This window comes from Castanea sativa, chromosome 9 (genome assembly GCF_040712315.1).
Source record: "Castanea sativa cultivar Marrone di Chiusa Pesio chromosome 9, ASM4071231v1".
Classification (NCBI taxonomy): domain Eukaryota; kingdom Viridiplantae; phylum Streptophyta; class Magnoliopsida; order Fagales; family Fagaceae; genus Castanea; species Castanea sativa.
The window spans coordinates 25,272,885-25,344,973 of record NC_134021.1 but is presented as its reverse complement, the minus strand read 5'-3'; the positions used below and the strand labels follow the sequence as shown (position 1 = coordinate 25,344,973).

Here is a 72,089-nt window from a genome sequence, read left to right as displayed (position 1 = left end):
TGTAAATCAAAGCTAAAACTCTTACCCACTTACAAACTCTCTTCCTCCTCCCCCACATATAGATGATATTTCTAGAAAATCTCATTATCATGAATTCATGTCTTCATTTTCCCCAATTTTAATTCAATACGCTTTTGTTTATTAATAATGTTCTATGCACGTAGACAAATTCTCTTTGTAATCAACCAGTGCAACATTTTAAAAATATATATAAATCTTGAGATCTCTGAGGTTGCTGAAATAATTGACAATTGCATATTTCTAAAATTTATAATAACAAAAAAGTCTAATAAATAGCATATACTATCTCACAAAATGCCATTTACTTAATATTTTATTTAAAAAAAAAAAATTCAAAGATAGGAATGATAAAAAACATGATCCTATACAAGACAAAAAATACATGCAAAACAGTTTTCATAGGAGGATTTATCTTTAAAAAATATGAATACAATAGTAAAGATAAAATGCATTAAATGAGATCTTACGAAACAGGTTTGTTAATCATTTCAAATTATACTTATCATGTACATTAAAATAATAATAATATTTCATATTATTTACATTAAAAAAAATAATACATATTAATTTCAAAGTTCATTGCAAGATGCGAACTGCTAGGGTATTGCAACAATAAGTTAGGGTATTGCAACAATAAGTAACATTGATACAACAATGGGTTGGTAATACATTTTGTGCGTGCTTTGTGAAAGGAATGTCAAACCACAATTGCAAACTACTTTAGATACATTATTCAAATTAAAGTTTTTGATGCAACTGACAAAACTACTTTTGTGATATTTGATCGAGATGCCAAGAAAATCCTAAATAAATCTACAAAAGTTCTTGCTAAAAAACAAGTTAAGGTACAACTTATTTAAATTAGTGTAAAAACTATTGATATTAGGGAAGGAATCCCACACAGATCTTCTTACTTCATGTGAATGAATTCAATCTAAAGGATGATTTTGAAAATTACATAGTTGCTAAGATTTTTTATGTACCTGCAAATGACAAAAATGTATGGAAGAAAAAAAAATACACAATCCAATATGTTATATTAATTCTTTTTGTTGCACTATTCCAAAATTTAATATATATATATATATATATAAACATTTGCAAAAAACTGTCACATCATTGAAATTTAATATAAATGCAAATACTTATGAAAATTTTTAGCACCAAAGTTTAAACTTTGTAAGATCCAATCAAGCGTCTTCCTGTGCCAATTTATTAGTAATTAACACAAATTATGCAACAAAAGGAAAAAGTGATAAAAACTCAAAAATTGAACAAAAATGGACGGACTAAACTTCAAACGTTGAAGATGAAGAAACAAATGATTACAACATACCCCTCAACAAGCTTTACAAGCGTCACCATACTGCAATAACAAAGTATTGAAGAAACCAAAAAAAAAAAAAAGATTTCATAATGAAGCTCTTTATTACATCACATAATAAAAATCAATAATATAAAATGAATTAATATGTTTTTATTTACTTTTATTATACAATATTACTCCAAAGTTGTTTTAATTATTGCTTATTACTTGAACAAAATAATTATAATAGATGTGTGTGCAATTTATAATTGTTACTTTTTATAATGAATTTTATAATGAACTCATTACTAACAAAATTTAATAATAAATATGTTATAATATATGTATAACATTTATAAAAAATTACATAAAATATTACAGTATTATTTGTGCATCACACGAACAACTTACTATTTGTATTAATTGTCCCATTCATTGTCCAGACGAGCCCACCAAGTGTCATCGTTCATCCTTTCCCAGCATGGACGATAGTAGAAGTGCTATAAAGAGGAGCATTCAATACTTCGGACGATTACCAATCGGCCCAGAAGACCATTGGAGGCCTATCAAAGCTTACATTGAATGAGCCCAGAGGCGTTATAAAAAAAGCAATTATACCACCATGAATGAGGTACAACGACTAGAAAGAAAGATGATGGATATAAGGCACATTTCAGAACTAGACAAGGTACATACAGACACACTCGCTGAAACACATTATTCACTCTAATTCTTATAAGCCCTCTTTGCCATTTCTGGTCGCTAACTTTACCATCGGAGACTCCGTAGCTAGCATCACACTGGTGAACACTCAGAGAGGATTCCATTCTTACTCTGGCAGGTATAGAGGCGAAGTCCGTGCTGACCTATCTGGACAAATCTATTTGACTGATGATCCCAACATCATCATTAATCATTTTAGAAAGTTCCTTTTTCTTCTTGTTTTTGCTGAATGTATTAATGTTGGACTTACGACATGGCCATTTATGTTTCAATAAGGTAAACTTAAGGTTAGTTCATGACCTCGAGCAGTTGGGCTCAACTAAGCCCACATAAATATTTCTCCTTAAGGTCGTTTGCGTTATATTAACCGAGTCTCAATTTTTAACACTAGTTCAATTGTGTACGCTAATTATTATCACTAGCTTACGCATCCCCAACGCTAGGTTCAAGCTGTTCAACGGATATCTGCACCATCTTTTTCTTGCTTTGACCTTAATTTTATCTGCAATCTGATGCTTACATAGCATTAGCAAGAACTTCAAAATAATATTTGTTGGTGCTTGACACATGAATATCACTCATGGATTACTTCTCAATTAAAATGTCAAAATTAAAGTTAATGTAGATTGTAGAGAAAAAACACTAAAAAAGAGAAGAACAAAGAATTTGTGTTGTTGGCCTGCCAGCTTACATCCACACAAAAAAAAAAAAAAAAAAAAAAAAAGAAGTTTTTGTTCATATCTTATTATGCTACACTTTGTATTAATCATGATACTAAGCAGGGTATGTATATATAGGAACTAACTCTATGCTAACCTTTAAACTCACCCTAAGGATAGTACGTTAATTTGTCTGTTGTACGAGTACACACTCCATATAATAGACTTGACTCTCTTGGACCACAACATTTGTAACACACACACACTACAATATTTTTAACGTAAAACATCTGGTTAAATGCATTTTGATCATAGTTCAAGTGATAAAATAGAGGTAATTACATTATTTGTGGGGCCCATGTTTGCAATTCCAACCCACTTCCTCATCTCCCACTATCTACCTATCTGAAAAGGTAAAATTGATTATGGCATTGCCTTGACAAATGTTGCCCTAAGTGATCGAAGTATTATTCTTCAAAATGCTTAGAATTAGTAGAACCGTCATTCATGTAAGAGGAAGGAGTACGCATTTATGGTACTCCGGAAGTACACAATAATCTTTCATTCCCAATGCCATGTTGCAATTAATGTGACAATTATGAGAATGAATCAACATGAAATTACCATAATACCTATGGTACTTAACATTTTGAAGCCCATCCAAGTTTGATGGATGAATGGCTTCAAGATGGAGATTACTAATGGATCTGGTTTGTCAGTCATCACTCATCCACAACGACCTCTTTTAAAACTACAGGATATATATGGACATGGATATGAAGGACGAATCTCCTTAAGATAGAAAGGCACAATCCTTAGGACATGAGTGTGACACCCATGGCGTATAAATCCCACATACCTTGAATATGGGCACAAATTCCAAAACTTATGCCAATGACTATATTCACGACGCCTTCTACTCCCCAACTAAAGAGAATAACCAGAATCATGGAATATTGGTCAATAGAAGCTCTACATAGGCTCAAGGCTTCCATACCAAGGTATAAGAGAAATTCTTCGTCATCTCAATACTTGAAATTCCCAATTTATGAGTGCTAACTTAAGCATAGAAAGAATTTCAACCAAAAGCACATTGATGCCTTTTCGGGCTAGTGTATTCATTTTTAGCAAGTCTTACAGTGCTCGTTTAGACGAGTGACCTATTTATAAATTTTTTGCATCGTCGTTGATTTTTCTAATTATTAATGGTTTGTGGTCTAATATTGATTTTTCTTTGTACGGTTTGGAAGGATTTTTAACGCTCGATCCATTTTATATATATATATATATATATATATATATATATATATATGCACAATATAATATTAAAATTTGAAGATAAAAACAGTAAAGTAAAAGCAATTTTATCAAAACATAGCTTCAATAAAAGATTAAAACACTTACTGGATAATAGTGGTTACAAGGTTTGGAGATGGAAAAGGAAAGGTTACAGGCTTAGATAGCAATCTGAAAACTAAAGGAGATTAAAAACTAGGAAAATTTTGTGATGCCCGTTCTGAAAGGGACATCCCCCATTTTATAGGCAAAATAAAATATTATTTAAACAGTGAACAGTAAAATTGATTTTTTTTACTATTCATTGGAAGTCAGCAAAATTGTCACTATGTGTTGTTTGGAGGGAAATATTCCCCGTAGGGAACAGCCAGAGGAGGAACCATACCCTTATTAGGAAATCAAAATAACTTCAGTAACTTTAGCAAAGAATCTGAAGCTTTAGTGCAGACTTAGTAGGAGTATTATTCTAGTAGTTTTGGCTACTTGTGCCAACAGTGTTAACTCTCCCCTAAATCTAGTGTGGAGGCTTCATTATGGCCAAATAATTCTTGATTGTAGGGGTAATAAGGATTAGTATTAGCAACAGAGGCTTCTGAGGATGCCCCAGAGTCTTGGCCTTCTTCTTTTTCTTCTGAGTTAGCATTTGCAGTAGCTTCTTCTTCATCCTTCCACTGCTGTTTTAACAGGGAAATTAGGGCAGATTTGCTGAGACCATCAAGAGCAGAATTCTTTTTGGTCTTAGCAGGTTTAGCAGTGGATGTAGTAGCAAGTGTATTTGCCGTGGGTTGAGGCATAGTTGTTTGCACAAGGGGGTAAGTTGGAGCTTTATCATGAGTAATGGTGTTAACAGCAAGGAATTTCCAGGTTACATTATCAATAACATCTTGGGTGTGGGAAAACTTATCCCACCATTTAACAAACCCTTGCTGAGTAAGAACATACCCTTCCTTTACATACATCCATTTCAGGATCCAAGGGACCTTGTATAATTTAACAAAGTGAAGTGCTGCAGGGAACTTAGCACCATGTGAATCTGTTTTGTAAACACTTGTAAAATACTTGAAGGAGCCAGTCAAAGGCCTTGGAAATATATCAGTAATAGGGCCTGTGAGGGTCCTTTTTTGGACAGTACCCAGGGCCCAAGTTGAAACAAGGATCCTGGGCCCTTTACTTGTTGTTTGGTGGGCTGGGCTTGGTTCACCGCAGCTAAATGGGGGCTGATTACGAACCAAGTTGTGTGCAAGTCACATAAATCTCCTCAAGGCAAAAATATGATACCTCCTAAGCAATAAAATACCATTATAAGTGTTTTAGTGCCATAAAATGACCATTTACTCTTACAAAATAGGTAAAATAAGTATTCATAACATTCACAATGAAAAGGAGATTGAAATAGAGTATTTGAGGCTTATCTTTTACAGTGTGAACATTTAAAAGAATTCTCTCATTTGGTACCCCGGGCGTACTGTCATGGTACCCAAGGGCGTGAAGTCATGGTTCCCGGGGTACTGGGCTTGTAAAATCCCAAAATACTGATTCTCTGAGCTATACGATATTTCTCCATTCTTATTATGTAATAAAGTTTTGTCATCTCCCTTTACCTCTATAAATCCTGCATAAGAACAACCTATACAATACACATAACTTCAAGTAATTGTTAGTTTCTTAGATTAGGACGTACATTTTAATACATAAATGATGTGCATTAATAATAGCTTAATTTTGCATATTTATATCATTGTTAGAAAGCATTATCATATTTATTTTGAGGTAATTCATGCATTTTATATTTGGTTTTGGAATAATGGTGAATATTCAATTTTGTGCTTAATTAAATCTTATTGCGTGAATTTATCTTTTGTAGGAGAATGGAATTAAATAAGTGGATTTGTGCAAAGAAGAAAGCTAATGGACTTTACTTTTGCAAGGTCCATGATTAAGTTAAAGAAGGCCAACTCAATTAAATTTAAATCCAATTGGAGCAGGGAATCAAAGGAAATTTGCATCAAATCCAAGTTCAATTCGGATTAGGATTCTAGCCTGCACATCAGTTAGTATTTTTGGTATAACTTTCAGTTCAGATGTCCAATCGAGATGATTCAAGTTGCGCTGGAAAGTTAACTTAAAGGGCTACAACTTTGTAGTTTACCAAAAGTTCGAATTCTGACGTTAAATGGGCAAAAATTGTCGGTTAAGTGAAGCCTAAAAATCTGGAATTTTCCCCAAACGGGAATTCAACTTGTAATAGGATTCCTTGACCTATTTAAAGGCTCTTTAGGGCAAAATTCAATAGAGGCCAGTGCGGAGGCCAGTGCTAGGGTTGGGGGCTGAACATAGAGAGTGCGGCTACTTCTTTGGTTTTCTTCCATGACAGTTAGTTTTATTTTATTTGTCTAGTTTAATGTTTAGTATTTTATTCTTGTGTTTTATTTTAATTACTATGAGTAGCTAAATTTATAATTAGGGTTGAGGATGAAACCTTGTTAAGGATTATTAGTAATATTTATGTGATTTGATTTCTCCCACAATAGTTGTTCTTTAACGATTTAAATTGTTCTTGCTTCATATCAATTGACTAAGATGAGATTCTAGATATGAGTTCAATCATGTTTTTCTCATGATTTAGGATTTGTCTTAATTAATTGAATGCTTGGTTTATTAATTCTTGATTATAAAATTAGATATAGCTTGTGATTTATCTGTCAATGGATACAATTTATGATTTGATTTTTAGAATTGGATATATCTTGTGATTTGTTTGGCTATAGATACAATTGATGATTTGATTTTATACTTAAGAAGCGAAGAAGAACATGCTTTTGAATTTTTAAAATAAGGATTTTAATGAGAATATTTTCCATGATAGCAAGATTGATTTCTAGTTTATCATGTAGTAGTTGGGAAAAATTAATGATCATAAATATATGCTGATATGACTTACAAGACGGATTCCAAAACCATAATTCCTTTTCCTTGATTGTTTACATCTTTTTATTGTTTTATATCTTTTGCTTAGTTTAACTATTTGCTTAGTTTATTTAATTTCAAAACAACCAATTTTTATTAAACTAGATTAGGATTAATTTGGTTAAGATTTGATTAATTTTCCTACGTTCATTCAAGTCCCTGTGGGTTCGACCTCGTTCTTGTCAAACTATACTTCGGTACGGTTCGTACACTTGCGAGTATTTTAAAATTTCACAACAATAAACATATATACATAAATGAATTTCATGAGAATGATTCAGCCACGAGGATCCCAGCCCCAATTCTCACAGACTTAGTGCTTTTGCACAAGACTTGTGGGATTTGGAACTCAAGTCCAAGTGGCTTTGCTTGGGCATTGCCTTCCAAGATAGTTAGGTGAGGAGGATTTTTGTGGGAGAGAGTGATATCTGATGTATGCATGTTTTTGGCTTATGTTTCTTCGGAGGCTAAGTGATATTTCGAATAATCTCAAGGATATGGGACAAATTCCTACTCCTTGGCTCTCTCTTTTGTTTTATTTCTTTCTCTTCCTTGCTGGGCTTTTAAAGCTCTAAGAATATGTGTTTTGAACCTCTGAACTTTTCCCCTGAGTACCCATTTTTCTCCCCATCCGAATCCCCCTTTTTTGCTATGCCTTGTGTTCTTTTTATAGCAGACCTGGTCTGGGACCTCGGGGGAGGACGTGCCAAGTTTGCTGGGTAAAACTACGTCCTGTGACCTGAAAAGGTGCATTAGGTAGAAGTTTAACTTATTTAGGCAATTATAACTCAAAATGGGCATTTGGCTTTAGCTATAAATGAAAGATTCCTTCTTGGAAAGTTAAATGGTATGGGTGGGCTTCTCGGTATACTGTGACAGCTTTGTTGAAAATGACAATTAAGAGGAAATTGTGGGGAGATGTCATGCAGATGGGGGAACTGAGTTTTTCCATTGGTTTATGCATTCCAAGCAAATATATGATCCAAGGGAAAGCTTCAGGATCCTCCTTTCACCAGAAATCACTCCCCTACCGACCAAACCATTCCTCCCTTACTATTCACTCGGGATCCCACGGGCTTGGACCATGGGTTATGAAGATAATACCTGGTTTTTTGCTGGATTTTTAATGGCTTGTTCTTTGCTAGAAATCTAAACATACATAGGGCCTTGATGTTGATTTTTCTTGCTGCATATCCTCTGGCCTGACCGAGATCCTTGCTGCAAGTCCTCTAGCCAAGATCCTTGTTCGAGATCCTCTTCTTTTTTTCTTTTATTATTATTATTATTATTATTATTATTATTATTATTATTATTATTATTATTATTATTTCTTTCTTTTTTCTTCTTTTTGGGATTTTGGGCCTTCATGGTCCTTCTTAGCTTCATGAATTGGGCCTTCTTTTGTTAAGGCCCATGGTCTTTCCTTACTTTTCATGGAATGGACTTTCTTGTGAAATTTTGGTTCTCAACAGGGCCAAATTGTGTCCACCAATGGGTGAACCAAAAAGGTAGGTAGGAACTGAAGTTTTTATCAAAATTAACAAACTAGGAATGAATCATATTTTCATCTTGGTGTAGCATGAACTTGAACCAGGCATGGATGTAGTCATGGTAAGAATAAGGAGTGGTCCAGCCAGGTAAAGGCTTTGTAGAAGCAGGATTGAGTCCTCATTTTTCTTCAGTGACAATATCGAGTAAGATAACACTATGGTAAAAAAAATTTGGAGGTATCAACTTTATCAGATATAGGTTTGATGAATATTGAATTCTCATGGAACAAGATAGCAGAATAATATCTTAAATCTTTACCAATGTGTTCAGTCTAGTGGAAGTTCCGAGGAAAATAACTTGTAGCAAGTTTAAGGGGATCTTTGATCATAACTCTATTGGGCTCAATAGAGAACAGGTTCTGGCAATATTGTTTTGAAACATATTGAAAAGCATTGGAGTTTCTGGAGAAGGTGGTTTTAACAGGTTGGTTAACAAGGACTATAGCATATGGGTCATAAGGGGATGCTAACACAGTAGAGTAGTTTTGTTTGGGGATAGTACCTAAGGTAGTAAAACGGTTAGCAATGTCAATAGGGGAAGCAAGTTCTTGTTTAACAAGTTGTTTAGGAGTATCTGTAGCAGGGTGTTTGTCTTTCGACCTTCTACTTGCCATTGTGGCATTGCAGAAATTCACAAGTAAGGAAATCAGGGATAGTATTTTGAGAGCCTTTAACATATTCAATATCAAAATAAAAAACACTTAAAATAGCTTGCCATCGGGCAAAAATATGTTTTAAAGCAATATTTTCAACATCTTTTTCTATAACATATTTAGCAATTTTGCAATCAATTCATAATAAAAACTTTTGATTTAGCAAATCACTTTGAAATTTGGAAATACATAATACAACATATAAGATTTCTTTTTTAATAGTAATATAATTTATTTGTGCATTATTCCAGATTCCTGAATGGAAACGAACAATTTGTTCAGATGAGTCTGGTGAAACACGTTTCAGAATACCTCCATAACCAATGTCAGAGGCAACAGTTTCAACAATTTTAAAAGCATTAATAGTAGGGATACCAAGACAAGGTAGGGTTTTAACATGGGACTTGATTTTTTTTAACAAGAGAAGTATGAATATCAGTCCAAGGCGAAGGATTATTTTGTAATCGATCAAATATAGGCTTAAATTGCTTCCTCAAGTCCTTATAGAAGTCAGCAATGTAGTTTAGAGACCCAAGGAATCTTTATACGTGCTTTATCAATAATGACATTGGGAAACTTATCAGCAAACTGAATGGCTTTGTCGATGGGACGAATCTGTCGTTCAGAAATGTCATAGCCAAGGAAACGAACTTTTGTTTGGAATAGCTTGATTTTCTTATCAGAGATAATAAGACCATTGTGTTTGATGGTATCAAGGAACGAATACAAATGTTTCCAATTTTCATCAATGGATTTGGAATAGACAAGAACATCATCAATGTAAATAATGGTGAAATGATTAAAAGAATTTAAGATATCATTCATAATCTTTTGGAATTCACTAGGGGCATTCTTAAGGCCAAAAGGCATAACATACCACTCATAATGTCCAAAAGGGGTGGTGAAAGCAGTCTTGTACTTATCAGCTTCACTGATTTGGACTTGCCAAAACCCAGATTTCATATCAAATTTAGAAAATACGACAGCATCACTCAGTCTCTATACTAGGTCATTCTTATTAGGGATAGAATACCTAATCCATTTTGATACCTTATTCAGAGGCTTGTAATTAATAACTAAGTGAGGAGTTCCTCTCTTAATTTCAGCATTTTTTAAACATAGAAAGTAGCACAAGACCAGGAGGACTTACTATTCCTAATCAGCTTTTTCACAAGCAAATCATGAATTTCCTTTTTGCAAGTTTCAACATTCATTTGAATAGGACGAGCCTTAGTAAGAATGTCTTTTTCATTAAAATCTTTAACATAGGGTAAACTAACAATATGCCTTTTCCTATGCCAAAAAGCATTAGGGATATCAGAACAAACATCATTGACTAATATTTTATGAAAGTTATCAATTTTGGACTGTAATAATTTATTGGAAAGTTGTTTATAAATCTTCTTATATCTAACCTCTTCCTTAAGAAAATTTAGATGTTTGGTTTTAGCATGAATCAAGTTTAAAGAAGCATCAGTATCAATTTCAAATTTTGAAGCAAATTTAAATTTGACTTTTGGCCCTAAAGGGTCAGTAGTAATACCATCATGTTGAGTAAGAAAAGGATATAAAGAAAGAGGAGGGATCAATCTGTTAATAAGGCTGAGTTTATTATCAATAGGAGCAGTATTAGAAAGAGGAGCTTCTTGGCTGCGGTCGTCTTCTTCATCTTTTTGCTCATCAGGCTTGCTATCAAATTGTTCATTATCAAGTTGTTTATCAATTTTTAAAAGTAACATTTCTTGTTTTAGGTCAAAGTTATCATTTTTAACATTTTTTAAATCATTTTTTAGCTTAATGATTTCTTTCTTAATAACAGTAATTTCATGTTGTAAATCATTAATAGTTATCTCCTTGGATTTCTTTCTATTAAATCTTTCCAAAGTTTCATCAAGAATTATTTTTGCTTTCATTTTCTTATCATTTTCATCTTTAACCTGGGTTTTCTTGAGCTTTTTAAAATATTCTTCTTTTAGCTCATGATGATCAATTTGGCTTATTAAATTTATTAGCAGATTTTCTTGTTCTTCTCCTTTGGTTAGAACATTAACTGTGCACCCTTTGGAGAGAACATTAATAGTGTTGCAATAAGAGTCTCTACAACCAATTTTAATATTAGGGGAATAAGAGGTTTCACTGTTAGAGTGATAGGCAGAATCAGTTAAGGAGAGAAAATCATCTTCTAATGAATTAGATGAAGCAAAAGATCTTGATTCAAGGATCCAAAACAGATATTCTTTATCATTGTCATTGATATTTAACATATTGAGCTTATTCTTTAATTTTCCAAGTTTTTGTTTGCAGTCTTTACTAAAGAAAGTGTCCAAATTTCCCATAATTGAAACAGTTTCCTTTACCAGATTTCTGCTTATCATGTTTCTTATAGACATTTTTATTTTTGTCATAAAATTTATTAGGTTTAGTAAAACATCTTTTATATCTTTTATATTTGTAATCTTTGTGGACCTTATCATGTTTCTTATTTTGCCTGGAAGGGGCAATAGAGGGTAGACCATATTGTTCACAAAAATTATTAATTTCATATTTAACCTTTTTACTATTTTTTAACTGTTGTTTTAACATTTTTTGGTCATTACACATGTTAATACCAATTTTTTTTAATAGTGCTAAAAATATCCAAATATGTTAAATCATCATAATTAATAGTACCATTTTTATCAATCAATGCTTCTTTTACCTTATGAGCAAAGAGAAGAGGCAGACTAGCAATAAATTTCTCTTTCCAATAGGGTTTCAAACAATCTTTCTGAAGCATTACTCTAGAGATAAAAATATCTTGGTACTATCTGTAATTAGACATGGTAGGACAACATAAATTGTTTAGATAGTCACTGATACGAGAAGAAATATTAGAAGGAGTTCCAACAAAATGTTTAATAATGGTATAAATTAAAGTGTTGACTCCATCAGGGATACCTTGGCCAATCCTTTCATAAAAAATGGGTAGACCATCATCGTCTTTTTTTATGGCCTTTTTGATGGATTCTTCGGTAAGATATTTTTTCTACCAACCACGAAGGGTTCCAAAAAAACCGATAGTAAGAAGATCAATAATTTCAGCATGGTCAAGATTATGGTTGGTAATATAAGCATTAGCAACCATAGACAGGTAAACCATCAATGTTCTATTCATAAAGCTTGTCACCAGAAATAGAAAACTGGGGTTGGAAAAATTTTCCTTCGAACTGCATATCAAGATGAGTAGGTTTTGAATACCAATTCTTTGTAAGATTCATGGGATTGGGTTTTTCAACAAATATTTTAATTTTAGGTAATTCAAAAAAAAATTTATTAGAAGCAGAGGATGAGGAGTTAGAGTTTGAATCTTCAGAAAACTTAGTCTCTTCCTTTTTTTCTTGAAATAGCACGGGCAGTACCAGTAGAAGTGTTCTGCTCGGTTTTTATTTTTTGTAAATCAAAAAGCATTTGTTCAACTTTATCAATAGTTTTTTTTTTCCCTGGGTGGTCTTAAGGCTCACATTTTTGCCTTTGGCTAGGTAAATCAATCAAAGGTTTTTCAGTTTTTGAAGAAGTAGGTTTTTCAATTTTTCCTTCAATACGATCGAGTTGTTGGCCAATAATATGTAAGGAATTATTAACAAAATTGTTTTGTTCAATAATCTTTTTTGTTTCAATAGAAATAGGGGTGTTAACATCAATTATTTCAGCAATTTTGAAAGGGGAGGCCTTTATCTCAGTCCCTTTACAGTTGATAATAAACATGTCAAGGGGCGGATGACTAGACTGAACAATAGTTTTATCTTCTTTAACAAAATTTGATTTTTTTACTGTAGGGGCATTGGGCCCAGTAATTTACCAAGGATGGCCCAACGAAGTCTTTTGGGCTAGAAACCCAAATCCGAAGACGTCAAAATGATCTTGGAGTATCTGAATGTATCTCATAAAGAAATGCCAAGTAAAGATATGATAAACGAATGACCAAGTTAGGTCCGAGGAGAAGATGTGTCCTCGGATTGTTAAGCCGAGGACATAGGAAGAGAGGTTTAGTGTCCCCGGGCTATGTTATAAAGAATCCTACGACTATGGGAATACACAGTACACGTGGAGGACAATAGAAGGAGCGGTGGAAATATCTAAGGTAAAGCTGCTACCACCGCCCATACATTAAAAGCTCTGTAATTGATACGTTGACTGCATAGATGGAAGGATGGGACCCCAGCATGGAGTTTGGAACTTGGTCCCTAACCTCAGCGGGCTTTAGGGAAGAATTGATGGGACAAGTATCCAAAATCAGCATTGTAACCATGAGGTGGAAGATGATGAAGAGAGGAAGAAGAAGTATAAATAAAGGGGAAGACATACGAAGAATGGGGAGGCTTTTTCAGGAAGAAAAATGACCAATAGTATATGATTGTATCCAAACTTTAGGAAGTACTATTATAAATTATCCTCGGATTGTGTCCGAAGAGGAACTTTCAGTCTTACTCTTGTAAACAACTCTTTATTTTGTGCCATTGGGCCCAAAGCCCGTTCTTTTCCTTGTCATCTAAACCATCCTTGAAATCTAGATTACAAACCCATCCTCTACAAATTTTATTGTAAAAAAAGGCCCTTTCAAGCCCATTTCCTTCCAGTCATAGTTTGAGAATTTGAATTGTGTCCTTACATTTACCATATTCAAATTGTTTTTTGAAATATTTTTTGGAACATAGTAGTTTTCAATGAAATCATAAAACAAAACATGTTTTTGCAATTGGAGCATCTTTTCTTTCCATTTCCTTTTAACACAATTTTTTTCTTTCTGTTCAAAAGTAGCATGATAAGTTTTTCTTTTTTTCTTTGTTTTTTACAGATTTAAACTCATTAAACAAAGCTACCATGTCAATAACAAAATCTTTGTTAAAACTCTTAATTGGCTATGAATAATAAGGGTTTGAAAATCGGGGGAAGTAGGAGCTTAAAAATCAAAAGCAATTGGAGACCCAGATTCGGTTTCTTCTTCTTCTTCAATGACATGTTTGCCATGTTTGGAAGGAGGCCTTGTTTTTGTGGAATAATAAGCAGTGCTTACTTGGGAATTGCCACTTGCAACTCCTAACAGCTTTAAATCAGGTTTTTCAAAAATATTTTGTAAAAATTCATTGAGATCTTGATCTCTTTTTGAAATGTCTTTAGAAACAGCAGATCCAGCAAAAGAATGTCTTCCATCTTTGATCATAAGAGGCCTATTATCATCAAAACTTATTTTAATAGTTCCATCAAGATATTGTTGGATGTGATCAAGATTTAATTCATTAGAAACAAGCTTAGCAGGCTAACCTTCTCATTCCAACAACCATTCTTTGGGGAGATTAATATCTTTCCATTGAATCATTTTTGGAACTTGAACCTTAGCATCAGGAGTGGAACATTGGATTAACAAAGTTTTATCACCAGGATCTCTTAGCCTAGCACGAGGATTAAGTTAAGAACCTAACAATCTATAATAAATGCGATATATGATAGCAAGGGGCTCAATGCCTTCTTCCATATCATAACCAGATGTTAAAATATTTAAAGTTAAAGCTTAAACAATATTAGGATCATCCAAAGCAAGAGTAATATTAGGATAGCAGTTAAAATAAACAAGACCATCAAACAGAGATGAGGTGATTATGCCAAGAATACTAGTACGAAAATCTTTAAATCTAGCATCTCTTAAGCACATAAAAATAGAAGCATTAATACCTTTTCGAGTAAGGGGTTTAACAGCAACTTGAACTAATCCAATATGCAAATAACTTAATTTTTTAGCAAGGGATTCATTAATACTTCTTCTATTAAACAAACAACATTTTTCATGGGTTCTTGAAATAGAATATATTTGCTCAACAATTTTGACTCTGAACTGAGAATTGAAGGTAGACTGGACCCAACTAGTCCTATAGATGGATTTAGTATCAACTTTAGGGATACTCCATTTTTGAAAATCAGTGAAATTAGTTTCTTCAACAGCGTAATCTTCTTCATTCATAATATCAGGAGGGGCACTAGATCTGGAGCTAACAGAGGAATTGGATCTAAATAATTTATCCATTCTATCTTAGGTTTATTCTTACAACCATTGCATTTTGTAACACATACCCTAATCAACCCTCTACATCTCATGCCCTAACGCTTTTCAAGCTAAGCAGGCCTTACTGTTTGGTGTGGGGAGTTCACTTTCCGATAAGGGTGGCGCCAATGGAGACAAGAAGAAAGACACGACAAAGGAAGTATCTCAGATTTGGGTAGGAACGAACAGAGTACAAAGAATGCAATACCACTATTACCAGCCATAAAAGAATGGCTCTGATACCATAAGGGAGGAGGTGCACAATATAATATTAAAATTTGAAGATAAAAATAGTAAAGCAAAAGCAGTTTTATCAAAATGTAGCTTCAATAAAAGATTAAAACACTTATAGGATAATAGTGGTTACAAGGTTTGGAGCTGGAAAGGGAAAGATTACAGGCTTAGATAGCAATCTAAAAACTAAAGGAGATTTAAAACTAGGAAAATTTTGTGATGCCCCTTCTGAAAGGGATATCCCTCTTTTATAGGCAAAATAAAACATTGTTTAAACATTGAATAAAGAATAGTAAACAGTAAAATTGACTTTTTTACTATTCATCGGAGGTTAGCAAGATTGTCACTATGTGCTGTCCGGAGGGAAATATTCCCCGTGGGGAACAGCTAGAGGAGGAACCATACCCTTATTAGGGAATTGAAACAGCTTTAGTAACTTTAGCAAGGAATCTAAAGCTTTAGTGCAGACTTAGCAGGAGCGGTAACTTTAGTAGGGAATCTATCTATTTATATATATATATATATATATATATATATATATAGAGAGAGAGAGAGAGAGAGAGAGAGAGAGAGAGAGAGAGAGAGGTGAAGGAATTATTATGAATTTTTTATGAATTTTAAATAATGAATTAGTGGAGTTATTTAAATTTAAATCATCTAGTGAAGTTTTTTTTTTAATGGAAAAAATGGAGGTTAGCTAAGCTACGCCAGCCCTCGGGTAGGTCGCTTAGGTTAAAACCCACTGGCCAACCCTTATGGATGCCCACCAACGAAGGACTGTTGGCAGTGGGACTCGAACCTAGGTGCGTTAGACGAAGTGCCAGAGCCTTACCAACTAAACCATCTTAGTTCAAATTTGAACCTACTACTAAAATTACTTTTTTACCCTAATAACAACTTGACACTTCTGATTTGTTATGAAAATACTGTAAACATAACATTTCTCTTTAAGTTATCAACAAAAAGAAATAAAATTTTTAATTTGATGACTTTATTGAATTAAAACCAATAAAATTTACACGCATCCAATGGTCACGTGTTTGCATCATGTTTCGTCTAGTGCACTAAAGCACTGAACAGAAGTTATCTTGCCCTAATTTGATGCACCGAATCAAGTTGTTAAGGGCTCATTTGGATTGATCATCACTCAATTTTCAAAACTCAATACTCAATACTCAAAACCCATAACTCATAACTCAAACCCCACTATCACTCAAAAACTTTTGTTTGGTTACAAAACTCAATCATATAACTCAGCTTTGAACTCCACTTTTTGCCAAAATGATGGAGCCCACAAAACTGATTGTACACAGAAGATTTTTGGTAATTCTCGCGTCCTTTTTCTTTTTTTCTCTTTCTCCTCTTTCATATTTCCCCATCAATAAACCCAGAAAATGCTTCGTTTCCTATAAAGCCAAAAGCAAAGTCACCTCCCACAATACACATTTAACACCTTCTTCTTCTTCTTCTTCTTTTTAATTTCTTTCATTTTTTATATCATTTTCCCTTCCACAATACCCATTTAACGCCTGTCCATTTCACCATATGCTTATGTCTACTGTTTGGGATATATTAATTCGGATGGGTATGTATGGTGTTTGTTGTAAATTGTATACAAAGTTGTAAAAAATGTGCACATATGCTCTGTACTACACACAAACTTTGTCATTTACAAGCATCTCCATCAGTCATTAGCCCTTAAAAGTAGTAAGGTAGGTGGTAGAGAAGAGTTAAGGCCTTCTAGAAAGACGAAGTTAGGGACAACATCAGTGAAGATGCTCTGAAAATCCTCTATCAGTGGTGGGCAATCACGGATTGTAATGCAGAGAAGAAATGGATATGCTGAAGTCGAAATGGAGAAGACGTAGTGCAGAAGATGAAATGTGATGAGATGATTTTGGGGAAGAGATGAAGAGGGAAAGAGGGAAGTGGGAGGGAGGGAAACTTTGCTTGCAAAAATATTTGGGGAAAAGTTGAAGTGAAAATATGGAGAACGAGCAACGATAATATCAACTTTTCTTCAAATTGATGCAACAATACACTGTCAATGGGTCCCACAAAGTCACTCTATTTACCATCATGCCATTGAAAACTGGATTTGAACTTTTGAAAAATACTTATTTCTGTTTTCAGTTTCTATCCCCCAAACTCAAAATTTTGAGTTTTGAGTGATGGAAACATCACTCAAAAAACAAGCCAAACAATTTGTTTTATGTGAGACCCACAGGTTTTGGACTATGAGTTATGGAAACTAAATAATATCCCTCAGTTTGTGCCAATCGAAACAGCCTCTAAGTGACTTTATACAAGATTGAATCATTTGCATCTGCGGTTGGGTCTTGTTGAGAATCATATAGTGAAGTTCAGTTATTATATTCTAGTTCAAAATGGGATAGAACTTCTTGTGTCTTATGTAGAGTCCGTATAATATGGATTCATCTACAGGATGGCAGAAGTATGAAAAGAAATACTAGTAAATAAATAAAAAATAATAATAATAATAAAAACTTTATTCTTATAGTACCAAGAGAAGAGGAGTCAACGTGGGTCACCACAGACACAGAGATTTGTCTTAACTAAGAGATTGGCAAAGAAAGAAAATCAACAAGTGGGAGATTTTTTGTTTGATTGGTTTGTTTGTTTACATTTTAGAAGAAGTGATAGTCAATTAGCAAAACCCAGCAGGATACAGCTAATGCAATGGTGCGTGCGTGAAGGCAAAAGAGAGAGGCCCACTTTGGGGCGGGGAAGTTGGAACCACGTCAACGAGTTGGTTCTGGTTGGCTGGCTGCCTCGTTCGCTTCTTCGTTTAGGTTGCAGCTGTGTATGTATGTATCTTATCATATGTGACAGATTGTGTGTGTTGTGTTGTGTTGTGTTCCCACACTACTACACGCACGAACGCACGTCGCCACGTGGCCGTTAGGATTCTCGTACGTACAAATTTCTACTTTTTTTTTTCTTTTGATGTGGGCCGTCCTGGCCTGGCCTGGGCCCGGCCCAGCCGGCACCACCCTCGTGTGCCCTCTTTTTTTTTTCAGTTCGATGACGCTTTTACATCTCAATAATTTTCTCTGTGCGTCAGATTTCAATTTCATGGGGTCTCTCACTTCACGTGCGGATCGATCTCTCACGGTTAACATACGTTTCACCCACGGATGATATGATTTCTACGTATCTCCCTAGTCAAGTATAGTTAGTACTCATGCGACATTGTTGTAACTTGTAACTTAGTAAGAAGTAAAGTGACCAAAAAAAAAAAAAATTATGATAGGTGAACTTCTATCACCATATAATTGAATATTTGGGTTGCTCCTTTTATAATTAGTGACAAATGAATTTATAAACTTAATACTATAAAACTGTGTAACATTTGAATAGTAGAGTTGTTTGTTTGTTTTTGTTTTTAAGAAAACCGTATAGTAATAAATAAAGTTTTTAACGTTTAGAGTTTTAATTGAATTTTTTTTTAAGTGTGTTTGTGTAGTATAACTTGTTACATCTTCCTCTAAATATTATCATGACGTTTGAGTGAAATTTGTGATGTACTTTTGTGTTAGAACTTTATTCATTCTTTCTTGTGTGTGCAAGCGTTTGTTTTTCAAAAATTTGAAAAATCCTTTAAGGTTTAGAGTTCTTGACAAATTATAGTAAATATCTTAAAATCATGAATTTATCAAATATCAATTGTGGCTTTGTGAATTGTAGAGTTTTATTTGTTTTTTTAAGCTACAAATTTCAACTTTAATTACGGAAATTTTTTTTTAGTTTTAAGGACCCATAAAGTTCTTCAAATTTTTTTTCAAAATAGTTGGCAATTTATGCTAATAGAGCTTTAAGACTCTTAAAGAACTACACACCCTCAATATTCCTATGAAGCAATGATATAATATCATGCTTTACACTCCACCCTATTTAGTTACACTTTGTTTCCCATTCTATGTATGTTGGTTTTTTTTATTGTTCATTTATTTTGTTTATCTTATTTGTTGTGTTAAAGTATAATTGTACCTTAAAATTGTGAACTTTAAAAAATTATACATTCCATTTTAAGATGAAAACAAATATGTGAACTTTAAAAAACTGTACATTCCAGTTTAAGATGAAAACAAGTTGAATCAAACAAGAGGTTATCACAATTAGAATTCACATCATATGGACTTTTATTTATTTTTATATAATTCTTTATTTTAGATATGATGAGATTTGAATCTATGGTGCCCATTTCATAATAATTGTTCCTTATCATATAGATTTTATGGAAGAAATTTTTTTATTTAATTTGTGTTACCAACTTATTAACTAAAGGAAATTAAAGAAAGCATAAAAGAATCCGTGTTGGCACCTAACCGACAATAAGAACTGGAAAAAACAATTATGGTGTGGCATCAAAACAATTATGGTGTGGCATCAAAGTTCAAAGAATTAATTCTACTTTGTAGACACAACTTTTTCTACAATTTATGTTGTGATTAATATGCAAAAAAAGTGGTAATAGTAGTGACCCATAGAAAAATGATGTTAAACTTATTATCCACCAATCATACATGCACAACTTGCTACCTAAACAAGTTGTGCAAAAAATGGTCCCTCAGCGAAAGAGTTTGAGTACACAACCTCAATTCCTCTCAAATAATCCTCCTTTAATTAGTTATTCCAGCTTACAATTTTATATATATATATATATATATATATATATATATATATATATATATATATATATATATATTTCAAATCATTGATATAATAAGAAGATTTTTCTTACCTAAATGGTTTCGATCAAATATATATACCTGGCAAGTGGCTATGCAGTTGCAGGTCTATTTACATAGATAAATATAATATACTAAAACCCAATTGCATCTGTTCATTTTGTATTGTCGTCAATATATATATATATATATATATATATATGTGTGTGTGTGTGTGTGTGTGTGTGTGTGTGTGTAAGTTAAAATTGATTGTGAAAACAATGGAATGGAATGCTTTGGGGTTTGTTACTTTCAAAGTACTGGACCAACTTCTCTATATTCTTACTTGTTCTGGGAAAAAAATAAAGGAAAGAGAAGAGAAAATCAACTAAACCATTTTTAGCTGGCCAGCTAGGTAGGGCTCTCTCACTGATGTGAAGCTCATGCTATATATGATGAATGACAATGTAAAAGTCAAAAAGTATAACTGAAATTCATGGAAATTGGTTGTGCCATGTGAACTACTGCGTACACTCACTCGATCTGCTTCATTGAATAGGTAAATTCTCTCACTCTCACCTAAACAATTCCTTCTCTATTATAGTTATAATAATTATAATTAACTTCTTTTATTAAAGGGTTAAGTAATATCCTTTTTTGTGTCCAAAATCCAAATGGAACCAAGAGAGCCACACCAATTGCTAAAAACCGGTGAAAGGATATAATATTAATTATCTTATCATTATGAATTAATTAATTATATATAATGCAACACACAAAAATCCATTGAGAAATTAACATAACCGGCAATGACTCACTATTGGGGGTGAGTGTTTGACAGCGCATATTACCGGCTAGCTAGTTAACTAGGGTACTATCAATATTACATTTGATCATAATTTATATGAAATTAAGCATGGAGAGACAAATGAAAGTATTCAAGGAATGTGTGATACTTTGGAACCCTTACTACCTATTATCTTAAACTTTTAGAGGCAGAGAGAGAAAGAGAGTTTTTTTAATACAAAAAGTAAGGGAATGAGAATTGGACAGCATCAATGAATCAATCACAAGGTTTTTGGTTTTGATTTTTTTTTTTTGATAGGTCATAAAAATAGGGAGGAGGATGTGAGGTTAAACCTAGCTACAAATATAGGACATCACAAAAAAAATACTGATGATGCAAAGAAGATCAGTAGGCTGGATGCTTCGGACTTGAAATGACCACTTGCTCTCTCTGCGGCCTGAAGAAAAAAGAAAAGCGAATAAAGGTGACCGGAGCTGCCGGCCAAAAACCCTCCGATGGCAAAGTCAGTTTTTCTCTCTATATTTTTGGAGTTCCAACTTTTTTGGAGTAAAATCCACATACCTTTGCCTTGTCTGAATCAGTCTTTATATAGTGCCTTCATAGACGGTTATCGAAATTGGAACCTCCCCTGGATTCAAGGAGGCGCAAGGGTCAAATGTAACTCCTATAACCGTTTAGGAGTTATTGCTTCTATTTCACAACGGATACCTGACAGTTATGCGTGGGATAAAGAATTATCATATTATATTCGGAGATTTTCCTAAGTATGATACTCTCGTCCTGGAATTCCTTAGTTGAGTATACTTTGGCACTTGCGTAGGGGCTGTCTCATCTGACAGACAAACTCCTTCAAGATGAGGTTGTCTGCGCTCTGGACGAGCGCCTATTCTCTGGTGGTGCTTATCTCGTCCAAAGCTCTTCTTGGTTGGACGAGGTAGTTGCAGGTAGGTTCTAGAGGGTGTTTACAATTCCAGCCGGGTGACGGACGACTTTTATGGACGACTTGGAGATAGGCAAAATCAGTACCCTATCAGTTGCCCCCTGTTTAAGGGTCGTCCAAAGCTCTTTGGTTTTTGGACACGCTTCAACATATCATCCCATGTGTCTCAAGGTAGAGGGTGGGGCTCCAACGGCCCCCAAATTGTGCCACGTGTCATCACTTATTTGGTTAACCGTTATGTCGATTTGAGTTTTTGAGGAAGTTGCCACGTGGTTCTCCCTGATTGAATATTTCGTTTCGGGTTTCACTTTTCAACGCCTATAAATAGTGGATTTCCTCCCATACCCTCTCCATTTTTCAAATTTCCTCGTTTGACATCTCTCGTCCATCGCCTCGTCTAGGATTATTCCAGCGTCCCTAGTTTCCTTCGTCTAGAGCCAGGTATTTTCTCTACGCTCGTCTTTAGGCTTCCCTTACATTTCCACAATGTCCGAGGTTTTTTCTTCGTCTAGCAATAGTGTTGATAGGGAGATAGACGAATATCGCAACACAACTAGCTATAGTGGTTCTAGTAGCGATAGCAGTAGTAACGGTGGTAATACCACAGACGAGTATGTTTCTGGGGTTCTTGGGGTTCCCTTAGAAGTTTTCCAGGAGGAATTTAGGACGAGAGTGACATCTGGGTCTAGGGCTGGTCCCTCTAGTGCGCCCTCGTCCACTCAGAAGGACGAGGTTGAGACTGTTTACAGCTGTGCTGTAGGGGTTCCGGCCAAGATAGACGAGAGAAAATTAGTGTCCCTTAGAAGCTGGTACCAAATTCCAGACGAGCTAAATCCTAGATTGGCCGTCCGTGATGAGTGGTGTTGCCAACCTCACTTTGGCATTGGGGTTTATGAAGCCTATCTTCTAGGGGGTCTTAGGCTGCCTCTCAACGCTTTTGCTAGGGAGTTGCTTACTAGGTTAGGTTTAGGCTTGTGTCAGCTAAATCCTAATGCATGGAGACTAGTCGTTTCTATGCAAATTTTGTGGAGAGAGGTTTTTGAAGGGGATTGTCCTCTTACCGTGGATGAATTCCTTTTTTGCTATAAACCCTCTGAAATTAGTCAATCTCGTGGCTTCTATCAGTTTACGGCCAGGAGAAAAGATTGTAGAATTATAAAATCTTTGGTTACTTCAGATAGGAGTTGGAAGACGGAGTTCTTCTTCGTCTCCGGTTTTTGGGCAGGACGCCCTATTGAGTTGAGCAGGGATTCGTTTCCTCCTATACAGGAGACATAGAGAACCTTCGTCTTGAAGGTATGCTTACCACTACCGTAACATTACCTTTATTACATATCTTTCTATTTTAAACTCCTCTTTATTGCAGGTGTTAGAAGGCCATCATTGAACAAGTTCTATCTAGGACGCGTTCAGAAGGCTCGTCTTCACCCAGAGAGGGACTTCCATTCTTTGGTCACCCTCCAGCGTCTTGCGACTTGGGGACTTGGCCTAGAGCCCTCTCCAGAAGCCTTAGCCCACGAGATTACAATTCGTCGACGTGAGTTCTCGTCTTGCATTTCCCTTTTTTTTTTTTTTTACGTCGTCTTAGACACATTTGTTGACTTATTCACCTATATTGATTATTATTATTGTTTATTTTAGGGATGGCTACCATGAAGGAAAACAAAGGCAAGGGAGTCGCGGACGAGCGTGGTAAGCAAGACACAGAGACTAGGGCTCGTCCTGCTGTTGGCGACAAGAGAAGCCTGTCAAAGGCCATCAATCTTGAAAACCTCCCCAGCCGGAGAGTTAAGCACAGGAAGTCGTCCAAGCCTGGGGTCGTCTCTCTCGCTGTCCCTGTTCCTCCTCCTCAGTTGCCGTCCGTCCAGATCCTCGACGTGGAGTCGTCTGAGCCTATTCACCCTCCTCCGTCCAAAACCAGTGTTCCTACCTCGTCCTAGCCTCCCGTTGACGTTGTGCCTAACCTTCTTGAGAGTGAGGGCTTGGCCTAGGAGAGGTTTTAACAAGCAGTGTCTGACGAGGACGTGGCTGCATGCTATAACATGTCCCTGAAAGATTTTGAACACTCAGGTGTCCACGATCTTTTCAAGGTAATTAATATGAATTTGTTCTCGTCACTAGTTTTTTTTTATTTTTTTTATTTTTTTATTTTTTATGCTTGTTTACTTTGCTTAATACGAAAATTCTTATTTGCTTGTGCAGGCCATGTCCAAGTTTATAGCTACGTCCAGGCAGGCTATTGAGCTGGACAGGACGAGGCTGCTATTGGAGAGAAGGATCCAGGAGGTCAAAGACGATTGCAAGGGCTGGGCTGAGACGGCTGCTGAGGCTAAGGACAAAGCCAAGGGTTTGCTGAACCTCGTCGAGGAGCTAAAGGCTGACATAGTGGAAAAAGACTCTCGTCTTGACCACTTGCAAAAGAAGATCGACGAGCTAAGCAACTCCCTTATGAGAGCTAAGGACGAAGCTGTGGAGGAATTCAAGGCTTCGAAGCAATTAATTAACCTTCTGGACGCCAACTATGCGGCTGGATTTGAAGACTTTCGCATGGAGGCGAAAGAAAAGTTTTCAGAAGTTGATTTCAACCCTATCGTCCTTCAACTAGGAGGTGCTACTAGTTCTTTTCTTCAAACCAGCTCTGAAGATGTCAATGTTGAAGACGATGCCTCGACCAAGCCTGCTCAAGACGACCCTGATGCCAGATGCCTTTGTTATTTAAAGATTTTATCACTCTTTGTTCAAGTGTTTTCTTCTCTTCTTTTTTTATTTTATTTTTATTTTTAAATGTATAAGAGTACACTTATCTCGTCTGGAGTACTTTTGACGAGTTTATAAACAATTGCCTTTCAAGGCTTATTTCTTAAGGGTTTTTGGACGGTGGTCGTCCACCCTTTAATGTCTAATGAATGTTTATTTTCGATTATCATTATTGTTGTTCCATGGACGAGTTTACGCATTTTTATTTTTTATTCAATTGCCTTTTAAGCAATGTTCCCAAGTGTTGGGTGATCGTTTACACGATTCCCTTATGGACGACTCGCTTAGGACGATGATGATCATTTTGCCTGCCCTTTAGGCGATTATTACCCGTATTTTCGCGAGTTCACAACGTCTTGACCATATGCTCGTCATTGGGATACCATGCGTTAATGCCTACTTTCTTTCTTAGACAAGTGGGCCCTGGCTTTTTTTTTTTATTCATTTAAAGGAAATCTTGGACGAGCATGCCTTAGCATTTTTCTCTTTGCCTTATCCTTTTTTTTTTTTAAAGGAAAGCTTGGACGAGCATGCCTTAGCATTTTTCTCTTTGCTTTATCCTCATTTAAAGGAAATCTTGGACGAGTTTGCCTTCGTCTGAAGATTTTACTTGTCTTAGGCTTTTACCTCGTCCGTGGGTATTATTATGGAAACTGGAATTCAAATACATAAGAAATTCAAACCATATTATTACATGAACATTGTTCACAAACGCGGCACATGCTTATAAGCTAGTGCCTTATTAAGATAAGTACATAGCCTCGTCTTTCATAAGTTGGTCTGTAAGTAGTGCAAAAGTTTAAGAACCAGTGCACTTTTATTCATAACACACCATAATAGTAGTAAAAGCAAAAGTAAATATAAGCAAACACGCAAATCATAGCTGTAATTTTGCCACTGACTTCCTTCGTCCCTGCTCATCACTGATAGTACCTTCTCAGATGTTCCACGTTCCAGGGATGCTCTAACTTCCGCCCGTCCAGGGCTTCCAGGTAGTAGGACCCCTGCCTCTTGCAGTTGATTACCCTGTAGGGTCCTTCCCAATTGGGTCCCAGTTTTCCATGAGCTGGGTTCCTGGTCGCCAAGGAGACCCTTTTGAGGACAAGGTCCCTCACACCGAACCGTCTGGGTTTTACCATGGCATCATGCTGTCTGGCCATGAGATTTTTGTACCTTGCCGTCCTTTGCTCTGCATCCATTCTTACCTCGTCAATAAGATCGAGGTCAAGGCGAAGTTGTTCCCCGTTGTCTTTCTCCTGGTACTCCCTCACTCGGTGACTTGCCATATGGACCTCCGCTGGTATGACAGCTTCACTCCCATAGGCTAGTTTAAAAGGGGTCTCTCCTATCGGAGTTCGCGTAGTCGTCCTATAGGCCCAAAGAACACTGGTAGCTCGTCTGGCCATATTCCTTTTGCCCCCTCGAGCCGAGTCTTGATGATTTTCAGCAGGGATCAGTTTGCTACTTCTGCTTGTCCATTTGCTTGTGGATAGGAGGGTGAAGAATAATGATTCTTGATCCCAAAATGATTGCAAAAGTCCCTGAAGGGTGCGTTGTCAAATTGACGTCCGTTGTCAGATACTAATACCCTGGGTACTCCGAACCTACATAGGATATTCTTCCATACAAAATTTTTCACATTCTGCTGAGTGATTGCTGTAAGAGGCTCGGCTTCTACCCACTTGGTAAAGTAATCTATTCCTACCACCAAAAACATCATCTGTCGGATTCCCATGGGGAAAGGGCCTAAGATATCCAGTCCCCACTGTGCGAAGGGCCATGGGGCCATCATTGGGGTCTGGTACTCTGACGGCTGTCTAGGCACATTGCTATAGCGCTGGCATTGGTCGCATACCTTGACATAAGCTTTAGCATATGCCTGCATTGTAGGCCAATAGTAGCCGGCACGGACGATTTTATGGACTAGTGACTTTGCTCCTGAATGATTTCCACACGATCCTTCGTGAACTTCCCTTAGAACATAGTTTGACTCGTCAGAAGCCAAGCATCTTAAGTAAGGTTGGGAAAAACCTTGCTTGTACAACACTTCATTTATGAGGACATACTTGGCCGACCTGACCCTTAACTTTCTCGCTTCATCCTTGTCTTCTGGAAGCCTTCCATCTTTGAGGTAAATCATTATCGGACTCATCCAATTCTCTCCTCCTCCTATCTGCTGTATGTCAGGGATGTCTATGCTCGGCATATATTGGATGTTGTCGAACTCGTCTATGACCCCTGCCGAAGCGGCTTTCACCAAGGCGTCTGCTTCCGCATTCTCCTCCCTAGGAAGTTGAATAAAACTTATGGCTGAAAATTTTCGTGCAAGGCGTTTCACTTTGTTGAGGTATTTCTTCATTTGATCTTCCTTAACATCACACATCACATTCACTTGGTTAATGACCAGTTGAGAGTCTCCTCTGATTGTTAACGACTCTACCCCTAAGGACTTGGCTAATTCCAATCCCTTGAGTAGAGCCTCGTACTCAGCCTCGTTGTTGGTAGTTTGATACTGCAGTCGGGCTGCATACTCCAGCCTGTCACCCTCAGGGGACTTCAGTAAAATTCCAATCCCTCCTGCATACAGTGTGGACGATCCGTCTACATTAACCACCCACATTTCATTTCCTTCGTCCTTGTTCAGGTCGTCCTGGCTGGGGGTGAATTCTGCGATGAAATCTACCAACGCCTGCGCCTTTATCGTACTCCTTGGGAGGTATCTGACATCAAATTCGCTGAGCTCAACAGCCCACTGTACTAGCCGTCCAGCAGCTTCCAACTTGCTCATCGCCTTTTTTATGGGATGGTCTGTTAGGACGTTGATGACGTGTGCCTGAAAATAATGTCTCAGCTTCCTGGAAGCCGTGATTAATGCGAAGGCTAGTTTCTCCATCATCGGGTATCATCCTTCTGCCCCTCTCATCGCGTGGCTTGTGTAATAGACCGGTTTCTGAATTCTCCCCTCTTCTCTAACTAACGCTGAGCTTACTGCGTGTGGGGACACTGCCAAGTACAAGTATAACTCTTCCCCAGGTACAGACGGACTCAACAGTGGTGCCGTCATGAGATACGTCTTCAAGTCTTGGAAGGCCTATTGGCACTTGTCCGTCCATTCAAAAGCCTTCCTAAGGACTTTAAAGAATGGTAAACATTTGTCAGTAGCTTTCGATACAAACCTGTTGAGGGGGGCGACTCGTCTAGTAAGAGACTAGACTTCCTTGATATTTTTCGGTGGCTCCATGTTCAGTATTGCTTGGATTTTCTCCAGATTCACCTCAATTCCCCTGTGTGACACCATAAACCCCAAGAATTTCCCCGATGAAACCCCGAAAGCACACTTGCTCGGATTTAATTTCATGTTATACCGTCGCAACGTATCAAAAGTCTCTTGAAGGTCGTCCAGATGTTTATCCTCATCCTGGCTCTTCACCAGCATGTCGTCCACATAAACCTCCACATTTCGCCCGATTTGAGGACGGAACATATGGTTAACCAGCCTTTGGTAGGTCGCCCCCGCGTTCTTCAAACCGAAGGGCATTACCTTGTAGCAATACAACCCTTCGCTCGTGATGAATGAGGTCTTCTCCTGATCCGCTTCATCCATCTGTATCTGGTTATAACCCGAGAAAGCATCCATGAAGCTAAGTATCCTGTGACCTGCCGTTGAGTCCACTAACTGGTCAATGCGTGGCAATGGGTAGCTATCCTTGGGGCAAGCTTTGTTTAGATCAGTGAAGTCCACGCACATTCGCCACTTGCCATTAGCTTTCTTGACCATGACCACGTTCGCCAACCAATCTGGGTAATGAACTTCTCGGATGAACTTCACGGCGACCAACTTCTGCACCTCTTCCTTAATGGCATTGTCTCACTCGGGAGCGAAAACTCTTCTCTTCTGACGCACTGGTTTCGAATAGGGACATATGTTCAGGCTATGGGTAATGACGCTCGGATCAATGCCAGGCATGTCCTCATGACTCTATGCAAAGACATCGAGGCTTTTCTTCAGAAACTGAATCAAAGCGTGCTTTGCCCCCTCTTCCATGCTCGCCCCAATTCTAGTAGACTTCTCAGGCTGGTTATCGTCCAAAGGGACGTCTTCTAATGCTTCAGTGGGCTCCGCCACGATCCTTCTCCCGTCTATACTCATTGCCTGCATGTGCTCGTCCATGGCCAGCATAGCTAAGTAGCATTCTCTGGCGGCCAACTGATCTCCTTGTACTTGGCCTACTCCGTGCTCAGTTGAAAATTTGATGGACAGGTGGTAGGTAGAGGTTACCGCTTTCCAGCAATTCAAAGTTGGCCTTCCAATAATTGCATTATATGACGATGCACAATTAACAACGAGGAAACTTACCTCCTTAGTTATCTGCTGCGGATACATTCCAACAACCACTGGTAACGTGATGGTGCCCACAGGTTGCACCTTCATTCCTCCAAATCCTACCAACAGCGAGTTCACTGGTCGAAGCTAATCTCGTCCTAGCCTCATTTATTGGAATGCGGGGTAGTAGAGAATGTCTGCAGAGCTGCCATTGTCTATCAATACCCTTCTAGTCATGTAGTCAGAGATGAGTAGGGTGATGACTATCGCGTCATCGTGTGGGTGGTGAAGTTGTCCTGCCTCCTCGTCCGTGAACGTAACAGCCTATTGGTCTACTTCCCTCGTCCTAGGAGGTCGTCCAGACAGTTGGATGTTCTGCACCACCTTCAGGTATGTCTTCCTTGACTTGGACGACTGCGTCGTCGAGTTTCCTCCTATAATTACCCTTATCTCTCCTAGTGGGGGGCGTGATGATTCTTCCACCTTGGCCTTCATTTTCTCATCTCTCTGGTCTCGTCCAAGGAAGTTCCTCAATTTTCCTTGTCTAATGAGATTTTCTATCTGCTGCTTCAAGTCAAAGCACTCGTCCGTATCATGCCCATGGTCCCTGTGAAAGCGACAGTACTTGCTCCTATTACGCTTGTTGGGGTCTCCCTTCATTTTGTCCGGCCACTTCAAGGACGGATCATCCTTGATCTGCATAAGAACTTGCTCTAGTGGCATAGTCAGGGGCGTGTATTGCTGATTCCTCGCGGAGGAACTGGCCTTCTTACCATCCTTATCTTTCCTCTCATCTACCCGAGCTTTCTTTGGACAAGGTCCTTGATCCGAATAACGATGGTGACCCGCTTCCGAACGTTCTGCCCTTTTTCTTTTCTTGGCTATGATAGCGTCCTTAGCGTTCATAAAATTCTGGGCCGAATAGACGAGATCGGCCATGGTCTGTGGTTCCTGCTCGTAGAGCTTATGAATGAACAAGTCGGAATTGACCCCATTGTGGAAAGCGGCCAGTAATAACTTGTCATTCATCTCGTCCACCGTCAAGGCCTCCCTATTAAACCGGGTGATAAAGGATCGCAAACTCTCATTTTCCCCTTGCTCTATGGTCAGTAGGCTGGAGGAGGAACGCTTGTGACGCTGTCCTCCAATGAAATTGTTGACAAACAACTTACTCAACTCTTCAAAGGATCCCACCGAGTTTGGGGGTATCTTATCGAACCACACTCGCGCCGGTCCCTTAAGTGTGGTGGGAAAAGCTCTGCACATAATCTCGTCCAGGACTCCTTGTAGGTGCATGGTCGTCTTGAAAGTTGCAATATGATCGCAAGGGTCGCGATTTCCATCATACGAGTCCAGAGAAGGCATTTTGAATTTTGGAGGTAGGGGGTGACTGCTGATGGAAGCCGTGAAGGGGGAGTCCGTTCGGTGAACCATATCATCCACTGGGTTCGCTCGCCTCATGTTTTCCCTCATTTCATCCATGGCTTTTCTCATCTGGTCCATCTCTTTTTCCAAGTGTGGCACCCTTCTTGAAGCGGTACCCCTTGTTTGATCTTCGGACTCGACGTTTTCTCCTCCACCTTCCTGACTCGGTGCCCGTCTATCCGCGTGCCTATCTTGGCGCTGCCTCCTGAGGTTGATCTCCCTATTCAACTCCTGGTTTTGACGTGTCAATTCCGCCATAGCGGCGGCCATGGATTATATATGTTGAATGGAGGGTGGTTGCACGACAGGCGCTGACCTACGATCGCGAAAGGGGTTGCTAGAAGCATCCCTACTCTCCTGGTGGCCTGGGCTTGTAGCCCTTGATCTTGTTCGAACCATTCAGCCTTTTGTCTAGGAAAGACTAATCGTTGAAAACAGAACAAATAACCGAATGAAAAGAACACTGTTCTTTCCCACAGACGACGCCAACTGATGATGCAAAGAAGATCAGTAGGCTGGATGCTTCGGACTTGAAAGGACCACTTGCTCTCTCTGCGGCCTGAAGAAAAAAGAAAAGCGAATCAAAGGTGATCGGGGCTGCCGGCCAAAAACCCTCCGATGGCAAAGTCAGTTTTTCTCTCTATATTTTTGGAGTTCCAACGTTTTTGGAGTAAAATCCACATACCTTTGCCTTGTCTGAATCAGTCTTTATATAGTGCCTTCATAGACGGTTATCGAAATTGGAACCTCCCCTGGATTCAAGGAGGCGCAAGGGTCAAATGTAACTCCCATAACCATTTAGGAGTTATTGCTTCTATTTCACAACGGATACCTGACAGTTATGCGTGGGATAAGGAATTATCATATTATATTCGGAGATTTTCCTAAGTATGATACTCTCGTCCTGGAATTCCTTAGTTGAGTATACTTTGGCACTTGCGCAGGGGCTATCTCGTCTGACAGACAAACTCCTTCAAGACAAGGTTGTCCGCGCTCTGGACGAGCGCCTATTCTCTGGTGGTGCTTATCTCGTCCAGAGCTCTTCTTGCTTGGACGAGGTAGTTGCAGGTAGGTTCCGGAGGGTGTTTACAATTCCAGCCGGGTTACGGACGACCTTTATGGACGACTTGGAGATAGGCAAAATCAGTACCCTATGAAATACCATTATTATTAGATAGTTTAAATTATCCCCTAAACCCTTAGTCACAAGGTTGTTGACAAGAGAAATAGAGAATTTGTTAAGTTGTTTTTTATTAGTGTGAATTGAAAAGATAATCAAGACCGACAATTTAACAAATTAATTAAGTTGATATTGAGACGTTAAGTTGTCTATTTATAGTTGCGTAGGTAGTTGATATTTAGAGATGTGTGACTTTATAATTTTGATGTCATCATTCATGAACTTATGTATTTGTTTAACTTTGGTTACTCACATATTTTACAGTTCTGGCAAGATTGTTTGTAATATTAGAAGTATTGTTGATTAAAAGTTCTTAGTTTCTTGATATTTTTCAATTCTTCCATTAAAAAGAATTTGAATTTAAATTCTCACTTTTCTTTTTTACTTGTTGTAAATCTTTCCAAAATAAAAAATTCTTGGATTAGTCGTTGCAATTGCAGCTTCTTCTTAACCTAAACATGGTAAATTAAAATAGCCTATGTATTAATCTAATGCTAGCTAATTATAATGCCTATGAACATCTAAATTTTTTTTTAAAAAAAATTTAGAAACAAACACACACATACCAAAAAAAAAAAAAGAATGAATGAAGTTCCAACACAAAAGTATACCAAAAACTCCACTCATGAAGTGATAAATCTAAGGGTCAAAAGATAGACAAAAAAAAAAAACCTTACTATGGTTATTCTCAAATAAGGTTGTCCAAATAGTTTCTTTAAAAAAAATCTAAATAAATCCCTGTGTTGGGTAACCCATAGTAAGTAAAAGAAAAAAGGATAATAATAAATAAAAAGCCTAAATAGACTCATATATATAATAGGAGATTTATAAGAGTAGTTTCGATCTTTCCAACATAGTCAAATCCCAAATCCTCTCCCAACAACCAAACTATAAGAAAATAAATAGATCGCCATTTTATTCAGAAAAAAAAAAAAAAAAAAAAAAAAGTCGCCTGTTAAAATCCCATCACTCCACATCAGCCAGCCTTAACCAAATCACATAATAATAATAATCTTAAAAGAAATTTTGCAATAAGATTGAGATTGATCGATATCCCTCTTGATATTTTATGATCCATAGCCCAACAATCAATTTCCATTTGTCTTCACCCATTTGTCCTTATTCCCAAAAGTCCTTGTCTTGTAGCCATAATAACCCATGATCTCTGCAACTAAAATAAGAATATTTTATCCTACAACAACACGTACTAACACAAATCTTCCTCCAACTCTGTACAAAGGGCAATCTCATCTCTCTTTCTTTTCTCTTTCTTTGGCTAAATATTGCAATCTGGATCTATTTTAGTGGTTCATACTTCATATGGTAACATCTTTTCCATTCCCCCTTTTTTTCCTATTTATCTTATTGGAGTCAAAATCAAGAATGTGTTTGGATTAAAGATTCATTAGACTGATAAGAGTTTTAAACCATCAATCTTATATCCATTATGGATTTGTACGTGTCGACCAATTTGAAAAATTAAAATATATTCATTTGAATACTAAGGATACGTTTGATAGACTGTAATAAACATTGTAATGCATTAGATATTCTTATAGTATAATTTTTTTTTTATACAATATAGAATTTCTACTCTAACCTAATTTAAGTGTATATGTGTATGAAACTCTCTCTTAGAGACTTGAACCCCGGCTCTTACTTCTTACACCCCCACAAGCATTTATACTTGTGGAGTGACTATCGTACCAAGGATGCACAGTGATATTCTTATGGCATAATTATTTGATTGTTTGGTTATGTTTTTATTACGATGAATAATTATTCCTTATGAATAGTTATTCTTTAAAATGAAGAATAACTATTCCTTATCAAAAGTACTAAGGCTCCGTTTGGGGGTTCATAAGAGAATAGAATGGAATAATCATAAGGGGATGGAAATGAAATGGAATGTATTTAAGTAAGGGAAAGGAATGGAAAAGAATGGAATGGAATGAAATTAAATAACCTTGATTGAATGTTTTAAAATAAAGTAATGGAAATGAATGGAATGTAAGTAATCTTGTTTGGGAGCAACATGGAGGGAATGGAATGGAATGGAATCATTTTATAACAATATTACTATTAGACCTTTATTTTAAAATAAAGGGTTGAATATATAGGGGTGTTTTGGGAGTTTCAGTAAAAAAATCATTAAATCTAATTTCATTCCCTCTCATTCCTCCCAATTTCGAGGAGAATGAAAATTTGAGGTTTTAAGGGAATAGAAATGAACGAGTGTTCCCTCCTACCCATTCCATTCCCTCCCACTTAAACTCCCAAACAAGGGAATGAGTTTTCCATTTCCTCCATTAAAACTCTCAAACAAGGGAAGGGAAGAATATTCTAAAATTATTCTTTTCATTCATTTCCATTCCATTCCATTCCATTCTTTCCTCCCAAACGAAGCCTAAATGTCTATTTCTTAACTTATGTAATAACTTTTTAAAATTTTTTTCCTAAAAAGCCATTAATTGCCACATCTTCAAAAGGAAAGAAAATAAGCTAGATCCTTATATAACTTTTATTTTCTCTTGTATAACTTTTATGCAGTTATTAATTTTTAAACAAAACATATTTTTGTTCTCTTGGATTAAAACTCTCTTGCATTTTTTCCATCTAAAAATAGTTTTTTCTTTCAAAGGTTTTGGGTCGTGATATTATAAACCATAAGAGATTGACATTATGAACCACCATCTCCTACTCCTAATAGCAACATTACTATCACCACCACCTCTTGCACACCCTTTGTAACAATTAGTACACATGTCAAGTAGTGATTAGATTAATTTCCACAAGTACTAGCAGTGGTCTCCATGTATAAATGATGTAATTCAATCACACATTGATAAATATACAAGTTGTGTCAAAGTATCTGCGAAAGTGTATATCCATTTGTTCATAAAAAAAAATGTATATCCATATAGTGCAAGATAAAGTCTATGTTATGTGCCTTGAGAGTCAAGGCTGTAAAGAGAAGGGTATCAGAGGTCAGGTTTGAATCTGATTGAGCAACTATATAAATACACACTGGGAATTATTGTTCCTACATTTTGGGATTGTATAATTAAGCCAAACGCCCAAAACAACCAACAACATTTTTCTTAAGCTGAAGTGGAAACAAAGAACAATTTTGTGGAGAAACAGAGAATCTTAGGTATATAGTAGAGGGAGAATATTTGAGTTAATTACTAAATACATATGAAACACAAAACAGTTGAAGGGAGCATTGAATATACACAGTCTCCCTTTGTCTTTGTGTTTGTGCAAGGCATGACAATATGACATTGGGGGTTTTTTTTTTTTAACAACTACGCAGATTCGTAACAGTTGGCTATTCATAATTACATATATTTAAACATGACTTCCAGTGACCAAGATACCCCCTTCAATTTTCAACAAACCCCGGCCCCAAACTGAAACTGCTTAGTAATTGCACAAAGTTATAGTGAAAAACTTATGATAAAAATCTTTTTGTTAAGATTTTTTTTAAAGATATGTTAGAATTTTAATGCGTATGTTTGATGACGATTGCTCTTTGATTCTTTATCATCGAGTTAAGACACCAATCAAGTTTTTATGTAATCCGGATTCAAACCGCAAATCTCTTATTCGATTATAAAAAACTTTGCCCATTAAATTAACTGAAACTGACTTTTTCTACGAGTTTTGTAACGTAACTTTCACCTCTTATTGTTTAGAGCAACATCTAGCATATTTCTTATTGTTTTATTAATAAGTTACACGTGCATTTAATAAGTATTAAACTCATTATCTCACTCTCCATCTAATAATTACAAATAAATCCTCATAAAATTAGGTTTTTGGTTTTCCCGTGTTTGTGGTAATTTATCGTGCTTCAGTCAAAATAAGAATAATAATTAGTGGTGCCTTTCTTTTGTTTTGTAGAAACTACACATTTTGAATGGGTGGAATTAATACTTTGTCAGTTGTTGTGGTAATAAATTATCATAGTTACTTCAAATCCAAGGATGTTTAAATTTCTCCTCCTTAGCCATCAGGATTTGATAGCTCAAAAATACGTCATTGTTTGAGATAATGGTAAGACAGGTGTTATTGAATGACTTTCAAAAATAATAATAAATAAACGTGTTATTGAATGAAATTTCTGGTAAAATTAATCTTCCATATTTTATTCATATTTGGTATAAATGAAATGAATCCTTGGACCACATAGCAGCTCGTGGTCTCGTACACAACGGAATCTTCCATCTTCCATTCATATCACTTTTAGAAAATATGTGCTTGTATGGTCAGCGTCTGAAGGATTTTTTTTTTTTTTCCACAATGGAAATACTATGTCAATACTAATTTTACAATAGATCTTAGACAGAGACGTAATTATTCATGGACTTGAGTGGCAATGGCCTCCTCAATTATTATTTTTAATACTAATATATTTAGGTACTAATTTTAGCAATTTGGTTCAATAAAATTAAATTGTCTTAGTGATTTGAATCTCAAATATATATATATATATATATATATATATATATATATATATATATATATATATTATTGATCAATTCAAAAGCCATAAAAAAAATCCAAAGATTTAAAGTTTAAAATAAAATTACAAGTCCAAAAAAAGTAGGCCGATAGCAAAAATTACCAATAACAAAACTATATAAAAAAAAAAGTCCAATTAATCAATTTTACTTAAAACAGACAACTTGGCACTTTAAAATTTTTTAAACACAATCATTTTTCCTTTACCCAACAATAGATGCATGCATCTAAGATGAACACCGAGTTCCATTTTCATAAATAATTGCACTGTAATATATTAAAAAAAATAATGATTTTGTATCTTTGTCTTTGTTGATGGTTTGTTAATATTAAATGAATGCTTATTTGAAATTTCATAATAATTTTTTTTCTTTGTTTATATTTCCGCCCTTTCTAACTCTAAGTCCTGACTTTGTTCCTAACTTAAGTGGTAGACTGTTATCAATGAATAAAAAGTAATATTACTGATGAGTCCATATTAAAACCAGTAATAGATTGCTAGGATAGTAGAATTTTTTATCAAATTATTGTGAATATATTGTAGACATAGCATTACTGATCTTTCCATGATATTCACTTACAGTACAAAGCACATCATAGTAGCTTATGACATTTAATTCGGGATTAGTGGCAAATTATGTAAAGCAGAATCATCATGGAAGCATATCCCGATAATTTATTTTCCATTCTTGTTAAGCAGCTAAGAAGATTTTATTGTATACTATATAGTAAGTGTGGGGGGTAAAAGTGTTTGAATAAACGTTTGGGTTTTGGGCCTGATTAGTTGGTACAAGTCTGTTCAATCAGGATCTCTAGGCTTACAGGTCAGTTCACACTATAGTGGTCCGAGAAGTTGTCCGAGGAGGAGTATCTCCTCGGACAGGCCCAGCAAAGGCCCTGGGACTTGCTAAACGGTTTAGAGGCTGAATTCTGGAAGATCTGTTGGGTAAATGTGTGATCCAAGCACCCTTTAGAAGTAGGAACGTGTGAGAAATATCTGAGGAAAAAGCTGCTATCACCGCATTAAAGGCCCCGCATCTACCTCCCTGGCCGCATTAATAGAGAAATGACATCTGAACAGTAGAATTCAGCCTTCCAACTATTATTTGAAGACTTTAAGAAGGTGGTAGATGTGACAAGTATCTGGGAGGAAAATTTGTGTTACACGTGGATGAAACAGGGAAGAAGAAGAAGGATATAAGAAGACAAGAGAGGAAAGAAGAAGGGGATCTTCTTTTTGAAAACTAAAAATTGTAATCTTTTGCTTAGAGAAAGAAATGTTATACAAATTGTCCTCGGCTTACGTCCGATGAGGGTTTTCCTGTCATATTCATCTATCACTTGCATAGATTGCGGCATTCTAGCCTGTTGATCAACTTCCAACATCCAAAACCTAGGTTTCAAACCCATACTCTACAAATTTCATTGTATAAGGCTCTTTGGGCCTGAGTCCATCACTTGTTTTTGGGTCCGGGTACAAATTGTGCACTTACAGTAAGCATTTAAGCATCATTTAATTCTATAAATAATTTAAAAAAAAAATAAGTATATCAATTTTATCTGGATACACATTCTCAAAAAAAAATTTATCTGGATACAAAGAATACATTGACATATAATGCCTAATCTTTTGAACCAGGGTTTCTGAGAAGCCTAGCAAAAATAAATAATTCATTAAAAAGACAAGCCATCGCACTTTGCACTTGCAGTAAGCCTAACTTAAGGAAGCAAGAGGTTTATTCATTATTGTGTGTTTGGATGGAGGGGGGGAATATAGAGAATATGAATGTGTATGGAGAAATGATCTAAACTGAATTATATTATATGCAAAATTTAAATTTCCAACTTTAGGAAGAAATTTCAACAAAAAAAAGTGCATATATAATATGAAGGGTAGATCGAGGATGATATCCTTAAACGAATTTTTTCGTTCAAATTTTGATTTCTAAAAGCTGGACCAGTTTGTGGTGCAAGTCCAGTGAACATGCTTTTCTCCTAATCATCTTCAAAAGAAATATAAATCTAGTTTCCATATAAATCTAGTTTCCAGTTGTTTACACTGGTTAAGAAAGATGATAGCCCCGTTAACTATATAATATTAGTGAAACATGATATATATTGGGGATGGAAAGTATTTAATTAACCTTGTCTAGATGCTTTTAAAATGGTTGGGGAGAGGGTTTGAGGGATAAGATAGTCTCTTTATAATTTCACCCAAATTTGAAGGGGAAAAGAACTCTTTTTTCCTCTTTTCCGATCCCAAACACACCTGCAACAAGCACTCGCTGAATGGAGTAAGAGTAGCAAATCTCCTGATGTAGCAAAGCTCATGCATTCTTGTCCCCTCCACCGCCATGTTTTTTTTTGTGCTTCCATTGTTACGCTCATCATCAAGGCCCTCAAGTCCACAAACATAGATTATTTTTCATTTGTTTTATTGAATTTTTTGTGACTATTTGTTGTTATTGGGACTTAGGTTGAAACATTCTAACATTTTATTACAAATCACACAAGGAAATCAGATGCCAAGGGTATATGGATTTTCACTTAACCCCCTTCTTTTAGGAATGTAGATTCTCTTTAAAACAGATGAGTATCCAGATTCCCAAACTTAAAAAAATTACATTTTTTATAAATTGAAAATTTTACCATTTTTCATATACCATTTAATCAATGGAGATAAAACATAAAAAAAGTCATTAATATCTATTCATTTATTTTTATCTCTTCCCACCACAACAAAATAAATGCTAAAATAAAATAAAATAAAATATTTATATCTCGTATTTGGGATTGGTTATTTGCTAAAATTAAAAAAAAAATTATTATTTTTATTAACAAAACATGATGTTGTGATTTTCATAAAGAACAAGAATTTAAATAGTTATTTTTCGTAATATACATGTCATTTTGAAATGTTAGACTACAGTTTTAATGAATTTGTCTTAATTTATAGTTTATATTCATTTAGAGGAAGATTATAAATAATTGATATTGGGTTTATAAATCTAAGAATAATATCTGAAAAATAAATAATTCCTTTAAGATTCTTATGAATAAACTAAATATAAGAATAGTTACATTTCAAGGCGTCCAGATTGCAGGACATCACATTCCAAAGAATCTAAGTGCCGGGATTCCTTTGTACCAAACGCCATATATATGTAATTCTCGCAAGTTGAGGGAATTTGTAGGGTAAGGGATCCATTTATATTAAAATTGTTTAAATGGTCTGTTTATTCATATTCATATCTATTTATTTAAATTGAACAAAAAATACATATAATTTTCAACTTATATGATAACTTATCATTTTCTCTTCTTCTAATTTAATTTTAAAACATTTAAATAGGGGAAATGGTACTATTTAATTATTAAAACATTTAAATCAGGGAAGGGATAATTATTCCTCTCCTTTTCTTCCCCATTGTAACCTTTACTTTGCTCTTCCTCCAAACTTTAGAACACATTGCTAGAGTTGGAAAATATGAGCAGAGTAGAACAATAAGAGGGAAAAAAAATTAATTTTATTTATTTATTATTATTTTTATCTTGTCCATTTGGTAAAGAAAATAGAAAAGTGAAATGATCATAGAAAATAAATATAATGTGAATTACTTAAAATCACACCTTATGGACACTAAGGGTAGCGAGTCAGGTTCGTGTCATGTCAAGTTATGAGTATTCGGTTATATAGGTTGACCCGCACTTGACCTGTTTAGTAAACGTGTCAAGAATCCTCAACCCCAACCCGACCTGCTTATTAAACAGGTCGATCCGACCCGACACGTTTAACTCGTTTAATTAACAAGTCATGTAAAGGTCAATACAAATGAGCCATTTAATAATCTATTTGATTAATAAGTAATACCAAACCTATATAATTTTTATCAATTCTCATATATCTAAAATTAAAATACAAATACAACTATAAATATAAATATAAATATAGTAATAAACATATAAAAACAACCATTAATTAAGTAATAATATCAAAATAACTAATAAGTTTATAAACTAAATAGGTCAAACGGGTTCACATGTTGAACACGAACACGGCTCGTTTATTAAACGGGTTAGCCGTGTCAACCTAAATAGGACCCGAACCCGTTTAGCTTCAACCCGTAACCAATTTATAAACAAGCTAGTTGTGTCGAGTTCGCGGATCGTGTCAGATTTTGCCACCTCTAATGAACACATTAGAGAGATATAAGACAAAATTGTAAATTTGCCTTCTTTACTCAAGAAAGGAAGTATTCCTTTTTATTTTGTTTTCATTTTAGAGAGAGAATTTTTTTTTGGATTTTGGGAGAAGGGAAAGACATGTTACACTTACACACGTGTGGGATCCACAATTATGTAATAAACACTGCCAGAGAGAGAAATTGAAAATATCCCCATGCCCATTTATTTTATTGAGATTTAATTTTTTTAATCAAAAAAGTAAAGATGATAATCATATCATTATGGTTTCTTCTCAATTTTTCATCTTCTCAACCAAACAAACTTGGTTCTTTTAGTCATTTGAGGGGACGAGACACATTATATAATTATCTCATGGAAATTTGAAATTAACATTAATACACACATCTATTATTATCTCATGGAAATTTGGAAATTAGGGGATGATTGAGTTATGTATACTTTATTGAGTCACTTCACTTGCAATCTGTCAGACAAGATTCATCTAATACTTGCTCCCAACAGACAGCTTATATTTTCCTTTTAAAATTTTCTATGTTGTCCTCCCAACCAAACAATCTCAAATTAACATTACTTTCCCACCTATATAAGCATGAAGCATCCCATCCTTTCTTCTAAACAAATACACCAACTTCTCCACCACACCTCTCTCTCTCTCTGCATTTCCATGGATGACATGACAAACAAACAAACCTGTAAACCCTGTTCAACTTTAGCCCCTCTAGGCATGCACCGAGATTCAAAAACAATATCCAAAACCAAGCCCAAGATACGCATAATTCACATATTTGCACCCGAGATCATCAAAACCGACGTAGCCAACTTCCGTGAGTTAGTGCAACGACTCACAGGGAAACCCATGGAAAAGGGTTGCAACAAGAAACCAAGCAGAATTCCCAGAAGAGAAGAGCCAAGAAGTGCTTCATCAGACAAGCCAACAGCACTGACAAAGAAAATGGAGCTCCCATCTGGGTTTCGAAGTAATTTGGAGTCAAGGGAGAGAATTAAGGACGAGGAAGAAGGGATATTGTGGAATGCTGAGAAATCAGGTGGGTTCTTGGGAAGCCTTTCAGAACTAGAGGATTTTATTCAAGACCTTGGTGATGAATTCCCATTTCTTCCTTTGGATGCTTCTCGCTTGCATAGCATTGAAGAAGCTCAACTTACCTAGCTAGCTAGTCAAACAAATCAAATGACTCTTCTTATATATCTTCTTTTCTTTTCTTTTTTTTTCTTTTTTATCGATCAATGTTTGATCTCTAAGAAATTTGTTTTGATGGTGTTTAGCTAGCTAGATGGTTTCTCTAAATTAATATATTCTCTCTCTCTCTCTCTCTTTGATTTTCTGAGATTTTTCTAAGTATCTGTGCTGTAAATAGAAGGGCTATGCTTCAAGGATTCTCCTCTTGCAGTCGATTCCATATTTCCATATGATGATGACATTTAGATGTAATCGAAGCAACTGAAAATAGTTTCTTGACTTTCGTTTTTTCTTTTCTTAGGAAAAATGGAAAATGCATTTAAATGTATTAGGGTTTTGTCTCTTTCATTTCATGTGGGGACTGGCTCTTTTCTTCTACTTGTGGGCCTCCTTTGAGAATTTTTCTTGGTGAATGAAGCAATAGCGCGCATAAAAAAAAAAAATATATATATATATATATATATATATATATATATATATTTATATATATGTACTATATATATAAATGTATTACTTTTCTTGCAAGACTTAGATATATCTTTCATTTATATGAATTTTTTACTAAAAGTCGTCTCCCACTAACATCTATTTGCAATAACATATTATCTCAGGCACATCTTCTTCTAAGTTTGGCAAACCCTATTGAGGATAAATGCTAGCTGCAGAGTTGGCATAAGTAACACTAATCAAAATCCCATGTAATGTAATATATATTTTTTAGTGGTGGGCATTAATTAATAACTCATTTTTTGAGTTCACACTATACCCAATACCCACAGTAAAATGTAGTAACCATATATAGCTACAATATTAGAGTTTTTAGGAATGAATTATGCTAAATTACATGATTTCTATGCATGCGATTTTTTTATATTAATCTTTTTCAATATGTTCTGTGAATGTAAAGGAATGGCAGTTTCAAAGAATGTTGGAAAACATACACACTTTTTGTCATGAAATTATGAAAACTGCACTACCGAAACCTTATTAGTAAGTCTTGACATATCAACTATATATTTATGGAGGGTTTTCATTAGAATATATATTTAAAGTAAAGCTTGCGCCTCTTGATTAACCGGTAACAGTAGCCATTTTGTTACATTTTATCATTTGTAAAACTAATTTATTTATAGATGAGAAAAGTTAACGGATATCCTAAAATGTGGTTTAGGAAATATTTTTGAAAACTTAATTTTTATGAAAAATAAAAAGTAATTGACTTTTTTTTACAATTTTTTATTTTTATTTTTATAAAAGTAGTATTAAATTTTTTTTAATATTGTCCATTAACAAAATGACACTTCATGAATTTAAAACTAAATTTTTTTTTTTTTGGTTGAGAATTAACTAGAGAATTTTTTTTTTTTAAATTTTAATTATTTTTTGAGAAGCATAGAGGATGAATTTAATTATACAATCTTCTCTGCTTTTTCCGTTTCTTTTGTGGGTGAGATAAAATCATGTGCTCACGCATTAGATTTGTTAGAAAGACAGGTTTGATAGTGACAGATAACTTAAACAATCAACCATGACCCACACATTCATACACTATATATATAATGAGCAAATGATAATTTATCTACTTTTAAAAGTGAAATGTGTGTTTCAAGCTGCTATTGATGATGTTTTTCTGAGATTATAAACTTATTTAGGTAAAAAAAAAAAGTCTTAAACTTTTCTTCTTCATTTTTTTCCCCAAAAGCAAAGTTTTCAGCCAAGTTTTAACGTTTAACACTTGACTTGGAAACAGCGGCATGAAGTCAACATTTTTGGTAAACTTTATTCGCAAATTGCAATTTGATTCCTTGGGCGGCGCTTAAATTGGATTAAGTTGGCCATTACAAAATTGAAAAAAATTAGATAAGGATGACATACAGATACTAATACTATATACTATTTTGTAACTACGATGGCGTATTGTGTTCATTTCTTTTTTCTTTCTTTTTTAATGACTGAAAAGCGATAGAATGTGTTCATTTATCAAAGCACATTACTTAGGTTTCACATGGAAGCAAGAAATAATACAATAACTTTGACTTACATTACATAGATACATTGTTACTCAGTATCTTGCCCAAAAGAAAAAACAAAAACGACATAGTTTGTCTTTTTATGGACATGTTTGTATACACAAATATTGAATTGGTTTCAATCAAACTAATATATATATATATATATATATATATATATATATATAGGTAAATTTTAAAGAAAATTTTATTAGAATTTAATATTAGAATCTAATTTTTCACCATATGTTTAAATTTATGTGGGGACCACACTGTAATTATCCACTTAAATTTTTTAACATTTTTGCCAAGTGAGTTAATGAGTGCAAAATATTAAGAATATAATTTCATGAACTATAAAATAAAATAAAATAAACCAATCACATATATTCAATAAAAATTACTACACAACAAAGATCACCACACATTTTATCTTATTAAAAATTAGAAAATAAATTATTATGAGTAGTATTAAATTTAAGTAAGAATTTGAATATGTGACTAATTACGTTTACTTTTTTTAAAAAATAATTTGACTAATTATTTATATTTTTATGATAAAATTGTGTTTAATTGTATATATATATATATATACACACACACACAGCATGTGTTAGATGTTATTTTTTAAAAAAAATTGTCTAATTATTTATATTTTTATAATAAAAACTATGTTTAATTTTAAATATATCCATGCATTTGCATGGGTTACATGCTAGTATATATAAAAGATGCCTATGTTTTACAATTTTTTTAACTTTAGTCTATCAAAATAAAAATAAAAATTCATTTACCGAAATATTTTTTATAAAAAAATTCCACACATTGGGATTGTTACAGTAATTAAATGTTAGGATGTCTATGCATGCCCACAGTACTGGATCAAATTCATGAATTGTGTGTGGCATATTGGCATTGCAAATTCTTAGGTGTTAGAATTTTTATTTTTATTTTTATTTTTAATACAGGATAAAAATTATACTCTAAATTTTTCTTTTTAGAGACTTGAACCTCGTACTTTGCCCTTCACACCCCATAAACACTTATAGAATTACTAAGAAGTCTCAAAAAATTAAATAGAGAAAGATGTGTAAATGTTGGGATATATATGCCCACACTACTAGATAAAATGTGTAATGCATTTTATATTATTATTATTATTTTAAATTTCTGGTAAGGTGTTAAGCAGATTTAAACTTGAAGCCAATCCATTATTAATTGAAATTTTTTAATCCCATGGGTCAACCCTAAATTCTCAGCACTCAACAGAACCTAGTGAAGGTGTTGTATTAGGAATTAGGATCTCTACCTGTTTTTTGGAATAGAGATGGATTATTTAATAGTTTATATTTATATTTTTTGCGAGTATAAAGTTGGTGAAAAATATCATGTTATTTAAAATCAGTTTACTTTTTATTCAATAATGTACAATCTTTAACAATACGGTACCATATTTAAAAAAAAAATGGTATCTTTGTCGTAAATAAATCTATGGAGAGGATGTCTTACGGGGACTCTAAAAATTCAAAAAGAGGTAGGAGTATAAAATAAATAAATATAAACCAGAAAAAAACAATTACTAATAAACAAAGAACAAAATTTACCTACAAAATTGATTGCAGCCTTATTCAATAAAATAAACTTTACTGTATATTTTAAAAATCTAACCGTTAAATTGCATGTTCTTTATGCTCTTAATACCCATGTCAAATTTTGTATTGATCGGATAATATTTACTATATGATCTATAAGCTTATATTTTATGTATAATTTTAAAATAAAAAAAACTTGTCATTTAAACAATTTATTAATGACATAGCCATTAATCTTTATTTTCTAGAAATCTTGCAAGTATTGAGAATATAAGAAGAAAATATAATTCCATAGTAGATTTGTCAAAATTTATCTCCAATAAAGATATATTAAGTAAAATTGTGTAGTTTTAAGCTACAACTAATTTTGTAGTTATATTTTGTGCATACACAATTAAACTATTTACTAGGGTAGTTACTAATTTCTATCCCAGGGTAAGATAAGACTTTAAACCCACATGGAAAGTTTGTCAAAGCAGCATGTCACGTTTTAGTCAAGCTTGTTCACACTTGGATAATCTAGAAAGGCTTAGGAGAAAATGGGTCTTACAGATGTAAATAATCCTAAACCTACCCCCAAGAAATAGCACTCAAGCATGTTCACACTTCATGGAGGCAAGGAATTGATTTTTCTTTTGCTCGTGTCTTGATTATTAGCAAGGAACAGACTGCATTGGACCAATAACACAGCAAAGATTATGAAAAAAAAAATACAAATTGCTAAAATGGTAGTGTGAAATGGAGAGTCAAACAAAAACCCACACCAGTTGTAATTGTTCTTCAAAAGACCGACACTGGAAACCACCTTTCCAATATTTACAGCCATGCACGATTCAATCTCAATAAATTAACTAGAAATTTGACATATAGTTCCAAATTTATTTATTATTATTTTTTGTTTTAATCAACAAACATCTATACATTGGAACAAGGAAATAAAAAGCTAGAAGCAGCTGAGAGAGATGAACTGTAATTCTTAACTCAAAATGGTATCTGATTGAAGTAGAGAAAATTTTCAGTTGTCATACAGGTAGAATTCCTAACTCTCATACTCTGCGATTGGTTCTGCAGACAAAGGTGCACTTAACCTTGTTAAAACTTCAGGCACTCCAGCAGTATCCCTTATTATCTGTGTCAAAATCAAAAACAACAAAAGAATTCATTATGTGAGAAAAAGCAATACCTCTTGGTAGCCATTCCTATAAATCCGCTTTTGAGCAAACTGATAGATAATAAGAGAATATGGTGGTCATAAACGTTATGTCTGTCACACAGCCATTGGTTACTATTCCTACTCTAAAAAGTTAGGCATGGAGCGAAACTTCTACATTCCAGGGTTTAATCTTACAATCCCCTTTTTCTTTTAAAATACAAAATGTATGTGGCTTTCAATCTGATTATTGAGATGCAAAAAAGGCGTTAAATGTATTTTGACTTTTGAGGCCATTATAACATCACTAGATATAGTTAATTAGATTGAATTTCAAACTAATTTCATGTAGTTAGTTGGATCACTAATTTAATAAATACAACAACCAAAAAAAAAAACAATAAATTTGTAATTGTTAGATCATTTGCTTTTTAATCCACTCCAAACAGCAATCAACTTCCTTCAGAAAAACAGACAAAAAGATGAAAGCTAATGAGGCTAATTTATACTTTTTACACCATTATTAAATGTATGATAATCACAAGAGATGCAACAAACTCACAGCGTGGGACATTTACCATTGACTTGACTATGAAGTGTTTGTCATATGAAAACGAACTGGACAGTAAAGGTTGCAATCGATTAAGCATATGCAGTTTTAGGTTCTTACATCTCACTAGCTATGGTTTTAGGTTGCAATCATTCAAGGATATACAGTTTTAGGTTCTTAAATAAAAAAGATCATGGGCAAGAAAAATAAACAAACTAAAGCAAGAAGGGAAACATTCAAGTGAAATTGTTCGATCATGCTGAAAGGAAAAGGTGCAAGCCAAAATAAGAAATGGAAAAAGGAAAACAAAAAATAAATAAATAATTTAAAGTAATGACTCTGTTTTCCCCATCCATAAAAAAAAAGAAGCTCCACATTTTACCTTCAGGATTGGTCCCATAGAAAGGGGTGGCTTGGTGCTTCCATATGCGCCCCCCCACAAAAAAGAAGCAAATGAACCATTTTTATACAAAACACCATATTCAGCTCATCAATTAAAGCAAAGATTAAGAACTCTAATCACTCTATTTTATGTCGCAGCAATGCCCCAATTGTTTCAGAAAAAAAATTTTCTAATATTTGGTACAACAAAATACGAAAGCCAATTAAAAACATTTCTTTGTGATCAAGGTAAAACAATTCAAAAGGTTCAAGATCTTTTCCGCCATTCTGTTGTGCCCTCACCCTCTCCACTCCTTTGTATTGCCAACACCAACACTACCATACCACCCACTGTCTCCAGTGCCACCACACCATCACTGCAGCCACCACCACCATGCCTACATGAATTATTAAAGACTTCCCACATGAGCCAAATGGCAAAATGTTTTTGAGACCATTTTCAAAATCACAATAAAACACAGAAAAACAAGTCATTTTTCCAGAAATTTATATATTTTGCACAGAAAACATTTTCCACAAAGACCAACAGAGTGTAAGTTTGTTTTAGTAAGGCAATTTCTATGGAAATTGATTTCATCCACACTATCATCTACTTTTGCAGCACCATAGTATGCCAATATTGTAAGGGAAGCACACGTATAAATATCAATTAAATTCATCTAAGGAGAAAATGCCCAGTAAAAATACTTACAAGTATTTCCTCGTCAAGATAAGAAATCATAAATAGTCTTTGGAAGGCTCCATCTGCTCATGAAAAAAGAAGAGCTTAGCATGAATTCATTATGGGTCTGATAAACATACATACAAAAATATAATAATACATCATTTGAAATTTGAATTATTTTTTCCATATAAATTAATTAAAAATTTATCATTTTTAACTAGGCATTTGCAGGAAGTACCACCCAATTCCACAAAGAACTAAGGGTATGTTTAGTAGACTGTAATAAGCACTGTAATGTAATAGTTATTTATATGGTTTAGCTATTCAATAGTTTGGTTATGTTTATACTATAGGAAATAATCATTCCTTATGAATAGTCATTCTTTAAAATGAGAAATAATTCTCTAAAAGAGTTGTTATAGTTATTCCTTAGTAGGTGTATTAATTTATAAAATTAATATATTTCCAAAAAAAAAAAACTTTCCATATGTACATAACAATTATGAAAATAAAAAATCATAAAAAATAACTAATCTACCTTTCAAATTTAAAAAAACATTATTTTTTAGGAAATATAATTATATGAGTAAGATATTTTCTAAAATATATCTTAAGTTTGATTTAAAATGTTTTTATTCATTATCTTCAGGATTCTATTATTGTGTTGTCACCAAACAAATGAATAGTAATAAGTATTACATTACATCAGCTTTTATTCCTTGTAATACCTATTTTTATTCCTATGTAATTACTGTTACAGTCTACCAAACGTGCCATAAGAATCGCAAACAACATCGGTTAAATGAGAAAAGTTTCTTAGGGCTTTCTTGTGATAGAACTCCAAAAGAAAACTATCAATGGGTTTGCTTCATCAGTAGCATATGCGTGGATGTCTATACATATGTATCACATTTTCAATGGGATATAACATTCTAAATGAAAATCTCAGAGGATGTATACAGGTTCTAACACCTCAGGCTGGTTTTGCATGTTCAGTTTAAGTCTTTATTTACAACCCCAGCCAAAAGAATTAAATTAAAAATTAAAAAAAGAGCTTACTTAGAGGAATTGTCAGCCCACTGGAAATGGCATCCCGAATAGGAACAGGCATTTGTTGCATTGTGTTAACCGCCTGGCCAAGTGCACCTTTTAGCTGTTCTGGGACCGTTTCTTCAATTACTGTTGGGGACTCAAGAATCCCTTCAACATATTCCTCCTTCATTCGTAGTGGTCCCTCCACAGATAACCTGGTGGAAAGAATAAATTTGCTTTCTATCTGCATTTCATCATAGAGCAGTCCACTATAATAGCTCCAAAAAAATTGAAAATGAGAAGGTTTGGACTAGATACAGACATACAGTGGCACAATTGAGATGCCTGCATTACCTCATCTCTTAATTATACATTACAAAGAGATTATCATTCTTAGAAATCAAAACTCTGAACATTGGGTTCTATACAACCTCGTGGATATTGCAACCAATCAATAATAATTCTTGTATACATCTGAAAGTTTTTATTTCTCCATGAATGCACAAGTAAACGGAAGTGAGCTTCCTAAGGTTATGAATGAGGAAAAGATCTAAGCACAGGTGACTGGAATTCTTAAGATCACCTTTGATTGATAGTTTCTCAGTAACAGTTACTTGAATGGACTGGAAAACAAATGATGCCAATCATAAACCAACATAAAAATTGCCCATATGTGCCCCAAAAAAGAAAAGGAAAAAGAAGCAAACCATTTTTCCATTAAGCAATCAGCTAATCTTGTAAATCTGTTCCAAAATAATTGCAGAAACTAAGCCAATGAGAATTGAAGGAAATTATAACAGGATCATGTAATCTCCCCAAAGAATGCCATAAAGGCTTTCTCTGTCTTTTTTTTCCTTTTTTCTTTAATTTTTTAACTCTTAGCATGAAAGGATCTGTTTAATTCAAGTCTTAAGGGTTGTCTAATTTCATGAGTTCCACTTGAAGCTCAAACCCAAAGACCCTAGTTAATATCTTCAAGCCCCTATATTTGTTGGTATATAGACTATTTTTTAAGGTCCTGGTTTAAAATACTACTTACAAATTCCACTATTTCTCAGTTTCCTTCTTCCTGTTTCACTAAGCCACTCAAACAGATTTTGATTCTTAATATGCATATCAGAAAACCACTTAAACAAAGATGCAAATAACTTTCTTTGTTATATATATATAAGCAATCTTTTATTGCTTATAAAAAAAGGTAACAATTTTTATTAAATCAAAAGAAAGGCATAAGCCCAAGTATAATAAGTTAAAAAGGAAACAATCCTGACACAACCATCCATTCAAACAAGGATTTGAGGATCATCAATTTCAGATCCAATAGAATTTGTTCACATCCCTCAAAACTTCTAAAATTCCTTTCCAGCACAGTGAGGAATCGCCTTCCAATTTTCTATGCACTAACGTCCACCAATACCGCCTTGCCAACCAACTAACTCTATTACTCCTTTAGAAATAACCCACTGAAGCCCAAAAAGGCTAAAAACCATAGACCACATCTCTCTAGCAAAAGAACAATGAGGAGTAAATAATCAACTGTTTCCCCATTTCTCTTGCACATGCAACACCAATCTACCACAATAATATGTTTTTTCCTCAAGTTGTCCACAAGAAAAACACAACTCTTGCTGGGACCTTAAGTTTCCAAATGCTTTTCCAGGAAAAAATGACACAGGACAACCAGAACAAAACTGAAAACAACGGAAAAATAAAGGATATGACCTAGGAGTCAGCACCTAGGGCAAACCTGGAGTCAGCACCAGACCAAAGAAAGACTAAACAGCCATTTTTTTCATTCATCAAAATATCAACTATCTCCTCAAGGAGTACAAAAAGTTGCTTATAAAGGATTGCTAAACCCTAGTTCTAATTGACTAAGAAACCCTAATTGCCTTATTACAAAAATAACCTTGCTTCCAAATTAAAATACTAAAATACTAATAGCCTAATAAACTACTAGGACCTAAAACATAAAAATACAATTGACTTGCAAACATAAATAATATTAAATAATAATTTTCTTGCATCTCCCGCATCATTCTCCTCTGGTTGGAGAAAACTTGACCTCGAGTTCTAAAGCATTGAAGGATTAGGATGCTGACAAGTAACACTTGCTTCAAGTCTAAAATCACCTTAGGGAGCACAGGGAAAAGAAAAACCTTGAATTCCACCATGTCAAACTCTTCTGGAATAACAAAATCAATGTGTGGAATCAACATAATCTTATCTTGCACCATTGGAAGAACTATGTTATCCACTTTCTCCACTTTAGCAAAGTGTTTGTCTTCATGCACCATGGTAAGCTGATCAAAAGTAGATTTATTAGCTTCCAATATCACATCATGTGCACCCTCTAACATAATACTCTCTGTAGAAACCATCCCTTCACCTTGTTGCTCTTCAATAGATTCATTTTCTTGCACGCAAGTTAAAGCAACACTTGTCGAGGCCTGTACGTCTGTGTCAACATTAGGCTTTGATGTTGCTTGAGGATTCTCCACGACCAAGATATCATCATCAATGTTGTCTTCTATGGGGGCAGCGATAATTTCATTGTGATCAATTATCCTTGGTTTTCCTATTGAATCAGTTTGAGACTTCATTTGCTTCATCTGAGCAATCATGTCTTGAACATTTCTCCTGATCTTTTCAGATAACTCCTTTAATTCCTTGGTAGATTATTCAAAAGTACACTGAGGACATGAAATGAAATGAGAATTCATCGTATTTGCTCCAACTTGAAAAGTACCACACTGAGATTGGGGTAGATACTTAGCTCGAAGGTATGGTGACAAATACTCATCACAAAGCTTTTCTTTCATATCTTCCCACACACTAATGGCAGGTTCATAGTTTAGATAGCGAAAATATTCAAGCTTTTCCCAAAACCTTTGTGCTCCACCTTTTAACTTCAACTTTGCATACCTAACCTTTTTGTTATCTGCCCAATTTGCTTGCTCAAAGAATTGCTCCATCCCATTCATCCAGTAGACAAAATCCCATGGATTAATTTTACAATCATCAAAATAAGGTGCTTAGGATATTACCATAATTCTCTAAAATAGTGCTTCAACAAATAATTGGAAGTTGGAACAAGAACCTGGGTTTCTGGGATGGTCTTTGGACAAATTGTTGGAGTAGGCTCTGAAGACTATTCTCTCAAATAGTTGCTGGGACCGGCTGGTTGACAGGATTGGATTTCATGGGCTGTTTTTTTTTTTTTTTTTTTTTCAAAATAAGAAATTACACTGTGCTATGGACTTGAGACATTACAGGCTTTAAAATAAACTCAAAACGACAGACTCTAAAAGAACTCAACCCACATACTTAAAAAAATAAAAAATAAAAAATAAAATAAAATAAAAAACAAGAAAGACCACAGAAACTAAAAGAGAGCAGAATCTCTAGAAGAAAATTTTGCTCGGCAATGGGCTCGCGGTACTAGGGAACGACGACTGTGGCGGTGCAAAGACAGGGAAGACAGCGGCAGCTCAAATCGTGGAGGAGTGGCAGCTGCTGTCTCGGGTCTTGGCATCGGAGTGGGTCGGCGTCCTCAGCGGCAGTGATTGACGTCTTCAATGGGGTGGTCGAGGGTGAAAATGGGTCCGGCGGCTAGTGGCTGGTGGGTTTTGGGGTGGTAGGTGTTGATCCTGTGGGTTTCGGAGGCTGGTGGTTGATGGGTCGCCGTCTTTTTCTTTTTTTTTTTTTTTGTGGTTTGTGGGTTGTGGTGGTTGTCTTCCCCGTTGAAGCACCACACCAGCTGCCAGAAAAGACAGATGGGGCTTGTTGGATTTTTTTTTGGGTCAAAGGCCTTCGGTTGTCTTCTGGTGGCTTGATACGTGTGGGTACTGAGAGATGGTTTTTTTGTTCTTGGCTTGGCAGAGATGTTGTGAAGGGATTTTGAAGGTGGTATGGTGGCTGGATTTCTGGGGGTGGAAAAATACGGTGAATTTTTTTTTTGTCTGGTTCTGGGTTGACTGCGATAATGCTTCAAACAGATCGGTGTTTGCTCTGATACCAAAATTGACGCAGGACAACCAGACAAAACTGAAAACAACGGAAAAATAAAGGATATGACCTAGGAGTCAGCACCTAGGCCTTGCTTGGAGTCAGCAGCAAGCGGGGAAATTACTAGGAGTCAGCACCTAGGATAGACCTGGAGTCAGCACCAGACCAAAGAAAGACCAAACGGTCATTTTTTTCACTCATTAAAATATCAACTATCTCCTCAAGAAGTACAATAAGTTGCTTATAAAAGATTGCTAAACCCTAGTTCTAATTGACTAGAAAACCCTAATTGCCTTATTACAAAAATAACCTTGCTTCCAAATTAAAATACTAAAATACTAATAGCCTAATAAACTACTAGGACCTAAAACATAAAAATACAATTGATTTGCAAACATAAATAATATTAAATAATAATTTTCCTACATCTCCCGCATCAAAAAATCACTCCGCCATTTTAGGACTAAAGCTTTATAGTAGGACTTAACCTCAAGCCCTCTTTGTTTAGATGGGGTCCAAGAAAAACTTATCTTCTCTCTTAAGTAGAGCAAATTAAGTCCAAGAAAGATGATAAACTTATCTTCATATGAATGCCAATTCATGTTAATTTTATTTACTGCCATATTTACTCTTAAGTTAAAATCTCATAACACCAAGAAGACAAGAACTAAGTGCATTATGGGCATATTTGAATCACAATTTTGTTTACAAGTTGGGAGTTTCCAACCATTTCTCCCTTTATACCACTAGCAAGAACTTGAGTAAGAACTTCACCTTATAACTGCATGTTCAATTTGTAATATAGTTCACATAGAATGAGTTGCCCAGGAATAGACAACACTAACAGATGCTAAGCACTCAATTAAGTTTGGCATCAGTTTTATGATTAAAAGCAAAACGTTTTTTTTTTTTTAATATTAAATGAGAAAGAAACCTCCTTGCATGAATAATAAATTTGTGCAAACTTCCTTACCGAGTTCAATAATTTCAAGTTTGCTGTAATCTTTGCATATCCATCCTTGATTGCCACGTCCATTTTTGAAAAATTAGCCAAAGTCGAAGGAAATCTCCTACAACAATGCAGAAATCAAGCCAGTGCTATTAGCCACCATAAAATTTGACCAACTTTTAAATGAAAAAAATCTAAGGTTTTTACCATCACATCCCAAGGCGGCAAGCCCCAACCAAAAAGGGAGAAAAGAAAAAGGTTGAAAACACATTAGAAGTTGATCAATAAACAAGTACTCACTCGAATAAAATTCTAGCAGCAAATAATCCTGGACTTCCAGACCCAAACCACTCAAAATTCCATCTACCTTCCAGAAAGGGCGACCTGGATAGCTGAGGAAACGAATTAGCATCTCACACAAAATACATTCATCTGAAAATTCCTTGTTCAAATGGGCACCTACGTTGTTGGTCTAGGTGTCGGATTGAGCCGCTCCAGACCAGTTATCCTCTCATTCACATCAATGCGCTGCATTTCCGTCGTCTTACCAGTTACTAAGGCTTCAAAACCCCCAGAATCTTTAAACTGAAACCATTGTTCCACAAACAAATAACAATGAGCTTGAGCATTTGCAAAAGACCCAAATGTCCAGAAAATCAAATATTTACCAATGTAAAACATTGAAATTAATATAGGAGCCTTTAAAATTTTTACCATAATGCCAATTTCAGAGTATGCCTAAAATTTTCAAGTTTGTTCATTTCCAAATATTTTCTAAGTAATCAAGCAGAGAGTAAAGCTAGCAATTTTGTACCTACTAAATGAACTGAAAATAAAACTTATGAAATCATATATTACAAAAAAAAAAAAATCAAATCAAATCAAACCAAATTGAAGAACAAAATGAAATTATAACATATCTAGGAACCAATTTGAACAGTAAAATCATGGCACAAAATAAATTCAAATATTAAAATTATTTTAAAAAAAAGAGCAATGGTTTTGTAATTTAGAAAAAAATGAAAGACTCACGGCGAGAAGAAGGGATTCTTTAGCGGAAAGCCTCTCCATTTCCTTGGCATAGGCGGCGGGTGCTCCTTGTACGGCCTGCTGAACCATAGCTCTGCAGGCGAATCTCCGGCCAAAGCGTTTCCGATGAATCTCCGGCGACTTAGCAGCAAAGGAAACCAGCGGCGGAGAAGGTGTGAAAGAGGAAGACGAGTACGGGTTGCGAGTACGGATTGCAGCAGGGATTGAGGCTTGTAGTTGTACGGACGCCATTGAAATTTGAAGGAAGAGTGAGTGAGAGAGAGTGGAGAGGGAATTCTAGGTTTTTATAGAACAGTCAACAACATAGTGAATGGTGAAGTTCAAATTCGGTTCTAGTTGTTAAACTTTTGATATATTAAATTTACACCAAACGCCTTTTTTTTCTTGTCTTTTCTTTTCTTTTTTGAAAGCTACACCAAACGTCTTACCGGGAAAGGGAATATTGAAAAAGTAGGTTGAGACTTGGGAGAAAGGTTCCAAAAAAATGGTGGTTAAAAGTTGTGATATGTTTTGCTGATTTAGGAAGGGGTTATCTGTTATTATCTTTTTATTTTTATTTTTATTTTTTGGAGAAAGAAAATTAAGCTTGTCAATTATGACAGGCCATTAAAATCAACCTAAAATACACGAATGATATCTGGTGGTACATCTTCCTTCCAGATTTGCATTTGGAAAAAATTAAATTTCTCATCTCGCTAATGAGTGAGCTATAGTATTACAATGCCTACGAATATGAGAATAATGTATTTTGAAAAACAAGAGGCAAGGTACTGTGTGTCTTTTACTATGTGGCCAAAGTTTGACAAAGAGTGATAGCTGTTTTCAAGAGCTGAGATGAGTATCTGTGAGCACCTTCCAACATTATCTGACCGAAACCTATCTCCAACGCCAATTACAGAGCCCTCCTTGTTGCCATAGCTTCCACTTCAATAGTTGTGAAAGAGAACGTGGTTTTTTGCGAGAAAGAGACCATGACTTGTCCCATATCATTGCGAATAACCACACACGCACCAGCATTGTTTTCTGCTACGAACAGAGCACCATTGAAGTTCACTTTATATGTATTTCAATCCAGAGCTTGCTAATAGGTTGGTGGTCGGCCCACTAGGATTATGGTGGAGAATTGTGGAGCTTAAACTCACACAACCTCTCTTTTGACTGAGACTGTTGGGGTTTATGCCCTAAAATCCAATTTATTGGCATGTCATAAATAATTAAATTGTTTAATTATATGAGACTATTTATAAATGAACTAATAGGACATTATCATAGTCCATGAGATGCATTGTATGTGATTTATGTGAAAAGTCACAAAAGATGTAAATCACAAGTTCCTTGTAAACTCAAAATGTAATTCGTAGTCGGTGATGAAATTAGGCGTTTCATCTGCGAAGACTATAACACATCAACTAAGATGATTTGTCTTGATCATAGAAGTAGAGACTTCTAGTTGATGTGTCTTAAGAGTAAAGACATATTGAATTGGACCGCTGTGAGATTAATTATTCAATCAACAACTGTCACCTGAATAATTAATCTCACGACTTCTAATTTCATAGACTCTCAATCCTGAGAGGGTAGTACCCTGATCATGAAATGTAAGTTACTTTCATATATCATGAGTGAGATCTAATATTCACGGTCAAAATCTCAATATTTTGGGTAACCACACGTAGTGTTGAGGGAACACATATTCTCAAGATAGTCCATCACCAATCCTCCAAACTAAGCCTCTTTGTATGACTTCCCTGCCCTTGAGAATACTTTTCCACATGTACAAGGCTAAAGTCAAGTTTATGGCTTCCATGATTGTACATTTTGGAAAAAACTTTGCCTTGAAAACTCTATAAGACAACAAGGTTTAATCATGCAATAGGTGCCAAGTTTGTTTCGCCAGTAGGGCATTGTTGAACCTTGAAAGATCTTTGAAACCCATTCCACCTTATGTCTCTGGTTTACATAGATCTACCCACTTAGTCCAGTGGACCTTTTGGCCTTCCCCACTTTGTCCCCAAAAAAATTTCCAGACTAGAGCTTCAATATCATGGCACAAGCCATTGGGCAATTTGAAGCATGACATCGCATAAGTGGGCAATGCTTGGGCCACTGCTTTTATTAAAATCTCCCTCCCTGCTTAAGATAATAATTTTTCCTCCCATTCCTGTAACTTCTTTAACACCCTCTATTTTATGTTATCAAAGCTTTCTTTCTTTTTTTCAGTCGATGAAAGATTGTAGACCTAAATATTTTTCATATTGTTGGACCATCGGCACCCCAAGAGCTGTTGTGATTGTATTTTGCAAGGCTTAAGATGTTGATTTGCTAAAGAAGAGAGTGGTTTTTCCTTTATTTATCTGCTGCCCCAACGCACTTTCATATATGGCTAAGACCTCCAACAATTTTCGACACTCATTTTCTTTTGCCTTGCAAAAAATAAGACTGTCATTTGTAAAAAGAAGATGGGTAGTCTAGGACCATTTCGGTATATAGAAACCCCCCTTATGTCACCCATTGTTTATGCTTTTTTCAACAAACCATGAAAACCTTTTGTATACAACAGAAATAAATATGGCAAGAATAATTTTATGGTTCCTCATTAATCAAAACTGAGTATGTAGCTGTGGAAATACACACCATCATCAATTTTATCCAAGCTTTTGCAAACCCCATTTTTCCCATCAATTTCTCCATGTACACCCATTCCACCCTATCATAAGCCTTGCTCATGTCTAATTTCAAAGCCATATAACCTATATTGCCCAAAGAGTAATTTCTCATATAGTGCAGGGTTTCAAATGCCACCATAACATTGTCTGAGAGTTAACGGTCAATCATGAAAGTGCTTTGATGGTCAAAAATAAGATGCGGTAAAATCCTTTTTAATATGTTTGCCAAAACCTTAGAGAAAACTCTAAACAAAACAATACTAAGGCTAATAGGATGATATTGTGAAACATATTTGAGGTTTTTTTTAATTTAGGAATCAAAGTAATAACGGAATGACAAAGTGCACTTGGTAGTGTACCCGAATTTAAATAAATCAATATTGCTTTAGTAACATCAGTACCTACCAAAGACCAGTAACTTTGATAAAATAGTGGCGGCATACCATCCGGTCCAAGTGACTTCAGGGGTGCCATCTGTTTTAATGCAGTCTCAACCTCCTCTGTTGTAAATTCATCCAGCAGTTGTTTGTTCATATCCTTGGTCACCATTGTAGGGATTTGTTCCAGAATTTCATCAAAGCTCTTGGTTCACTAGAAGTAAATAGATGCTGATAAAAATTCACCACTGTGACCACCACACGACTTGTATGAGTGTACCATTGGCCACCTTCGTCATAGAGGCCTTTGATGTAATTTCATCGTCACTAATGAGTTGTTTGCTCATATCCTTGGTCACCATTGTAGGGATTTGTTCCAGAATTTCATCAAAGCTCTTGGGTTCACTAGAAGTAAATAGATGCTAATAAAATTTCACCACTGTGTCCACCTCATGGCTTGGATGAGTGCACCATTGGCCACCTTCGTCATAGAGGCCTTTGATGTAATTTCATCGTCGCTGCTGAGTTGCTTTGCTGTGGAAGAACCGAGTGCTTTTATCTCCATCCTGGAGCCATTGAATCTTTTGATCGTTGAGCCCACATTTTTGCCTCACGGTCCAAGAGTGTATGAATCTGTTTCTCCAGGAATTTCATTCGACTAGTGTTTCCTCCATTCATAGCAACCTGTTCTGCCTTCGTCAGTAATTTTCTCTTTTTTTAAGCTCCCTTTGTACATTCCTAAAACTGTTTTTGCTCCATTTAGTCAATTTCTTCCCACAGTCATCAATTTTTTCAGCACCTTTAGCTCCTCAATTTGCCCATTACTTCTCTGCCAAATGGCTTGCATTGTGTCCATACATTCCTTTTCAATAATCCACATTTGTTCAAACCTGAAGGGTCTCTATTGTGTACAATCCATCCCATCCGACACTATCCAAAGGGGTCTATGGTCTGATGTATCAGCTTCTAAGTGGTAAACCTTTGTATTCGGGAATAGAGAGAGCAAATCAGATGTTGCCACGGCTCTATCAAGACGTTTCCAAACCGTATAACCCATAAAGTGCTTATGCCATGTGAATTCTGGTCCCACAAATCCCAAATCTAAAAACCCACATTCGTCTAATATATCTCTAAACATTCGCATCTGTATATGTGGCCTAACTTTGCCCCCCAGCTTCTCTAATTTTTTTGTTATTTCATTGAAATCTCCTGCAAAAACCCAAGGTGCTGACCCCCTTGATTTTAGATTTTTTTAACCGAGCCCAAGCCTTATGTCTATTCTATGTGTCTAGCTCCTCGTAAAATCCTGTGAACCTCCATTCCTCTGCCTTGTTTTTATTCACTGTAGTATCAATATGATTTTTTGAGGATGTTTCAATTGTTAAATCAAACTCCTCTTTCCAAAAACTCACCAAACCCTTGGCCTTATTTCTTCTTGGAGCCACAAATTTGTGTTTAAACTTTATCTTGTTTTGTATTTGAACTAGTCTTGCTTCATTTGTCTATATTTCAACTAAAAACATGTTAATGCTCATTTTGACAAGAAGGCCTCATAGCAGGAAGAAGCCCAACAAGATAGGAGGAAAAGAGTTAGTAAATTAAGAAGAAAACCATTAAACTTGAGTGGCAGGAATAATGGATCATAGGCCTAAAAAATGGTAAATGAGCCTTAAAGAAAGCAAGCGGGCCTGAAGGAGCCCAGAGAAGAAATAGTGAACCCATGGGCATTATGAGAAATAGAAAGCAGACAAAAATGGGCTAAAGAGGGCCGAAGTGATGAATTAAGTAAGTATGGGGTTGATGGAAAGCCCATAAACCCTAAAAGTAAAGGATGTGGAAATTTGGGCCGAGGAAGCCCAAAAAACTTAGTAAAGGCCCATGGTAATAAAGAATTAGAACGGGCCGAGAATGCCCAAGGAAAGGAAATGGGCCGAGGATGCTAGAAGCAATGGAATGGGCTAAGGAAGCCCAAAGTAGCATGAATACTAGCCCAATGATAATACTGGGCTACTGGAATTAAGCAAAGGGAAAACATATAGCAAGCCTGAAAGAGGCCTAACAAGTACGGGGCAAACAATGACTCCACAGGAATGACAAAATGGTGTGGCAGAAGTACCAATAGACTCGCTAAAGGGATAAAGAATGAAATAGAGAAAGAAAATCCCACAATCAAGCATGGCCCAGCCTAGGAAGGATGCAAGCTATAAAGAACAAAGGCTCAAAAACTCATTCATGCCACAAGAAGTCAAGAATGAGCAATAGAATGTGCAGACGAGCTTTTAGGTCATGGCAAACATGTGAGCAGCAAACAAGCAATGGACACTTTAAGAGACCGCAAAAATTGGGGGTGCCTCTCAAAAAAGAGATTTGGGTACTTTTTAGGGCACCTCTCTTTTTGGGTAAGTGATGTGGAGTCGCCATTTATTTTTTATACAAAAAATAAGAAAAAATAAATATAAAATACATGACTGAATAGTATCCTTCCCATTGATTGAATAAAAAAATGCATGTTTAAAGAATTGAAAATTACATGGCTTTGGGTCTTAGTTGCAAACTACCAAATAATTACGTGGCTTTTTTTCCTAGGTACATTCTACCCAAAATTTAAAAAAAATAAAGACAAGGTGTAGACACTCGATTTTGCACACATGATTTAATCAAGGAAGATAACTGAAATGATCATCCATGTACCCGAAAAATCATGATTGCATTACATACATTAATTTGTTCTTGCATTAGATGCATCAATTTATTTATTACATATCATAAAAATGATCTTGAGGTTCTAACAGTCGCGACGGTATGTCCGGTTCCCAAATTGGACTGTCGGATTGAAAGATACCGCATGATCAAATTTGCACGGTCTGCATGCATTGTATGGGGTGAAGCCGATCACGTGTGATTAATTGAAATCAATTTTAATTGGTTGATGATTAAAATTAATTAAATGAATTTATGTGATTGGTGGAATATTTTTCTTAAAGTGAGATTTGTTGCATGGGATTAAAACAAATAAGTTGATAATATTTAAAGTTTGTGGATAATTAGGCTTTCGGGATAATTATATTCAAAATAATTATTTTAAAAGTCATAGTTATCACTTTGGAATGAGGTTTATCATGAAATTAACTCTAAAATTTGTCCAAATATAGTCTTAGGGTTGGAAAACACTTCAAAACGTGCTAATCAAGTAGCAGATTTTAGATTCATGTTCTGAGGCACTTTTGGCATAGTATAACTCAAAATTCGGACTATGCTATTTCTGGAAAAGTTGTAGATAATCTAATTTTCCTTCAGCTGTCAAAATTTCAGATTAATCCAAATTTTGAGGAAATAGATATGATCAAAATACGAAACTGGTTCTGATCTGACAAATTAGCTTACTCTTATCCAAATCTCCTTTTTTTTTAGGACTTTCCCCCATACGTTTTTTGGGATTTTTTTCAGCTTCCAACCTCTATAAATAGAGGATACCTCTCAAAATTTAGGGGATTCTTTTTACGCTCAAGGAGGGACCCCTCTTGACACTTTTCACCCTTTAGAGAGAGAAACATTTTTTTATGCTTTGAGAGGCACACCCTTTTAGACTCTCCAATTGCTCATATTTGCTGATCCTCTATTTGAAATTAGGGTTTTTAGGTTTCAAAGATAATTGAATTAATTTCTTTAAACCCTAAAATATCTTCTCAAGAACAAGAAGTGCTCCATGCAAGAGGTTTTTTTCAATCACCCTTTTCCTTTTCTTTATGTTTTTCTCTTTTATGATGATGCATGTTTTTCTTTATCCATAACATGAATTGTTAATCATTGTTTTGTTTAAAGCATGATCTTGATTTTTTATATATAGTTGTTATGATCTCTTTCTTAATTTCAATAATCTACATATAACCAATTCTTTTTCTTAATGAAAAACATATCTGCATCTTTTTTAGATGTAGATCTAAATTTTTCTTAATCAAAAAACAAATCTGCATCTTTCTTAGATGTAGATATGAATTTTTCTTAATTAAAAAACAAATCTGCATTTTTCTTAGATGTAGATTTATATTTTTTTTAATTAAAAACGAATTTGCATCTTTCTTAGATGTAGATCTGAATTTTTCTCAATAAAAAACAGATCTGCATATTTCTTAGATGTAGATCAGGATTTTTTTTCTTCAAATAAAAACAGATCTGCATTTTTTTAAAATGCAAATCTGAATTTTTCTCAAATTAAAAATTGATTTGTATCTTTCTTAGATACAGATTTGATTTTTTTAACATATGCAGATTTTGAAACAAAGAAAAAGATTATGCATGATTGTGTTTATGTTTGTTATGTTTGGTTCATATAGCATAAATTTATGTTATGAATGAAATTCGCTTCAAAAAAAAAATTTCATATTTTTTGAACATGTAAAAAACATATCTGATTTTTTTTTGTTACCAAAAACCATTTTTCTTATCATCACAAAACAAATTTGATCTTTTACAAAACTCCAAATCATTTTTTTTATTTCTCAAAAACAGGTCTGACATTTTTAAACAAACCAAAATCACTTTTTTTTGTTACTAAAACAAATTTGAAATTTTTTAAAACAAAGAAGAGGATTCATTCATAAATAAATTTATGTGATTTGGTTTTGTTCATATATACAACATGTCATTCATAGCATGCATAACAAGGTACATTGGTCACAAGATTCTAGAAGACCAGACTCTATTTAGGCGAAATGGGTGCCTAACACATTCTCATTCCATAACCTAGCCTACAAATTTAGTGTCTTTGGATAGGTAGACCTAGGCTTTATCTTTGTTTTTATTTTTGGGTAGATTGTAACTAGGACAACAAGTCATGTATTTTTGGTAGTTTGTAACTAGGACCCAAAGTCATGTAATTTTCCATTTATCAAATATGTACCTTTTTATTCAATCAATGATAGAGGAATAATTCAGTCATGTATTTTGTATTTATTTTTTCTTATTTTTTGTATAAAAAAATAAGTGGCGACTCCACACCACTTACCTATAAAAAGAGGTGTCTTGAATAAGCACCCACAAATCTCGTTATTGAGAGCCACCATTGCGGTCTCTCACATAAGGCTGAGATTTACTTATCCAAAAACCTAAATTTGGAGGCTAGGTTATGGAATGGGAAGGTGTTAGGCACCCATTCTGCCCAGACAAAGTCTGGTCTTTTAGACTCTTTTGACCAATGTACCATTTATGCATACTATGAATGACATGTTGCATATATGAACAAAACTAAATCACACAAATTTATTTATGAATGAATCGTCTTCTTTGTTTAAAAATTCAAATATGTTTTAGTGATAAAGAAAATTGATTTTTGGTTTGTCAAAAATGCCAGATCTGTTTTGTAATAAAAAAGTGGTTTTTTTGGAGAGAAAAACTCAGATCTATTTTGGTGATTAAAAAAAATTAATTTTAGTTTGTAAAAAATCAGATTTGTTTTGTAATAATAAAAAAATGGTTTTAAGTTTGTAAAAGATCAAATCTATTTTGTGATGATAAAAAAAATGGTTTTTGATAACAAAAAAAGTCATTTGTTTTTATATGTTTTTTTTTTTAAATATAAAAAAAAAAATTTATGAAGAGAATTTCACTCATAACATAAATTTATGCTACATGAACCAAACAAAACAAAACAACCATAAACACAATCATGTTTAATCTCTTTCTTTTTTTCAAAATCTACATATGTTAAAGAAAAATCAGATTTGTATCTAAGAAAGATAAAAATCAATTTTTGATTTGAGAAAAATTCAGATCTACATCTAATAAAGATGCAGATCTGTTTTTTTTATTAAGAAAAAAAATTCAGATCTACATCTAAGAGAGGTGCAAATCTGTTTTTATTGTAAGAAAAATTTAGATTGACATCTAATAAAGATGCAGATCCTTTTTTGTTTAAGAAAAATTCATATTTACATCCAAGAAAGGTGAAAATATTTTTTTATTATAAAAAAAAGTCAGATCTACATCTATGAGAGACGTGGATCTGTTTTTATTATAAGAAAAAACATTGCTTATATGCAGATTATTGGAATTAAGAAATAGATCACAACAATTATATAAACAAAATCAAGATCATGCTTTAATAAAACATTGATTAACAATTCATGTTATGGATAAAGGAAAACATGCATCATCATAAACAAGAATCATAAAAGAAAAAAAAAGAATAGGGTGATTGAAAACAACCTCATGCATGGAGCACTTCTTGTTCTTGAGAGGATGTTTTAGAGTTCAAAGAAATTTATTCAATTATCTTTGAAACCTAAAAACCCTAATTTTAGCAGCAAATATCAGAAAGGATTAGTTGAGCAATTTTAGAGCCTAAAAACGTGTGCCTCTCAAAGCATCCAAAAAAAGTTTTCTAAATTATGAGATCTAGTCTCTATTTATAGAGGCCAGAAGACTCTAAAAAATAGCTTTGACGTGTAGAACGAGAATTAAGACTCATCCTTCTGCGAAAAGATTGAAAAGGGTGTGCCTTATTGTCACTCGAAGGGAGTTGGGCCAAAGCCCAAAAAGAGCCAATTCGGCACTCCAAAAGGGCCGAATGGTGCTCTTGGATGCCGAACACACTTTCGTGTTCAGGTGCATTTTGGACTCTCTTTCTATGGTTTTTGGATCCGGTCCTTGTACCTAGACGTGTTTTCATCCTTAGTCCATGATTTTTTTTTATCTCTTTTCTGGATAATTTAGACTTTTTAGGAACAATTATCTTGTAGATAAATTCTTTAAAATAAATCTTGATAAAATTCAGATTATCTACAATTTTATTGTTATCCAATCATCCCTTTTATTCCTATGCATGCAATCCAATTTTAGACACTAATTATCAACCAATCACAAAATTATTTAATTAATTTTAATTGTTTAACCAATCAGAATTAATTTAAATTAATTCTGCATGGTCAACTCTTCCTAGACACAATGCATGTTAACCATGCAAACTTGATCATGCAATATCTTTCGATTCGATGGTTCGATTTAAAAACCGAACACACCATTGCGACTGTTAGAATCTCAAGATCATTTTTATGATATGCAACGAATAAATTGATGCATGTATGATGCGAACCTCAATCGAAACGCTTTGAGACCCAACAAAAATATTGGAATATTTAACCCAGGAAAGCTAAAAATCAGATTTATGATAGAAACCCTGACCCAACGTTTATAATCGAAACGCGAACCAAAGGTATAAATTGACCTTGACCCAATGATTATAAAGAATCACGAACCAAAGGTATAAAGTTTGAACGCCACAAGGAAGAATCCTTGATAAGTTCACAGTTCTTGAAGAACCAAAAGAGAGCAAAGCCTCACCTTTTCTGAATTTTATTCAATAATAATCTATGAAAAACGTTTACAAGCATAAGGCCTATTTAAGGGCTCCATAAAACTTGACAGACAAGAAAATATATTCTAAAATAACTCCTAATTGATACCTTACCATATCTGGAATCAAATTTGACCTAAAAAGCATTAAATGCACCTAAAAACAAGGAATTAAATCACCTAAACCTAAAATAACGTTTTTACATAAAAATACCAAAAATAATAAATTACAATAATTAAACAGTAAATTGTGTCCTCATCAATGTAATGCCAGAACATATTGATGCATGTAATGCAAGAACAAATTGATGCATGTAATGCAATCATGATTTTTGGAGTACATGGATGGTAATTCCAGTCATCTTTCTTGATTAAATTATGGGTGCAAAATTGAGTGTCTATAGAATGCCCCTCATTGACAGAGATTGGAAAGCGAATGTCAATGTAAAACAAAGACACTGATTTTAGCGGCCATGATTTAATTGTGGTTGAATTTTCAAAGATTACCTAGCCCTCGAATCTAAAGCTTTGAAATGTAGAACTAGTACCTTATCTTTTGACAAAAAAATGAAAATACTTAACTTAGCTGATAGTTGATGACTCTAGAAATGATTCTTGACAAGTGGGATAACCAAGAGGCTTTTCAATCTTGATCTTGAATGATGGATGCAACCAAGAGGCATTTCGATCCTAATCTTGAAAATGGAGTTGTCTGTGACCAAATGGCTTCTCAACCTTGAAATTGGAGTTGTCTGCGACCAATGGGCTTCTCAACCTCAATCTTGATGAAAGGTAACCAAAGGGCTTCTCAACCTTGAAACTGGAATTGCTGGAATGTTTGATCGAAAGTCTTCTCTACTTCTATCTAAAATTGCTGAAATGTCGATTAAAGGTCTTCTCTACTTCAATCTAAAATTGCTGGAATGTTTGATCAAAGGTCTTCTCTACTTCGATTTGAAATTGCTAAAATGCCGATTAAAGGTCTTCTCTACTTCAATCTGAAATTGCTGAAATGTTGATCAAAGGTCTTCTCTAATTCAATCTAAACTGCTGAAATGTTTGATCAAAGGTCTTCTCTACTTCGATCTAAAATTGTTGAAATGTTTGATTAAAGGTCTTCTCTTCTTCGATCTGAAATTGCTGAAACATCAATCAAAGGTCTTCTCTACTTCAATCTGAAATTGCTAAAATGCCGATCAAAGGTCTTCTCTACTTCGATCTGAACTGCTAAAATGTTTGATCAAAGGTCTTCTCTACTTCGATTTGTACTACTGTAATGTTTGATCAGAGGTCTTCTCTACTTCGATATGAACCGTTGAAATGTTTGGTCAAAGGTCTTCTTTACTTCAATTGTCGATCAAAAATCTTCTCTACTTCATTCTAAAATTCTGGAATGTCGATCAAAGGTAATCTCTACTTCAATCTAAACTACTAAAATGTTTGATCAAAGGTCTTCTCTACCTCAATCTAAAATTGATAGAATTTCGATAAAAGGACTTCTCTACTTTGATCTGAAATTGCTGGAATGTTTGATCAAAGGTTTTCTCTACTTCGATCGTCGATCAAAGGTCTTCTCTACTTCAATTTGAAATTGCTGGCTGCAAAAGTCAAAATTTGGAATTAGACTTTAACTGATAAGTGCTTTGTGGTCCCACTGTTTCTGAGATGTGTAATTTTCATTGACCCCATCTTGATTTGAACTTCATCAAGAAAAGTTTAATTGACAAAAGATTATATTTTTGAGAAACATTTGATTTTTGAAACTTGGAAGTTTTGAAATTGACATTTGAAACTTTGAGATTTTGACTTGAAATTTGGAATTTGAAATCTGAAATTTTGAGATTTGGAGTTTGAAAAATAAGGCTTGAAATTTGATCATGAAATTTGGAGTTTGAATTTTTTCTTGAAATTTTGAAAACTTGAAATTTTGAAAACTTGAAATTTTACTTGGGAATGAAAATTTTGAATTGAAAATTTGGAGTTTGAAAGATACTTGAAAATTTTGAATTTTTTTTTTTTTTGGGGTTTGACAGAGTCAACTCAGTTTGATTGAGTTGACTCAGCTCTTGGCTGAGTTTAATTGTGGGGTCGAAATTTTGGCCCCCCCTTCTTTGTTTCTTCCTTTTTTTTCTTCTTTTTGCTTCATCTTCATCAACTTCTCTTCCTCCATTAACACTATTCACCTTCTTCTTCCCCTTGATTTTTCTTCTTCATCTCACCATTTCTTCTCATAAAAAACACTTTTCTAAGCTTCTTAACCTTCCCTCATCTATCTCTATCAATATTTCATTAGATCTTTGTGTTTTGAGCATTTTTACCACACACCCATTTTTGGTGAAACCCATTTTCTAAACTCATTTTTCTTTGCATCAAGATGGCTTCTTCCTTCAAGGGATCTTCTTTTCTTGCTTTTCATGGTAAGAAATATGATCCAACATTTAATTGGTATGATGAGGATGGACTTCTTCATGACCTTAGGACTCATACTCCATATTGTCATGTAGACACCAAATTGAGTTTTTCTTTGGTTTCTTTGCTTGGGAAAATGTTGTTTCATATTTCATTAAGAATTTCACGATGAGATATTGTCATTTGGTTGTTTGAAATTTGGGGTATTGTGTGACTGGTGATGTTGGAAAATGGATTTGGACATTCTTGAAGTGTTGTTTCTTGATCATGGTGCAATTTGGACAATGTTGGTGGCTTATGGAATTTTGACAATGTAGGTAGATTGTGATGTTGTTGGATGAATTTTGGGAGTATTGGCATTGTGAAAAATTTATAGTAGACTTATGTGAATGTGTTCATGATGTATATGGGAAAAGTTTATGGGCATGAAATTTTGATTTATGGACATAGCAAAATTTTGTGGGTATGGAAAATTTTTGGACATTGGAAAAATTTTATGGGCTTGAAATTTTGAGTATGAAAAATTTTGTTGGGCATGTGATGTTGGTTCTTGGAAAGTTTTTGTGATTATGATTTTGACCATGTGAGAATTTATTTGTGCATGGGCATGAGCTTGTGGCAATTTTTTTTGCTATTTTGGAAATGTAGGAACTTTTTTTTCGCATGGCTATAGAAAAAATTTGGTAGTTGTGTATGGATATTGAAGAATTTTGATTGTGGTGAAATTTTGGTGGGGGCATTGGTTTTTTTTTTTTCTTTTTTTTTTTTGTTGTGATGTGGGTTTGGTCATAGAATATATATATATTTTTTTGAACATGTAGTTTGGTCATGGAAATTGATGAGCTGAACTTTTGTATTGCAAAGCCTTAAGAGTCGAGGCAGTCTCCAAATGTTAAAAAGTGCATAGGTAGCATTTGTCTCCTAGCATCAAAAACATCATCAATGAAGCAGGTTTTCGCCTTGGCAGAGCGCTTTTGGGACATTACATGTACCTTCCACTTTCCATGTAGGGAGGTAATGTTGACACCTTATGACTTCTTTGTTATCACTGGCCTGAGGTTGGGTGGTAAAAGAATTCTTGTCAATGATTCCCTTACTTCAGCTGAACTCAAGAAACTTCTAGGTGTAGTGCCTTTTAAAATGAGGGGTAACAATATCCCTTTGCCTCGGCTATGTGAAAATATTCCTCATTATGAGACTACGGCAAAAGGTGCTCGTATGTTCATACTTCTTTTTATTGGGACTTTTTTGTGTCCGGATTTAGGCAATACTGTGAATCTGCGCTACCTAGAAAGCTTGAGAAAAATTGGACAAATCCGGGATTACAACTAGGGTGTCATGGCCTATGCTACTCTAATGCATTTCTTGACCCAACTCTTTAGACGGAGTCTTTCAAGCTTGGGTGGGGCTCCATTTGTATGGCATGTGAGCTTTGGGATTTTTTGGCCATGGGTAGGTTTTGGAAAATTATTTTCGCTTTGTGGTAATGGTGTTGTGGCAATTTTTCAAGTCTGAATGTATGAGTACTTTAAAGTGGGTCCTCAAGTTCGGGAGGAGGTTAATGGTATTTTTCCTAGGTTCCTCCGGTGGTTACCCAAATATCATTTATCAGTGACCTCCAGGTGTTCTTTGGAAATTTGGTGCTTGGTGATTGATAATTTGATTGCTGATGATATGAGTCCTTCTTCTTCTCCCCCCCCCCCCTCTTTTTGTGCGAGATCCTTGGTGTTTGATTATGGTATGGTCTTTTCTCATTCTGGCCTTTTTTGTGATTTTTAAGATGTCTTTAGATCCTTGGGTGTTGACACCTCATTTTGCAACCTGTATTTAACCTCACCTAGAGGGTAAAAGGGTAATTTTTCCTTGAAAATATGCATCTTGATTCTAGTCATTAGATCCTTAATCTCATTTCACCAAAATGATCTTAATGTTGTAACAATCAAATCGACTGGTCATAAACCCTAATCGGACCACCAGATTGAAAATTATCATCAAATCAAGTTTTAATGACTAAGATGCATTATCACAAATTGAGTCTGACCATATGTGATTATGAACAATTGATTTCAATTGGTTATATGTATAATCAATTTGAGATCAATGATGTGTCATAATTTGATTGGTTAGGACTACATGTTATGGTAGGGTTGCACACACCTAATTAATCAGATAGTTAAATATTAATTATTCAATGAGTAATTGGTGCAATTATCTTTTAATTAGAGTAAATTTGGAATCAATTAAGTCTGAAATGAGAGTGATTGGAGCCATTTAATGTTAATCGGGAGCTGATTTGGGACCTATTAATGTTAATTGTGCTAAAATCATTTTTTAACAAATGACCTCTGCTCACTATTTCATCAATATCTCTCAGAATATTTTGAATCTGTGAATGAGGTTAATTTTCTCAGAAACTAGACATCCAGGGCTTCAATTTGAGTATAAGAACGAGACAATTCCAATCAGAATTGAGTTAGATATAATTTTTCGAAATTGGCTCTACAGGCTGATACAGCAGCTACGGGAAAACCGAATTTTGGCTTGCTCCTCACTCACACCAATCTCTACATTTAATACTACAGATTTTCCCCAAGGCTGAAATGAGGTCTAGGTTCATGATTCTTTGTCAACCCTCATTAATGACCTTCCATTCATATTGATAGGCCAAAAACGTATTGACCCCTTGTGATGAATTAAGTTGATTAATTAGCCAAGTTATTAATTAATCAAATTAACATGCAAACGCGTGGTAGCAAAAACAAATCACCAATAAACTAAAGTATGCAGCGAAAAATAAATGACACGGTGATTTGTTTACGAATGGGGAAAACCTACACGGCAAAAACCCCACCGGGTGATTTTAAGGTCACCACTCCCGAAATTCCACTATTATCACAACAAACGGTTATAAGTAAAGGAATCCCAAGTACCTTACCAACCTACAGTTGAACCCTTACCCCAATACCCAATTGGACTTGTTCTGTAGTGACAATTTCTCCTTTCAATGCATGGCTCCCAAGTACATGACTAACCAATTGCATGGATCCCAGTACGTGACTTCAATCACCAACTAGAGAAGATTGTTGGCTGCAAAGTTCTTCAATTCATCCACACGATGAAGATCAAGAAGATGCTTGGTTACAAAATCCTACCGTGCAAAGACACAACAACTTCTTCACAAGAAAGATGAACTAGGGCAAGAACTTCGTCTCAAGTCACAATTTGCATGAACAAGGATTTCTTAATGCTTGTGCAACTTGCCTCACTTTGACGACCCTTAAAATAATCCCTTTATATGTCTAGGGTTAGGAGAAAAGAAGGCCTAAAGACACATCCACGGATTAGAATTAAAACAGAACTCAAAATCTGTTTTTCTTAATCCTCGACAGATAGAGGTATCTAGATGCTGTCGAGAAATTGTCGAGCCACGGGGCTGGAACATCTCTTTAAACCTCGACACATGCTAGCTGTCGAACTTTAATAAACTTGCACTTTTCAACTTGTTTCTTGGACAGACTTGATGACTTCAACACTTGATCTTGAAACACAGTTTCTTGAAGTATAAAACTCATCCTAATTCTACCCAATTACAAGTAAAGTGTGTTTTGTCAAAGGATTAGCCAATTACATAAATGAATGACATATGTTCTAAACAAGTGAAACACATATGTCCTAACACATATTTCCTCCACCATTACTATATAAACCCTCCCTCTCCTTCATTCCAGAACAAAAACCCCCTCTCTTCTCCTCTCTTGAGTTCTAAAAAGTTGAGTAGTCTTGTCATGTCTTGGTCTTCTTAGGACTCAAGGTATTGAGTGAGACTCACTCTTCCTCTCCTAACTCTTGTTTTTCTCCACCCTTAGGACCTCCCTCAAGAGTCTCCTCATCCACCATATGGATCTTGTATGAAGGTATAATCCCTTTCCTTAATAGTTTTTATGTGTTGCCATAATGAGAGTTTAAGATTAAAGTATGATAACAATCATTTAAATTCCTTTGAATATGTTTGAATGTTTTTAATTGTTCTTATATGTTCTTCACATGTTCTTGGTTGTTCATCACATGTTCATGCATAAACACTAGTTTTGATCTTAAATCCACATCAAAAATATGAAAAACATGTTTTTTTCATATTTCTTTCAAATTCTTGAATCTAGGATATTACCATCCACACACATTCACTAGAATTCATTTTTCAATCCAAATGCAATGCTTAATAAATTGAATTAGAGTTTATCACATGCACACACATTAAATTCAACATGCAAATTGATTGATAAATTGGATGATATGATATGAATGTTGGCCACCATAGTTTAGAAGACCGGTTTCACCGG

At 34.9% G+C, this 72,089-nt stretch overlaps 2 protein-coding genes across 4 annotated transcripts; one reads left to right on the top strand and one right to left on the bottom strand.

Moving 5' to 3' along the window:
- Positions 1–40,907: 40,907 nt before the first annotated feature.
- On the top strand, positions 40,908–41,673 carry LOC142611172 (VQ motif-containing protein 25). Its single transcript, XM_075783219.1, has one exon. It carries the CDS (start codon positions 40,933–40,935, stop codon positions 41,509–41,511), a length of 579 nt encoding a protein of 192 aa, XP_075639334.1. The 5' UTR covers positions 40,908–40,932; the 3' UTR covers positions 41,512–41,673.
- Positions 41,674–46,009: 4,336 nt separating this feature from the next.
- Positions 46,010–55,310, bottom strand: LOC142610737 (putative plastid-lipid-associated protein 13, chloroplastic). Of its 3 annotated transcripts, none has more exons than XR_012839865.1 (8): positions 54,930–55,309; positions 54,361–54,482; positions 54,198–54,281; positions 53,922–54,018; positions 48,968–49,184; positions 47,936–47,988; positions 47,225–47,621; positions 46,010–46,271 (listed from the first exon to the last, which is right to left on the bottom strand). XR_012839865.1 is itself a non-coding variant. In XM_075782662.1 (8 exons), exons 1-8 carry the CDS (start codon positions 55,176–55,178, stop codon positions 46,243–46,245), a joined length of 888 nt encoding a protein of 295 aa, XP_075638777.1. In that variant the 5' UTR covers positions 55,179–55,310; the 3' UTR covers positions 46,010–46,242. The 3 variants fall into 3 exon arrangements, 2 of the variants coding, with proteins under 2 accessions (XP_075638777.1, XP_075638776.1); XM_075782662.1 differs by having other exon boundaries at positions 47,225–47,261; positions 54,930–55,310; XM_075782661.1 differs by lacking the exon at positions 47,225–47,621 and having other exon boundaries at positions 54,930–55,307.
- Positions 55,311–72,089: the final 16,779 nt, after the last annotated feature.

Excerpts from the sequence above, each read along its gene's own strand:
- LOC142611172 (XM_075783219.1), top strand. The coding sequence starts at position 40,933 with ATGAAGCATCCCATCCTTTCTTCTAAACAAATACACCAACTTCTCCAC.
- LOC142610737 (XM_075782661.1), bottom strand. The coding sequence starts at position 55,178 with ATGGCGTCCGTACAACTACAAGCCTCAATCCCTGCTGCAATCCGTACT. Across the intron at positions 54,282-54,360 it reads CCGACACCTAGACCAACAAC|GTCGCCCTTTCTGGAAGGTA; the intron begins GTAGGTGCCCAT and ends TCAGCTATCCAG. Across the intron at positions 46,272-47,935 it reads ATCTTGACGAGGAAATACTT|ATAATAAGGGATACTGCTGG; the intron begins GTAAGTATTTTT and ends ATTTTGACACAG.